This window comes from Ammospiza caudacuta, chromosome 3, assembly GCF_027887145.1.
Source record: "Ammospiza caudacuta isolate bAmmCau1 chromosome 3, bAmmCau1.pri, whole genome shotgun sequence".
In the NCBI taxonomy this organism is placed as follows: Eukaryota; Metazoa; Chordata; class Aves; order Passeriformes; family Passerellidae; genus Ammospiza; species Ammospiza caudacuta.
Genome location: NC_080595.1, coordinates 118,824,437 through 118,885,384, shown reverse-complemented (window position 1 = coordinate 118,885,384; position 60,948 = coordinate 118,824,437). Strand labels below are relative to the sequence as shown.

General features: G+C 65.4%; 4 protein-coding genes and 3 non-coding genes across 10 annotated transcripts; 2 read left to right on the top strand and 5 right to left on the bottom strand.

Annotated features, from left to right (window-relative positions):
* Positions 1-792: 792 nt before the first annotated feature.
* On the bottom strand, positions 793-9,326 carry AGBL5 (AGBL carboxypeptidase 5). The gene is made up of 9 exons (XM_058801645.1): positions 9,122-9,326; positions 8,498-8,669; positions 7,623-7,786; positions 6,868-7,045; positions 6,478-6,656; positions 4,705-5,278; positions 3,662-3,831; positions 2,265-2,400; positions 793-1,027 (listed from the first exon to the last, which is right to left on the bottom strand). The coding sequence occupies exons 1-9, from the start codon at positions 9,316-9,318 to the stop codon at positions 833-835; spliced, it is 1,965 nt and encodes a 654-aa protein (XP_058657628.1). The 5' UTR covers positions 9,319-9,326; the 3' UTR covers positions 793-832.
* A 1,298-nt stretch (positions 9,327-10,624) lies between these two features.
* TMEM214 (transmembrane protein 214) lies at positions 10,625-23,923 on the bottom strand. The gene is made up of 17 exons (XM_058802320.1): positions 23,750-23,923; positions 23,137-23,342; positions 21,653-21,803; positions 20,489-20,623; positions 20,308-20,390; positions 18,980-19,085; positions 18,576-18,657; positions 18,393-18,494; positions 18,165-18,306; positions 15,169-15,260; positions 15,016-15,064; positions 14,513-14,626; positions 13,838-13,955; positions 12,992-13,088; positions 12,089-12,257; positions 11,169-11,320; positions 10,625-11,023 (listed from the first exon to the last, which is right to left on the bottom strand). The coding sequence occupies exons 1-17, from the start codon at positions 23,904-23,906 to the stop codon at positions 10,897-10,899; spliced, it is 2,082 nt and encodes a 693-aa protein (XP_058658303.1). The 5' UTR covers positions 23,907-23,923; the 3' UTR covers positions 10,625-10,896.
* Positions 23,924-24,514: 591 nt separating this feature from the next.
* LOC131556404 (U1 spliceosomal RNA) lies at positions 24,515-24,678 on the top strand. The gene has a single exon (XR_009274640.1). It is a non-coding gene; the product is annotated as a U1 spliceosomal RNA (small nuclear RNA).
* A 1,200-nt stretch (positions 24,679-25,878) lies between these two features.
* On the bottom strand, positions 25,879-26,042 carry LOC131556397 (U1 spliceosomal RNA). Its single transcript, XR_009274633.1, has one exon. It is a non-coding gene; the product is annotated as a U1 spliceosomal RNA (small nuclear RNA).
* Positions 26,043-28,987: 2,945 nt separating this feature from the next.
* Positions 28,988-29,151, top strand: LOC131556385 (U1 spliceosomal RNA). The gene has a single exon (XR_009274622.1). It is a non-coding gene; the product is annotated as a U1 spliceosomal RNA (small nuclear RNA).
* A 926-nt stretch (positions 29,152-30,077) lies between these two features.
* On the bottom strand, positions 30,078-37,832 carry MAPRE3 (microtubule associated protein RP/EB family member 3). Of its 4 annotated transcripts, none has more exons than XM_058801813.1 (8): positions 37,730-37,798; positions 35,918-36,057; positions 33,248-33,375; positions 33,026-33,171; positions 32,734-32,935; positions 31,671-31,822; positions 30,473-30,625; positions 30,078-30,316 (listed from the first exon to the last, which is right to left on the bottom strand). In XM_058801813.1, the coding sequence occupies exons 2-8, from the start codon at positions 35,923-35,925 to the stop codon at positions 30,248-30,250; spliced, it is 858 nt and encodes a 285-aa protein (XP_058657796.1). In that variant the 5' UTR covers positions 35,926-36,057; positions 37,730-37,798; the 3' UTR covers positions 30,078-30,247. The 4 variants fall into 4 exon arrangements, with proteins under 4 accessions (XP_058657796.1, XP_058657798.1, XP_058657795.1 ...); XM_058801815.1 differs by lacking the exon at positions 37,730-37,798 and adding an exon at positions 36,460-36,556 and having other exon boundaries at positions 32,779-32,935; XM_058801812.1 differs by lacking the exon at positions 37,730-37,798 and adding an exon at positions 36,460-36,534.
* A 2,895-nt stretch (positions 37,833-40,727) lies between these two features.
* On the bottom strand, positions 40,728-52,394 carry DPYSL5 (dihydropyrimidinase like 5). The gene is made up of 12 exons (XM_058801305.1): positions 52,130-52,394; positions 50,245-50,403; positions 49,590-49,769; positions 49,450-49,518; positions 49,294-49,338; positions 49,113-49,188; positions 47,181-47,337; positions 46,488-46,629; positions 45,742-45,884; positions 44,187-44,394; positions 42,585-42,753; positions 40,728-40,813 (listed from the first exon to the last, which is right to left on the bottom strand). The coding sequence occupies exons 1-12, from the start codon at positions 52,388-52,390 to the stop codon at positions 40,728-40,730; spliced, it is 1,695 nt and encodes a 564-aa protein (XP_058657288.1). The 5' UTR covers positions 52,391-52,394.
* Between the last annotated feature and the right edge of the window lie 8,554 nt (positions 52,395-60,948).

Below are 60,948 nucleotides of genomic sequence, written 5' to 3'. Positions count from 1 at the left end.
ACCCACCACCACAGCCCAGCAGCAAGGGCAGAGCCCTTGCAGAGCCCTGGACTCCTCCTCAGGAGCTGCTGGGGACAAGGATGTCACCAGGACTGTCCCTGAGAGCCCCAGTGCCCTGCGCTGGACATCACTGTCCCAGCAGCGCTGTCTCAGGGTTCCTCACCCCCAGTCCCAAACCAAGGAATTGCTGAGTTTGGAAAAGGCCTTACACACCATGGTGTCCAAGCCTCCCCCAGCACTGCCCAGGCCACCACTGACCCATGGCCCCAAGTGCCACAGCCACAGGGCTTTGAAACCCTCCAGGGACAGGGAGTCCACCCCTGCCCTGGGCAGCTGTACTGGACAGCCCTTTCCAGGAGGGAATTGTTCCCAGTACCCAGCCTGAATTTCCCCTGGCCCAGCCTGAGGCCATTTCCCCTTGTCCTGTCCCTGTTCCCTGGGAGCAGAGCCCGACCCCCACCTGGCTCCACCCTGCTGTCAGGGAGCTGTGGGGAGGAAGAAGATCCCCCTAAGCTTCCTCTTCTGCAGGCTGAGCCCCTTCCCAGCTCCCTCAGGTCCCCCTGAGCCTCCTCTTCTGCAGGCTGAGCCCCTCCCCAGCTCCCTCAGCCTGTCGCATCCCAGCCCGGTGCAGGACGTGATGCAGGAGAGAGCTCCCAGCTTCCTGGGGCAGGCAAATCCCAACCAGCTCACTCCAGGGACTGAGCCCTGCCGTTCCCAGGGCCGGGAAGAGCTAGGGCCAGGGCAGGTGACCCTGGCAGGTGACTCACTTGGGGACATTTATCATGTCTAAGTGCCGTTATCCTGCAGCTCCCACGCTCGCCCCAGCCAGCCCTTACGTGGAGCTCCTGGGGGGGGTCCTGGCACCTCCTCTCCTCCGCGGGCCCCCGGCGCTGCCGCGCAGCCCCCGCACGTGCTTCAGCATCCAGGCCCGCAGGTTGCCCAGGCACGTGTGCTCCGAGAGCACGATCCGCGGCCAGGGGTTGCACTCGGCCATGTCCAGGGCTGCCACCGCCAGCGCCCGGCCCACCTGCCGGGACAGGGCACAGGTGAGGGGCGTGAGGGGGCAGCAGGGGGGGCACAGAGTGAGGGGCACAGGTGAGGGGTGTGAGGGGAACAGCAGGGGGGGCACAGAGTGAGGGGCACAGGTGAGAGGGCAGCAGGGGGGGCACAGAGTGAGGGGCACAGGTGAGGGGCATGAGGGGGCAGCAGGGGGGCACAGAGTGAGGGGTGCCAGGAAACAGCAGGGTGGGGCACAGCCACAGGGCACAGGTGAGGGGCATGAGGGGGCAGCAGGGGGGCACAGAGTGAGGGGCACAGGTGAGGGGACAGCAGGGGGGGCACAGAGTGAGGGGCACAGGTGAGGGGACAGCAGGGGGGGCACAGAGTGAGGGGCACAGGTGAGGGGCGTGAGGGGACAGCAGGAACAGCAGTGTGGTGAACACGTGAGGGGCATGAGGGTGACAGCAGGGGGGGGCACAGGTGAGGGGCGCCAGGGGACAGCAGGGTGGGGCACAGCCACAGGGCACAGGTGAGGGGGCACCAGGAGAGGAGGAATAGGACAGTGTGGGGCACAGGTGAGGGGCACCAGGGGACAAGAGGAACAGCAGAGTGTGGAGCACAGAGGGCACAGGTGAGGGGCACCGGGGGACAGCAGTGTGGGGCACAACCAGGGGGCACAGGTGAGGGGGCACCGGGGGACAGGAGAAACAGCACAGTGTGGGGCATGGGTGAGGGGCACCAGGGAACAAGAGGAGCAGCAGAGTGTGGGGCACAGGTGGGGGGGCACGAGGAGAGGAGGAACAGGACAGTGTGGGGCACAACCAGAGGGCACAGGAGGAACAGCAGAGTGTGGGGCACAGGTGAGGGGCACCAGGGGACAAGAGGAACACAGGGTGGGGCACAGGTGAGGGGGCACCAGGAGAGGAGGAACAGCACAGGGTGAAGCACAACCAAAGGGCACAGGTGAGGGGGCACCAGGGGACAGGAGGAGCAGCACAGTGTGGGGCACACCAGAGGGCCCAGTGAGAAGGGGAGCACAGGAAGAGGGGAAGCATGGGGGAGAAAAGGGGGACACAGGGACAGGAAGGCACCAGGAGAAGGGGGGGCACGAGGGGAGATGAGAGCACCAGGAAGGAGGGATGCCAGGGGATGGGGGCACTGGGGAGAGGGGCAACTCCCCAGAGCCTGGGGCAGCAAAGCCCCAGCCCCAAGCCCAGCCCACCCTCGGGATGTCTCTCCCCCTGCAGGCCGCCCCGGGCCCGTACCTGCTCAAAGAGGTCCACGGTGTAGCGGGAGGGGAAGTTGGGCTGAGGCGGGGGGCTGGCACGGCCGTTGTCATGGCAGGCCCCCGGGATGCTGTTCACCGAGCGCCCCGCGTTGTAGTTGCACTCCAGGGTGTAGCTGCGGGGCACGAGGGAGCCTCTGTTACCCACAAACCCGCAGCAGGGCTGGGGCTGTCCCGCATCATTCCCCTGGCAGGGCCACTGCAGCAGATTCAGGGCACTGGAAAGGGGGTCCCACTGCACCAGGGAGGGGGTCCTGCTCCAAAGGACACAGAAGTGCAGGGAAAGGGGCAGGGTTTTGAGGAGAGCCCCCTCCGATGGCAGGAATGGCCCACGCCCTGTGTGGGGATGCACGGACGTACCAGAGATCAGCAGGATGGGAATTCGGGATGGATGTCTGAGGGTGGCACCCAAAGTGCCAAGGTCCCTGTGAGGAGACCTCTTGGTCACCTCTGGAAGGTGATGGGGAATGGGGGAGTCCCTGATGGGTAGAGAAAGGGAAATTATCTACTGTCACCACCAACAGTCCAGGGAGTGGGCAGCTACAGCCTGACCCTGACCCTCAAGGTGCCTTGGAGCACTTCCTCCTGGAGGAGGAGGAGGGATGGACAACTGTGGGCTAGGAGCTGCCAGCTGGGATGGCTCCCATCTGTCCCACTGGTCCCATCTGTCCCACGGCAGGGCCAGCAGAGCAGAAAACCTGAGCAGCTCTGGCCCAGTCTGCCTGGAGCCCACACGAGCACGGGGAGCACTCCCAGCTCTTTTTGGGATGTTGCTGTTGGATCAACAGCCTGGGCTGCTCCAGGTCAGTCACAGAGCAAAGCTCCCCAGTGAGCCAAGCCCAAAGCCCACGAGTGAGTGTGTGTGTGTGTGCTCCTGTGGGGCTGCAGTGGGCACAAGGCAGCAGCTGAGCACACAGCAAGCGCCAAGGAAACTGAGAGAGCCTCTGCTCTGTGGGTCTGGCTGCCTCACCCCGTGGGATAGCCCCAGGAATATCCCATCCCCTGTGGGAGAGGGATGGATCACAGGCATCCCCAGCTCACGGGATCACTGATGGGCTGAGGCTGGTATCTCACACACAGCCACGGGGATGCTGTGCCCACCACACCTCTACTTAATTACAGCTCAGTACAGCCAGGAACACGCAGGAAAGAGGAGAATTCCCCTCAGAAAGCTGTTCAAGAGCAGGGAGAAGCAGCCAGAGGAGCTGCAGAGGGGTGGGGAGGGACAGGAAGGAAAGGAGCCTGCATCTCAGGAACACGGCACAGCCAGCACAGCCAGGCCCAGCCTCTGCTGACCGCCCTGGGGCCACGCAGGTGTCTGTCCCACAGAACTGCGTCCCCTTTGCCCACATCCCCACCCACTCTGAGCTGCCCTACCTGTGGATGATGCCCAGGGCCTTGTAGATGGCCACGCGGCCGCTGCCCTCCTTGGACTGCCCGTCGCGCTTGTCCCGCGCGTACATGTTCTTCTCCGAGAAGTTGCAGCCCGTGAAGTCAAAGTAAGGGGAGTTGAGGGAGATGAGCTTGGGGAACAGCATGTTCTCCACCTGCAGGGGGCAGGGAGCAGCAGGGCTGAGCGGGGCTGCCCATCCTGCTCCAGCGGGAGCAGTGCCGAGCACAGGGTGGCACCAGGCTCTGCCCAGCTCCAGGGTCTCACAAGCTCCAGCTGTGCCCAGGGTATAAAGGAATTGACAGAGTGACAAAACTGTCCTCTGTCCCCTTAAAAAGGAAAGAAATCCATAAGTTTCTCTCCTCAATTAGGTGAAAAGACACCTCATAGGACCTGGGGGGTTTCACCTCAAACTTAAGGATAGCCAATTTGACAGAAGCCGAAAAGTCCTGCCTGAGCAATTTACCAGAAAAGGAAGAGAACATAGAAAGCAATCCCTTTTGTGAGGTGTTTTACCATGGGTAAGGACCTCTTGCACCTGGCTGGGTTTTTCTCTGTAAAGTTTTTTTATTTTGCCTTTTATGAAAACCTTTTTGTTTCCAACACTGCCACAGAAGCCGTCCTGCTGCTTTTCTGCCTTCTAAGGTAGCTGAGCTATCTCAGGTGTGACATAGATCTCCAAGAGCTTGTGAGACCTGGCTGGAGGAGACCCACATTCCAAGGGCAGGCTGCCCACCCCTCGATGGGCTCTCCTGACAGCCAGCTGGGAGCACACCCTGCTGACCCTCACCAGCTCCCAGGGGGAATCTGAGACCTCCTGCTGCCCTGGTCACCACGCGGGGGGAGGACAGAGAGGAGGAGGAAGAAAGGAGGAGGAAAGAAGGAGGAGGAAAGAAGGAAAGGAGGAGGAAAAGGAAGGAACTGTGAAGGGACTGCACGCCCCTCTCGCAGCAGCAGGAGCACTGGGGCAGAGCAGAGCAGCAGGAGGCTCCGGCGGCCGCAGCACTGCGGGTTCGGGCGGGGCCCTCACCTGGTCGTTCTCGTCGCTGAAGCAGTTGCCGTACATGAAGCAGCCGCGCTTGGAGGCGTGCCCGTGCAGGTCCACGTAGTAGGCGAGGCCACTGTCCCGGGGCGCGATGGGCTCTGCGGGCTGTGCGGGCTCAGCTTCGGGCACGGGGGCAGGGGCGGGGGTCCCGGGCCCCTCCTCACGGCGCTCGCTGCCGGGGCTCGATGGCAGGATGCAGGCGGCTCGCTCGGAGCCGTCTGACACCTGGGCATCCTGGCCCGGCGCCCTGGGGCTGCTCTCGGCCGGGCAGGAGCGGCTGCCGGCCCGCCACGAGCCGGGGCAGTTGCGGAGGTTGTTGCTTTTGTCCAGCTCTGATAACGGGGCCTCCGCGGCCGGCACGGGGCAGTTGGGGGATTTCAGGCTCAGCGAGCTGGTGCCCAGGGGGGAGACAAACGTCCTCCAGTCCGGAGAGCCGGGCAGGACGCGGCTGTGCACGTGGTGGTAGAGCAGGACGGCCTTGGCGCCGTACACGGCGGGGTGCAGCTCGGCGTCGGGGTGCAGGTACTGCCGGTTCAGGTTCACCCCGCGCGAGTCGGTGCTGCGGGAGAGCCAGACACACCTGAGCGCCGCCAGGGCACCTGGGGCAGCAGCTGGGGCTGCTAGCACGGGCCAGGGTAAGGGAGCAAAAGGGGCCTTTGTATAGTATCCACAGATGTTTGATTCGGCTGTCTGGTGAGACGTTCAGGTCCCAGCACCCAGACACAGAGAGGCTCAATTTCCCTCTACAGGGGCCTGGGGGCTGAACCTGGTCTCGGGGCAGTACAAAGGTAAGGGACAATCAGGGAATAGGGAAAGACTGGCTCAGGGACATAGGAACAGGGAAGGAGCCAATGGGGTCTAACAGCTCTTTGAGGGAAGCTTCTTGTATCTCCCTAGACCAGGGAATGCCTCCCAACCCCAGGGTCTTCACACCCCGGCAGAGCTGAGCTCGCCTTGGAGCACCGAGGGCTTTGGGCTCTGCCTCAAAATGCCAATAATGGCCAGACCAATGGCCAGGAGCTGCCAGAGCAGTGACACTGCACAGTGTGGAAGAGTCCTGCACAACCCTCCCCAGAGACGGCAACCAGGAAGGGGCTGGAGCACCAGGAGAGGCTGAGGGAGCTGGGCAAGGGGCTCAGCCTGGAGAAAAGGGGGCTCTGGGAGGACCTTGTCACTCCCTGCAACTCCCTGACAGGAGAATGGAGCTATGTGGAAGGGCCAGGTTCTGCTCCCAGAGAACAAGGGACAGGACCAGAGGGAAGAGCCTTGACTCGAACCAGGGAAAGTTTAGGTTGGATATTGGGAACGCTTTCTTCATGGTAAGGGCTGTCCTGCCCTAGCACTGGCTGCCCTGGGCAAGGGTGGATTCCCCATCACTGGAGGAGTTTAAAAGCCCTGTGGCTGTGGCACTTGGGGACCAGGGTCAGCTGGGCTGTGCTGGGGTGGTTGGACTCCACGGTCTCACAGGGCTTTTCCAACCCAATTGAGTCCAAGATTCCATGATTTTATAAATATAACAAAACCCATAGAATCAGCTTTCTGAGATCCCTTCCTCAGCAAGCTCACAGCCTTTTCCACATTCACACCCATCAGTGAAGGACACTCCCCTTTTGCTCACATCTACCAACCAATACCCAAATAAACCCTTCCTGCTCCTTTTCCTTGAGGGAACAGCTGGCCTCAGGGGTCAGGGAGGATGTCTCCAGCCCCATGAAGCCCCGAGCAGGCTGGCAGGCAGGCAGAGGGCCCTGCACTCACCGGTAGTGGCCCCGCAGCACCCCGTCGGGGTTCAGCATGGGGATCAGCTTGAACACGAACATGCGCCGCAGCATCTGCGCCCGGGGGTCCTTCTCCCGCAGGATGAAGTCCAGGAAGCCATTGAAGACAAAGCTGGAGGGGGTTTCTCCTGGGTGGACTCTGCTGCTGAGGAAAAACACCTGGGGACAAACAGCCGGGCTGAGGGGGGTGTCCTGCCTGCCCTAGGATACCCCAAAAGCAAAGGGTCTCACAGACTTTGCTCCACCACCTCTGCCCAGACGCTCCAGCCCTTGGGGCCACAATGCCATTCTGGTCAGAGCCATGGGGGCTGCAGAAAGGGGCCACCACAGGGGCAGCTGGCCCCCAGCTCAGCCCAGCGTGGTGTCTCACCCTCTTTCCAGTGAAGCAGTGAGGCCGGGGTGTGCTGGTGTCTGGGAAAAGCTTGTCCAGCCGGGGCTCCCGCTTCTCCTGCATGCCATGGCACGAGGTGATGGTCAGCAGGTCCACACGCAGCTTGTCCAGAGAGTGGCACAGCAGCTCCCGGTGGTAATAGACCGAGTCCAGGGGGCTGGGGGGGAGAGGGGATCTCAGCCAGCCCCAGGGGCTCCCAGCTGGGTGGGGAATGCTGCCCACACTCACAGCCCCAGCCCCACAAGGAGCACCCCACATCTGGGCTGTTTGCTGCTGGACACCCCCAGAGCCTGCTGGGAGCACGAGCAGCCCTTCCTTCAGGGTGAGGAGGGGGGCCCAGGGCTGGGTTTGCCCTCCCCAAACCCAGCTGTGGCAGCAGCGGGGGATCAGCTCGGGCACAGCCAGACAGGCACAGAAGGTCAGGTCATCCCATAGGGGAGATGATGCCTGCCAGCAGGAGGGACAGGGCACTGAGGGACTCATCCCACCACGAGGTGACCCATTCTGGCAGGAGGGATGGCTCCAGAACAATAGGGATCCTCTGGAACCCCGTGGGTGGCTCAGGGCAAGCTGCTTGTGCAGAGCTGGGGCACAGAGGAGCACAGGCCAGGCAGCTCTGGGGAGGGCACAGAGACCCTCCTGCTGCAGACAGAGCTTTCTCAGGGGAAAAACCCCAAGCAGGCACAGCCCAGGAAGGCGGGACAAAGGCCAGGAAGGAGAAAGGGGGGGCACACCTGCTGGGGGACATGTGCCTGCAGTCCTGGTAGCGGCGATCCAGCTCTTTGAGCATGTCCTGGCACTCCGTGTAGGAGAAGGGGTAGCAGAAGGCAAAGTAGGTGACGGTGCCACGCTCCAGGAAGCGGTGCACGAAGGACAGCACGAACTGCGCCTCCACCACCTGCCAGGGACACCAGGGAGAGGGCTGGGCACGGCCCAGGGGCACAGCCAGCCCAGCACAGCCCCTGCTGCTCCCCTCAGCCCAGCACAGCCCCTGCTGCTCCCACAGACACGGCCCAGGGGCACAGCCAGCACAGCACAGCCCCCGCTGCTCCCACAGACACGGCCCGGGGGCAGAGCCAGCCCAGCATGCACAGGGTCCTGAATGCACAGGGTCCTGAATGCACGTGTCCCTGCATGCACAGGGTCCTGCATGCACAGGGTCCTGCATGCACAGGGTCCTGAATGCACAGGGTCCTGAATGCACGTGTCCCTGCATGCACAGGGTCCTGCATGCACAGGGTCCTGAATTCACAGGGTCCTGCATGCACAGGGTCCTGAATGCACAGGGTCCTGCATGCACAGGGTCCTGCATGGACAGGGTCCCTCCAGGCACATGTCCCTGCCTGCACAGGGTCCTGAATGCACAGGGTCCTGCATGCACAGGGTCCTGCATGCACGTGTCCGTGCATGCACAGGGTCCTGCATGCACAGGGTCCTGCATGCACAGGGTCCTGCATGCACGTGTCCCTGCCTGCACAGGGTCCTGCACGCACAGGGTGCTGCATGCACAGGGTCCTGAATGCACATGTCCCTGCCTGCACAGGGTGCTGCATGCACAGGGTGCTGCATGCACACGTCCCTGCCTGCACAGGTCCCCGCCGGTGCTCACCTGGAAGCTGGGCCGCTGCTGGATGCGCTCCCAGCGCGGCCGCACGGGCAGCGTGCGCACGAAGGGGGTCATGCCCTGCGCGTACAGCCGGCTCTGCTTGTTCATGTTGAGGATGTGCAGCTTGATCAGCTTCCCCGGGGCGCCCCCGCTCACGCTGAAGTAGAACCAGGACCTGGCAAAGGGAGCAGCGGCGGCGCTCAGCCCCAGCCCGCGGCTCGCCGAGCTCTCCGCTGCCTCCGTACCCACCGGGAGCTGTCCGAGCCCCGGCGGGCGGAACCGGACCCCCGAACCCCCTCCCAGGGCACTCCGGGCCCCACCGGGAGCTGTCTGAGCCCCGGCGGGCGGAACCGGACCCCCGAACCCCCTCCCAGGGCACCCCCGGCCCCACCGCTCCCTCCTCCCGAGGCACCCACCCCCACCCGGTACCGCCGGAGCCCGTCAGACCCCCCGGCGCGGACACCGACCCCCCGAGCCCCCTCCCAGGGAACCGCCGCTGCCCCTTCCACCTCAGCCCCACCCGCAGCGGCCGCTCCCGGGCCCCCGCCAGGACCTTTCCCCGGGAATGAATCCCCGCGGAGCCCGGCCGGTCCCATCGGCCCTTCCCGGTTCCCCGGCCAGCCGTACCTGTTGCCGTTCTCATACTCAGTGTGGGCGCAGTCGGGCCGCGTCCACACGTTGAACTCGTAGTCGGCGGCGGGCAGAGCGCTGCCGCGGGCGGCGGGGCCGCCCCCCGGCTCTGTAGGCCGCACCTGTTCCACGTGTGCCAGGTTGCCCGAGTCGAAGTGGGAGCTGAAGAGCAGACCCCCGCAGCGGATGTCCATGGCCCCTGGCATCTCCATGGCACGGCCGGGACCGGCATCGCCCCGGGACGGCCGCGGCACGGCCGGTACGGGCCGCCCGGCAACAGCAACGCGCGCGGCCATTGGCTGCCGCCTCCCAGCAACCTGCCCGTCCATTGGCTGGCGCCTCGGCAACGGCCGCAGCGGCACCGGGGCAGCCGCCCTTCTCGACCACGCCCCTCTCCGGCAGACAGACCACGCCCCCTCATGAAGAAAACCACGCCCCAAATCGCGCGGGCCACGCCCCTTGTGACCAGGGCCACGCCCCTCGCTGGGCTCCGCGCCGGCCGCGTCCCCAGAGGGGACCGGAGTGACCGGACAGAGTGGACAGGGGGTGTGACCGGACACTGGCTGTGACGGGACACTGGGTGTGACAGGACACTGGGCGTGTGAGTGGGCATTGGATGTGCGTGGGCACTGGGTGTGAGTGGGCACGGGGGTGTGACCGGACACTGGCTGTGACGGGACACTGGGTGTGACAGGACACTGGGTGTGTGAGTGGGCATTGGATGTGCGTGGGCACTGGGTGTGAGTGGACAGTGGGTTTGAGTGGGCACCGAGTGTGCGTGGACAGTGGGTGTGAATGGACACAGGGGTGTGAGCGGGCATTGGGTGTGAGCGGGCATTGGGTGTGCGTGGACAGTGGGTGTTAATGGACACAGGGGTGTGAGTGGACAATGGGCATGACTGGACACTGGGTATGAGTGGACAGGGGGTGTCACCAGACAATGGGTGTGACTGGACAGTGGGTGTGAGCAGACAGAGTGACAGTGGGTATGAGTGGACACTGCGGTGTGAGTGGACACTGGGTGTGACTGAACAGTAAGGTGTGAGTGCACACGAGGATGTGAATGGACACAGGGGTGTGACAGGACGTGGCCGTGCACAGACACACACACACGGAGCACAGGTGTGCATGGAGGCACGGAGACACCCGAACGTGCCCACACGTGGGTGAGCACAGAGGCACACACAGGTGCCTTTGCACACCTGTAAGAACACAGGCACTCCCGACCCCTGTGCACACCCCCATGGGTGACACACCCCCCCACCCCACACAAACACGCCAACCCCAGTCCCACCCGTGGGGTGGCACCAGCAGCTCCCTGGACCCCCATAAACCACCCCAGCCCTGGCACTGCCCCCCCGGGGTGGGTGGGACTGGGAGTGCAGGGGGGTCTGGACAGCCCGTCCCTCCCCATCACACACACGGCCATCTTCAACCAGGAAGAAATATAAAGCATACAGAGCAATTCTAAGGAAAAAATAATAAAATAAATCAGTTCATTCATTGGTGGGAAGGGGTGGGAAGGTGAGGGGCTCCAGGTGTCCACCCCTGACCCTGTGAGCAGGCAGAACACGAGGGGATGGGGATCACCCCCCAGGGACAGCGGGACAGGGAGAGCCAGAGCGGTCACAGGGTGTGGAGAAACCTGGGCGTGCGTTTGCCCGGCCCCCAAAAACACAAACCTCCCCAAAAGCCCCGATGGGACCCAAAGTTCCTGCGGGCACTGCCCGTGCCCTGCTGCACCCCGGGCAGCCAGAACACGGCGTGTGATTTCAGTGCCCAGAAATCACGGCCAGGGCCCAGTCCTTGAGGGCCAGGGTGGCGTCCTGCACGTACAGCCAGGAGGAATAGGTGAAGCTCATCAAGTGGTCCCTCACGCACTGCCACGTCACGTCCCCGCTGGAACAACAAGGACAGGGGATTGACTGGGGTCAGGGCCAGCAGGGATCAGGGACACGGGGGGCACAGGGGACCCCTGGGCAGGGCAGGGCACAGGGACAGGCACAGAGCCCAGGGGAAGGACGCCCAGGGGGCACCTGCTCACCTGCAGGAGTCGAGGCAGCGCTGCCAGCCCCGCTGCAGCAGCGCAGCCAGGCCCTGCAGCAGCGGCAGCAGGCAGCTGTGCAGCAGGAAGTGCAGCAGCTCCCGGGCACACTCGGCCAGGTGCAGCAGCGCTTCGGGCAGCCGGCTCTGCAGCTGGGGAGCACAGGTGGTGTGGGGTGAGCACACCTGTGACACCCCCATCTCACCCCTCGCTCCCTCCCCAGCGGCCCAGAGCTCCCCCCGTCACTGCCCCATTGTCTGGAAAAATCCCTTGGCCAGGATTTCACTCCTGGGGAGCTGAGAGGCCTCAGAGAAAAAGGAAAACAGTATTATCTCATTTGCTTCTCCTGGGTTTTGCTGCTTTGGAATGTGGTTGGAGATTGTTCATCCAACCTGTGAATTGTTCATTAATTTAGTGTGAATTGTTTTGACTTAATGACCAATCATGTGTCAGGACTCTGAGGAGAGAGTCACGAGTTTTTAATTAGCATCTTGTTAAACCTTCTGTATGTATCCTTCCTCTATTCTTTAGTATAGTTTTAGTATGGTATTATTTAATAATCGAACATATTAAATATTATATTATATTATATTATATTATATTATATTATATTATATTATATTATCTATATTAATAATTAATTATAAAATAATATAATTATTATTTTTACATTATTTATATATATTACTTTATACACATTAGTATAATTATCCTTTTATAATCTAATATAGATTATAACAATAATAAATTAGCCTTCTAAAAACATGGAGTCAGAGTCATTATTTCCCTCCTGCCACAGGGAACCCAGCAAGCTCCACCCTCCCCAGGTTCCCTTTTCTGCAGCACCCAGCAGACAGGGCACCCACGCTCCGTGACCCTGATGCCACCCCAGGGGCACCCCCTGTGCCCACCCCACTCACCCAGTCGCCGAGGCAGGGCAGGCTGCCGTGGAGCCAGGCGAGCAGGGCACAGCCCTGCTGGGTCACAGCCCAGGCCACCTCCCCGGCGGTGCTCCAGAGCAGCTCCAGCTGCGGCCACAGCACCGACAGGGCCACGGCGCCGTGCTGGGCCAGGCTGCGCTCCAGCCACCTGCAAGGGAGCCTCGGGTGAGGCCACGGCTGGGCAGGGCACCGGGGGCACCCACACAGAGGGCACGGAGCTGCCAGCACGGGGTGAATGGGGCAGAGCTCCAGCGTGAGCTGGAATGGCTCAGGCAGGGATGGGAACAGCTCCAGGGTGAGCTGGAATGGCTCAGGCAGGGAACAGGAACAGCTCCAGTGTGAGCTGGAATGGCTCAGGCAGGGATGGGAACAGCTCCAGGGTGAGCTGGAATGGCCCAGGCAGGAACAGGAACAGCTCCAGTGTGAGCTGGAATGGCTCAGGCAGGGAACAGGAACAGCTCCAGTGTGAGCTGGAATGGCTCAGGCAGGGAACAGGAACAGCTCCAGGGTGAGCTGGAATGGCCCAGGCAGGAACAGGAACAGCTCCAGTGTGAGCTGGAATGGCTCAGGCAGGGATGGGAACAGCTCCAGTGTGAGCTGGAATGGCCCAGGCAGGGATGGGAACAGCTCCAGTGTGAGCTGGAATGGCTCAGGCAGGGAACAGGAACAGCTCCAGTGTGAGCTGGAATGGCTCAGGCAGGAACAGGAACAGCTCCAGTGTGAGCTGGAATGGCTCAGGCAGGGATGGGAACAGGAACAGCTCCAGTGTGAGCTGGAATGGCTCAGGCAGGGCAGGGAACAGTCCCAGCTCCCTGCCCAGCCCTCGTGGGCTGCCCAAGAGCCCCATCCCAGCCCCAGGAGGCACCCAGGGGTGTCACACACCTGTAGCCCTGCAGGCTGGCACGGGACACCTTCTGCCAGGCCAGCTGCGACGCGGGCAGCACGCCGGAGGAGTGCAGCAGCCGGGCACAGGACGAGGCTGCAAGACAAAGATGAGCTCCTTGAGTGGCCTTGCCCGTCTGTCTGTCCCCTGACACCTGTCTGTCTGTCCCCAAGGGCCCTGGGGGGGCACACGGCTCGAGCTGTGCTGTGGAAGCCCTCGGGAGATGCTCCAGGAGGGGACAGACAGACAGAATCCCCTGAGCAGACCCTCCCAAAGGGGAACAGGCAGTGCTGCAGCACCTCCATCCCCCAGCTGGACAGACGGACAGGCCCCACTGCTCACAGCAGCCACAGGACACAGGCAGGGACATGGAGGGGAAAGAGCCACAGGAGGGATCCCAGGGAGCAGGATCATTCCTGGGCAAGGGGAAAAAGCCTCAAGCTTGTGACAGGGAAGGTTTAGGTTGCAAACAAAACCCAGTTCCTTCCCAGCAAGGGTTTTTTGTGACAGGGAAGGTTTAGGTTGCAAACAAAACCCAGTTCCTTCCCAGCAAGGGTTTTTGTGACAGGGAAGGTTTAGGTAGCAAACAAAACCCAGTTCCTTCCCAGCAAGGGTTTTTTGTGACAGGGAAGGTTTAGGTAGCAAACAAAACCCAGTTCCTTCCCAGCAAGGGCTGTGCAGGCTGCCCAGGGCCATGGTGGAGCTCCCATCCCATGGGGCGTTTAAAGGCCACGTGGATGTGGCACTCTGGGGACGGGGACAGGGGTGGCCTGGCAGTGCTGGGGGCTGCCCGGTGCCCCCAGAGCATTTCTGACCCTGGGTGAGCCCGTGAGCGCCCAGCCTACCCTGGAAGGAGCCGTGTGTGTGCACGTCGTGCAGCAGGAATCCAGCAGCCAGCAGCAGCAGCACGAGCAGCAGCCGGGCCCAGGGCAGGCCCCGGCCCCTCATCTTGCACAGCAGCTCCTGCACAGGGGGAGGACAAGGCCCTGTCACTGCCACCGCCGGCTCCTGGCACGGGGAGCTCCAGCACAGCAGCACCACCCAGCCCCGGCCTCCCTGCTCCTGCCAGAGAGAGCTCAGTTATCCACAGTGCTCAGAGTGACCCCTGCACGGACTGGGGTTTGTGTGGGCTATCAGAGCACAGCTCTGCCTGTGCTCTCCAACTTTCATTCATTTCTGCTGCACAGTGTCTTAAGTGAGAGGTCACTTTGCCAGATGTGGCAGGAAGGATGCAAAAACACATGGCCACGCTTCCTGCACTAAGTCTGTCATTCCCAAGCAGGAAAGACACATCTGAGGGGACAGAGACATCTGCTGAGCAGCTGGGGTTGGACAGGGACCAGCACATCTGTCCCCAGCGTGTCCTGCGTGCGTGTCACCACGGGGCCCTGGCCCTGCACGTGGCCAGCAGCAGGAGGGGCTGGCCAGAGCCCCAGCACAGAGCTGAGATCCCAGCCTGGCTGCTGGCTACCGCCTGTCCCATCCCATCCCCCCCTGTCCCGTTCCCTCCTGTCCCTCACCTTGCAGGCAGTGTCACAGGCGGCCACGTCCGTGTCCCCTCCAGCCCCCCTGGCTGCCAGCTCCTCGTTTGTCACCTTGAAGGAGCGAACCGTTTCCTGCAGGGACTGCTGCACCTTGGGCACAGCAGGGGCTGTGTCAGGACCCCCTGGACCCCACAGAGCCCCCTGGGCTGCCACGGCACCAGGAGGGCAAGGGTGGGTGCCATGGGGACATTGCCAGCTCAGGGAGCTCTCAGAGCAACACAGGGACATTGCCAGCTCAGGGAGCTCTCAGAGCAACACAGGGACATTGCCAGCTCAGGACATGTCCCAGCAGCACGGGGACACTGTCCCAGCCCACAGCTGCCATGGGGACACTGCCAGCTCAGGACATGTCCCAGCAGCACGGGGACACTGTCCCAGCCCACAGCTGCCATGGGGACACTGCCAGCTCAGGAGCTGTCCCAGCAGCACGGGGACACTGTCCCAGCCCACAGCCGCCCCGTGCCCCTGCCCAGCCCTACCTTCTTGCTGCTGCTCTCCCAGGACTGCAGCAGGTGGTTCAGCAGCAAGCTGTGGGTGAGGAGAACACAGGGCTGGCTCCGGAGCTCCCAGAGGAACTCAGGTGTGCCAGAGGCTCTGCAGGTGGGCGCAGGGCCCCCACAGCGTGCACTGACCTGGACTGGGCGAGGTGCTTGGTGTAGAGCTGCCTCCAGACGCTGAAGCTCAGCGGGTCCAGGCTCAGGCACTGGCTCAGGGAGGTCAGGAGCTGGGGAGGGGGCACAGCAGCTCCTTAGGGGTGACCCTCACCCCACAGGTGCCACAGAGGCACCAGACAGAGCTGCAGCACCCCTGCCCACAGAGGGGTGGAACTGGATGGGCTCCAAGGGCTCTGCCACCCAAACCATTCCAGGATTTGCTGATTCCTATCCCCTGGGAGCAGGCAGCAGACCCCTGCCTACAGCAATGTCTCCCTGCTGACAGAGTGACAAAACTCTCCTTTGTCCCCTTAAAAAGGAAACAAGCCCACAAGTTTCTCTCCTGAATTAAGTGAAAAGACACCTCATAGGACCTGGGGGACTTCACCTGAAAATTAAGGATGGCCAACTAGCCAAGAGCCAAAAAGTCCCACCTGAGCAATTGACCAGAAAAAGAAGAAAACAAAGAAACCAATCCCTTTTCTGAGGTGTTTTACCAAGAACAAAAACCTCTTACACCTAGCTCAGTTTTTCTCTGTAAAGAGTTTTGTTATTTTGCCTTTTATTAAAACCTTTTTGTTTCCAACACTACCACAGAAGCCGTCTTGCTGATTTTCAGCCTTCTAAGGTAGCTGAGTGTGAAAAACGTGTATTTTATGGTTGGCTTTTTGCAAACATTAAAATGAATATTATATGGGTTATGTTAGAAAGTTATGCTGTATTAATTTTCTTAAGTAGTGTGTTAACTATAGTTTTAGTTTATAACATAATGTTAAAATAGAAATTATGCTATGTAAGATACTTTTTTAAAGAGAGGAGTGAGATACTCTCACTGAGATAGCAGCCACAGGACATCTGACTCTTTCAGAGAAAGAGAATTTATTGCTCCCTTATCAGAAGAAACAAATTTCTTCCTGCCTCGCTCAGCCCTGGAGATGCAGTTAGGATTAAGAGGAAGGAGCTGACACTGCCCAGAGTCCCGTGTTTGAATGGAATTTATGCATCATGGATGAGGTGTATGAATATGCAACAGGTTATTGTTTTTAAGGGTTAATCCTCTGTTAATGTGTGTCCTTTATGGGGCTTATTTTGCCCAGAAAGAGGTACCTGGACATCCGTAACTCTTTGTTTTTATTGTCTCATATTGTCCTAATCCTAATTGTACAAATTTACATTACTCTAATCATATTACTATTTTATAACCATTTTCTTACTATTAAACTTTAAAAATTTTAAAAGGAAGTGATTGGCGTTTTTCACACTGAGCTATCTTAGCTGTAAAACAGATCTGCAGGAGCTTATGAGCCTGACTCAGAGACCCCTATTCCACCTGCCCTGCCATCCCCATCCTGCTGAGAGCACTGCCACCTCTGCACCCTGAGAGCACTGCCACCTCTGCACCCTGAGAGCACTGCCACCTCTGCACCCTGACAGCACTGCCACCTCTGCACCCTGACAGCACTGCCACCTCTGCACCCTGACAGCACTGCCACCTCTCCTGACAGCACTGCCACCTCTGCATCCTGACAGCACTGCCACCTCTCCTGACAGCACTGCCACCTCTCCTGAGAGCACTGCCACCTCTGCACCCTGACAGCACTGCCAACTCTGCACCCTGACAGCACTGCCACCTCTGCACCCTGACAGCACTGCCACCTCTGCACCCTGACAGCACTGCCACCTCTGCATCCTGACAGCACTGCCACCTCTCCTGAGAGCACTGCCACCTCTGCACCCTGACAGCACTGCCACCTCTGCACCCTGACAGCACTGCCACCTCTGCACCCTGACAGCACTGCCACCTCTGCACCCTGACAGCACTGCCACCTCTGCACCCTGACAGCACTGCCACCTCTGCACCCTGACAGCACTGCCACCTCTGCACCCTGACAGCACTGCCACCTCTGCACCCTGACAGCACTGCCACCTCTGCATCCTGACAGCACTGCCACCTCTCCTGACAGCACTGCCACCTCTGCATCCTGACAGCACTGCCACCTCTGCATCCTGACAGCACTGCCACCTCTCCTGAGAGCACTGCCACCTCTCCTGAGAGCACTGCCACCTCTCCTGACAGCACTGCCACCTCTGCACCCTGACAGCACTGCCAACTCTGCACCCTGACAGCACTGCCACCTCTGCACCCTGAGAGCACTGCCACCTCTGCACCCTGACAGCACTGCCACCTCTCCTGACAGCACTGCCACCTCTCCTGAGAGCACTGCCACCTCTGCACCCTGACAGCACTGCCACCTCTGCATCCTGACAGCACTGCCACCTCTGCACCCTGAGAGCACTGCCACCTCTGCACCCTGAGAGCACTGCCACCTCTCCTGACAGCACTGCCACCTCTGCACCCTGACAGCACTGCCACCTCTGCACCCTGACAGCACTGCCACCTCTGCACCCTGACAGCACTGCCACCTCTCCTGAGAGCACTGCCACCTCTGCACCCTGACAGCACTGCCACCTCTGCATCCTGACAGCACTGCCACCTCTGCATCCTGACAGCACTGCCAACTCTGCACCCTGACAGCACTGCCACCTCTGCACCCTGACAGCACTGCCACCTCTCCTGAGAGCACTGCCACCTCTCCTGACAGCACTGCCACCTCTGCATCCTGACAGCACTGCCACCTCTGCACCCTGAGAGCACTGCCACCTCTGCACCCTGACAGCACTGCCACCTCTGCACCCTGACAGCACTGCCACCTCTCCTGACAGCACTGCCACCTCTGCATCCTGACAGCACTGCCACCTCTGCACCCTGAGAGCACTGCCACCTCTGCACCCTGACAGCACTGCCACCTCTGCACCCTGACAGCACTGCCACCTCTCCTGACAGCACTGCCACCTCTGCACCCTGACAGCACTGCCACCTCTCCTGACAGCACTGCCATCTCTCCGTGGAGCCCCAGTTGTTCCACTACCTCTATAACCATTTCCAACCCCCTCCCTGGCCGTTCCGGGCTCACCTCCTCCTTCATGGCGGGCGGGCAGGCGGGCGTGGCGCGGGACAGGAAGGAGGGGAAGTAGGTGTGCAGGGCAGCCTCGGGCCGGGCGCCCAGCGCCAGCACCTTCAGCCGCGGGTACAGGCGCCGCAGCTGCTCCTGCAGGCTGGGGACAGACACGGGGCTGATGGTGGGCACCGGGGGGGCACCAGGGCTCCCTGCGCCCGCCCGTGCCCGGATGGAGCGGCGCACCTGGGGGACAGCGAGTTGTTGGGCATGAAGGCGAAGTCCAGGAGGGGGAAGAAGTCCTTGGGGCCGATCATGCCGAAGCCTTTGGTGAGGTTGGGGTGCATCCTGCACAAGAGAGGCCTGAGCTGCTGGGGCCTAGCACGGGCAGTGCAGAGCCCCAGGGCAAAGGGGGGGTCACTCACTCACATCAGGAGCCGGTCCAGGTAGGAGACGGCGTACGGAGACAGGGACTTGATGCCGAGCACCGGGAGCATGACACCGAGCCACACTGCAGGGACAGCAGGGAGGCTCTGCCGGGCTGTGCTGCACCCAGAGCACCAGGGACAGCAGGGACAGCAGGGACAGCAGGGAGCTCTGCCGGGCTGTGCTGCACCCAGAGCACCAGGGACAGCAGGCACATCCCTGGGAATGGCCCCGGGGCAGAGGAGCAGCACACCGCCTGTCCTTCCAGGCAGGATGGCTCTCTCACACCCAGCCCGGGGAATTGCACCTGAGGATCCTTCCCAGCCCTTCCCCAGCCCTCAGCAGCACCAGCAGCACAAGGGGAGGGCGCTGCCAGTCCCAGGAGGGGATCCCACACTGGCTCTCACCTTTCAGGCCCTCGTGGAGGTCGGTGAAGCCGGCCTGCCCCAGCGCCCAGAGCACGGTCAGGCACTTGGCCGGCCGGCTCTGCTGGGAGCGCAGCACCTCCAGGTACTGGGGAGAGAGGGACCTCAGGAACAGTGCCACCCATCCCATCCCATCCCATCCCATCCCATCCCATCCCATCCCATCCCATCCCATCCCATCCCATCCCATCCCATCCCCTCCAGGTACTGGGGAGAGAGGGACCTCAGGAACAGTGCCACCCACAGTGCCACCCGCAGTGCCACCCATCCCATCCCCTCCAGGTACTGGGGAGAGAGGCACCTCAGGAACAGTGCCACCCGCAGTGCCACCCATCCCATCCCATCCCATCCCATCCCATCCCATCCCATCCCATCCCATCCAGGTACTGGGGAGAGAGGGACCTCAGGAACAGTGCCACCCACAGTGCCACCCATCTATCCCCAGCACCCCCAGGGACTGTGGGACAGAGGGCACCCCAGTGGGCACAGTGCCACCCACACAGCCCAACCGCACCTGCAGCCATGGCACCAGCAGCCCCCAGCCCCTGGAAGGGACCTGCAGCTGCAGGTGAGACCAGGGGCCATTCTGGGGCAATAGAGGGACCCCAAACCCAGCCCTGGGGGTGCAGGGGGACAGGGGGAACCCCAAAGTCAGCCCTGGGGGTGCAGGAGGATATGGGATATCCCAAACTCTAGGGGTGCAAGGGGAACCCCAAAGCCAGGTCTGAGGGTGCAGGGGGAATCCCAAACCCAGCTCTGGGGGTGCAGGGGGACAGGGGGAACCCCAAAGTCAGCTCTGGGGGTGCAGGGGGACAGGGGATATCCCAAACCCAGCTCTAGGGGTGCAGGGGGAACCCCAAAGCCAGGTCTGAGGGTGCAGGGGGAACCCCAAACCCAGCTCTGGGGGTGCAGGGGGAATCCCAAACCCAGCCCTGGGGGTGCAGGGGGACAGGGGGAACCCCAAAGTCAGCTCTGGGGGTGCAGGGGGACAGGGGATATCCCAAACCCAGCTCTAGGGGTGCAGGGGAAACCCCAAACCCAGCCCTGGGGGTGCAGGGGATATCTCAAACTCAGCTCTGGGGGTGCAGGGGGAACCCCAAACCCAACCCTAGGGGTGCAGGGGGACAGAGAAACCCCCAAACCCCGCTCTGGGGGTGCAGGGCTGTGGGCAGGGCAGGCAGAGCCCACTGGGGACCCCGGTCCCTCTGCAGAGGAGGGCAGAGGGGTCCGAGGGCTCTGTGCAGCGGGGTGCGGGAGCAGCCCCCCAGGTTTACAGCCCCCCCAGGCAAAGGCAGCCCCGCCCAGCTGACCTTGCCCAGGTTGGTGGTGGCGATGCGGGGCCGGTACAGCAGCAGGGCCTGGATGCAGATCCTGTAGCCGTGCAGGGACTCCCCTGGAAGGCAGAGCGGGGAGCTCCTGCTCAGCACGGCCTCCGTGAGGAACCCCGGAGAGGCAGGGAGGGGCAGGCACTGGGGAGCACGGGGAGCTCACCTTGGGCCTTGTCCAGCTCCTGCAGCATGGTGTAGATGCAGTGGTCAAAGAAGAGCTCCAGGACGTCGGAGGCCTTGGCCAGCAGGGAGCGGATGATGTTCCTGAGCTCCTTGCCCACCAGGCAGTATGGGTAGTCTGGGGGAGGAGAGGGGACAGTTCAGTGAGACCCTGCTCTGCACAGCTCCAGCATGTGTGAGACAGCACAGGGAGTGCCTCATCCTCATCCTCATCCCAGCTGGGCAGCCCTGGCCTCCTCCCCAGGGACCCTGTGGCATTCACATTCTCTGAAAAACTCCCTTTGCTCAGCATTTTTCTGCTGGGAAGCTGAGAAGCCTCAGAGAAAAGGAAAACAATCCTTATCTCATTTGCTTCTCCTGTGGGTTGCTCATGTGGGATGTGTTTGGAGATTGTTTACCCACAGGTGATTGTTCCATTGGATTCGGGGTTTGGGGTTCCCCTGCAGCCCCAGAGCTGGCTTTGGGGTACCCCCTGCCCCCCTGCACCCCCAGAGCTGGGTTTGGGGTTCCCCTGTCCCCCTGCACCCCCAGATCCTGATTCTGAACCACCCCCAGATGATTCTGCTGTGAGTTGTTTTGACTCTTTGGCCAATCAGGGCCAAGCTGTGTTGGCACTCTGGAGAGAATCACAAGTTTTCATAATTAGATTCTTACCATTCAGTAAGTATCTTTTCTGTGTTCTTTAGTACAGTATTCTTTAATATAATGTAGTATCATATAATATAAATGCTTCTCTGTGCTGCAGAGAACTCTGCACCCATTCTGATGGTATTTGTTCTCTGCAACACTCAGATCTACCTTCCTCACAGCCAGAAAACTGCTGGGGGAGCCCCAGTTTGCAGGTGCAGTGTCAGTGTGTCTGTGACAAGAGAAGGCTGTCTGTCCTTGTGGGGACAGCCCAGAGCACGGGCAGCGTCAGTGTGTCTGTGACAAGAGAAGGCTGTCTGTCCTTGTGGGGACAGCCCAGAGCATGGGCAGTGTCAGTGTGTCTGTGACAAGAGAAGGCTGTCTGTCCTTGTGGGGACAGCCCAGAGCATGGGCAGTGTCAGTGTGTCTGTGACAAGAGAAGGCTGTCTGTCCCAGAGCCAGTTTTGTTCCCCACTTTTGCTCCCCATCCCCAGCACGCCCAGGGCAGCAGCACACTCACCGTGAGGGTGCTGGCTCAGCACAGGGTCACTCCTGGGTGCTTGCAGCTTGTAGTTGAGGTACCCAGCCAGGTCCTTCACCCACACCGAGGGGTTCTCAGGGAACACGCTGCGGCTCTTCTGCAGCTCCTTCTGCAGCTCCGCCAGGTCCAGCTGCCAGGGACAGACAGACAGACAGACAGACAGGCTCAGCCAGGGTGAGCAGGACCGGGCAAGCAGCGCAGGGAGGAGACAGCTCACTCTGGGTCCCAAGGGGCATGGAGGGCAATGCTTCCAGCTCCATCCACATGGAACACCCTGGAGCTGCATGGCCCATCACCCAAAGCACGGCCAGCAGAGACCTGGGCTGATGCCAGCCACGGCTGCTGCACACTGCACAGCCAGAGCCCCCAGGCAGGGAGCACACAGCCCTGAGCAGCCAAACCCACCTGGAGAACAGCCCTCAGCACCACGCCAGGCAGCAGCAGCTCCCACCCCTCCTGCACTGCCACCCAGGCATGTCCCTCCCTGCTTTGACACCTGCTGCTCTGTGGGGCTGCTCCAGCAGGGCCTGCTGCAAGGCTCAGGGCTGTGAGAGTGCATTCCCCCTGCCTCACTGAGCCAGGTGACCCTGGGCAACCTCACCTGAGCCCCAGCAGGGCCTGCTGCAAGGCTCAGGGCTGTGAGAGTGCATTCCCCCTGCCTCACTGAGCCAGGTGAGCCTGGGCAGCCCCACCTCGCGAGAGGAATTCCACACAAACCAGCTGGTGCCACACAGGGAATGACACCTGTCCCAGTGAGGTGACAGTGGCTGTCCCCTGAGCTCTGGCTGCCCTGCCTCCCCAGGGAGCACGGGAATGCCACACAGTCCTGTCACTGCGGGCAAAACTGGACGTGCAGGGACACTGGAACCATGCAGAGAACCCCACCCAGGGCAGGGGGATGCAGAGGGAACCCCCCCCTTATTTGGGGGCAGTGGAGGTCCCAGGGCACAAGGGGGGTGAGGAGGAGCTGAGCCAGCAGTGCCTGCCAGCCCAGGGACACATCACCCCAACCCAGCCTGCCTCGGCCAGTTCTGGAACCCTCCGTGCCCAGACACGACCAGGACAGGTAGGACAGACAGACAGACAGGTTCTGCAGAGCCGGCCAGGGCACAGCAGCTGCACCAGCGACTCCCAGGGCCCCACCAGCGGGACAGGGAGGAGGTTCAGCCATCAGAGGCTTTCTCGGGGATCCTCCCAGACACGGCAGCGATGAGGGGAACGAGAGAGCCCCTTCAGCCACGGGGAACCAGAGAGCCCCTTCAGCCACGGGGAACCAGAGAGCCCCTTCAGCCACGGGGAACCAGAGAGCCCCCCTTCAGCCACGGGGAACCAGAGAGCCCCCCTTCAGCCACGGGCAACCAGAGAGCCCCCCTTCAGCCACGGGCAACCAGAGAGCCCCCCTTCAGCCACGGGCAACCAGAGAGCCCCTTCAGCCACGTCCCACCGCTCAAGGGCACACTCACGGCTTTCATGGCTTCCTCCAGCGAGCGGCTCCGGCCCGGGGCCGTTCCCCTGTCGCTGCCCGGTGCCTTCTTGCCGCTCTTACCGCCGTGCTGCTTCCGCTGCGGCGGCTCGGGGGCCGCGGCCGGGGGCACCTGCTCCTTGTTCTGCTTGCGCAGCGCCCGCTCGAAGCCCAGCTGGAAGATGGTGCTGGAGGTGGCGATGGGAGCTGCGGAGGGGACACGGGGACACGGTGACGGGGACACGGTGACGGGGACACGGTGACGGGAGCGCCGCGGGCAGCGGCGACACGAGGGCACGGGGAGGGAGCCGGGGTACCGGAGCGAACGGCGGCTCCTGGCCGGTGCAGGGCCCCGGGGTCGCGCACAGCACCCGCACGGACCGCGATGCGCGCCCGGGGCTCCACCGCCAGGCCCGGGGAGCCCGCCCGGCCCCGGCTGCCGCTCCGGTACCGGCGGGATCCCCGGAGAGCCCCACAGCTACACCCGCCTCTCCCCGGGACCCACCGGGGACCCCCGGCCGCCCCACGCGAGACCCCCGGTGCCCCACACACAGCGCCCCCGGAGCCACGGGACCCCGCCCGCCGCACCGGGGCCCGCGGGCGCTGGCACTCACCGGGCACAGGGAGAGCGCGACCGGCGTTGGCCTCTCCCAGGGCACGGCGGCTGCCGGCGCCGCCCGCGGGCCCCCGGCGGCCCTTGCGCACCACCTCCCAGCGGCCGGGAGCGGCGCCGGCCGTGCCGGTGCCCGGGGCCGCTCTCGCCGCCGCCATCGAGACCCGGAGCGCCACGGGCGGCGCCGGGCCGGGGCCAGGGCGCGTGCGCGCGCGGCTGCCGCCGATTGGCTGAGCCCGGGGATACGCGCCGCTCGTGCCGGCTGCCACGTCCCCGCCCCGCCTCGCCGGGAAACGTGACAGGGCGGGCATGGCCCCGCCCCCCGAGGGGCGGGATCAGCACAGGGCACCGCCTCCTCTGAGACCCCGCCCACAGAGCGGCCTCCATGGCGGGAAAGAAGCGGGGCTTGAGAGGAGCGACGCTGGTGACGTTTCAAAGTGGGCGGGGTCATTGAGGGGGCGTGTCCACTGTGTTCGCGCCGCCGCTTCCAGAACCGCCTCGACCTGGCAGGGGCGGAGCCTTGCGAGAGGCTGGGGGCGTGTCCATGCAGATTTGTCCCCGCCGCGCGGCATGCCGGGCCCGATCCCGCGCCAAGCCCGCGCTGTCCCGGCGCGTCCGCGGGCTTGGCGCGGGCCGGGCCGTGCCGGGCCGTGCGGGCCGGGCCGCAGCGCGGCAGGGCCGGGCGGGGTCGGGGCCGGGCCGGGGCGGGCGTGCGCTGGGCGGGCGTGCGTTGGGCAGGGCAGGCGGGCGGTGGGGCGTGTCGGGCATACTTACCTGGCAGGGGAGACACCATGATCAGGCAGGTGGTTTTCCCAGGGCGAGGCTCATCCCTTGCACTCCGGGTGTGCTGACCCCTGCGATTTCCCCAAATGCGGGAAACTCGACTGCATAATTTGTGGTAGTGGGGGACTGCGTTCGCGCTCTCCCCTGATTTTCCTGGTTAAAAACAGATTTAACATATCCAAGGCGTAATTTAATATCAAACCATCACGAATCCTCCCCAGCCCATCCTGTGCTCACTCTATACACTCATCCCGCAGTCAAAGCTCCCGTGGATCTCAGCAGGATTCAGGGCCATCAGCGCTCCCCGCACGTCGCTGCGCTGTCTCTGCCGCTGCATGAGCCCACAGTGCCCCGGCAGTGCCCGCTGGGCGGAACCGGCACCTCGCCCCTTTCCCCGCGGCGTTTCCCTGCTCCCGCAGACACGGGATCCGCTGGCCGGTTCCTGCGGGCAGTGTGCTCCCCCGGCCGCTGGTCCCCGGCTCTCCCCGAGCCTCTCTGCCCTCCGACCCTTCGCGAGGGTCCCGGGCCACTCAGCAGTTGCATCCACGGTGCCACAGTGAATTATTAAAACCGAAAATCGCGGACAAAGACTCTCTAGTTAAAGTCAGTAAGTGGTGTGTTTATAACACCAGCGGACACGATGGGGGTCATCCCCAAAAATGCGTGACCGCACCACACAAGGATTTTTGCCTTCGATTTATTTTCCAAAATAGTACATATGCACAACACCAGCACCTCCCATCCCCGCGCTGTATTCAAATGAGGTTATTAATCCTTCACGCGTGCGCAGTTCTTCTCATGAATTGCGTCAGTGGTCTCGAATTGTGTCGGTGGTCCCGAGGATGAAGTCAGGAATGTCTTCATCAGGTCTCTGTGACCCTCTGGCACGATCCAAGGCCCCCTGCTTCATGATGGATTGACACAGAGTCCCGGTGCTGGGCGTTGTTCTACTGGTTTCAATGTGCTCCTATACCGGTTCACGTGCTCCACTTCCAACTGTAAACAAGCTAATAATATAACAATTAGCTTTAGTTTAGGCACCTAATAATCGTTAAATACTGTTAGCATATTTAACTTCAATATGAATTGGTTCTACCCTCACTTAGAATCTTAAATTTCTAAAATCATAATCTGACAGGCCGTGGCAGCCCCATCGGCTGCTCTGTCCCAGTTCAGGGCCAGGGCTCCAAGCTCGGCCAGCAGCGAGCACGGCTGAGTCGGTCCAGGAAGGGCTCGGCTTTAGAAGCCACTAAACTGGTGAGGACGGGGCCACAGCCCAACCCCGAACGGCTCAAGCACGGTTACAGGGAAAGCTACACTTTTAGATCTGTTTTTAACCAGGAAAATCAGGGGAGAGCGCGAACGCAGTCCCCCACTACCACAAATTATGCAGTCGAGTTTCCCGCATTTGGGGAAATCGCAGGGGTCAGCACACCCGGAGTGCAAGGGATGAGCCTCGCCCTGGGAAAACCACCTGCCTGATCATGGTGTCTCCCCTGCCAGGTAAGTATGCCCCACCCGCCCCGCCGCCCGCCTGCCCCGCCCAACGCACGCCCGCCCAGCGCACGCCCGCCCCGGCCCGGCCCCGACCCCGCCCGGCCCTGCCGCGCTGCGGCCCGGCCCGCACGGCCCGGCACGGCCCGGCCCGCGCCAAGCCCGCGGACGCGCCGGGACAGCGCGGGCTCGGCGCGGGATCGGGCCCGGCATGCCGCGCGGCGGGGACAAATCTGCATGGACACGCCCACAACTCCCCTCAAGCCCCGCCCCCTGCGGCCCGGCCCCGCCGGGAGCCCCGAAACCGCGGAGCCGCTGCCTCAGACCGGGCCGGTTTGGGCCGGGCTCCGCTCCCGCCGCTGCCTCAGACCGGGCCGGTTCGGGCCGGGCTCCGCTCCCGCCGCTGCCTCAGACCGGGCCGGTTCGGGCCGGGCTCCGCTCCCGCCGCTGCCCCGGGCCGTTCCTGCTCCGCTCCCGCCGCTGCCGGGGCTCGGGGCCGCCTCTCCCGCTGCCGGAGCTCCCTCTCCCCGGCACTGCCCGCTGCTGCCGCGCCCCTCCCGGTGCCCCCGCTCCGCTCCGCCCGCTCCTCCCGGGTCTCCCGCTCCCTCGGGCACGATCGGCCGGGCGAGCGGCGTTCGGGGTGCGAAAAATGCGGATTTTATGGTTGGCTTTTCGCAAATACACAAATGAATGTTATATGTGTTATGTTAGAAAGTTATGCTGTATTGATTTTCTTAAGTAGTGTGTTAAATATGGTTTTCGGTTATAACATAAGGTTAAAACAGAAACTATGCTATGTGAGATACTTTTTTTACAGAAAGGACTCGCAGCAATAACCCAGCCTGTACAAAGAGCCTTTTCACACTGCCAGCCCTCGCTGGGGCTCTCATCCCATCGGGGCTGGGCTCTCCTCACCCCTGCACTCCCGGCCCCAGCTCAGTTTTTGGGGACACTCGTTTCCCTCTCGCCCCAGGGTCCCCAGAGCCCAAGCCGGAGCTGTGAGGGCACCCAAATGTGGGAATGGGCTCTCTGTTGAGGGACTGATTAAATCATTCTGTGTCTGTTTAAAAAGGCAAAAAGCCCAGAAGTTTCTCTCCCCACTTTGGTAAAAAAACACGTCACAGGACCTTTAAGATCTCACCTCAAACCTAAGGTTACCTAATTAGACTCAGGCTAAAAGGTCTCACTTAGGAAATTCACTAGAGAAAGAAGAGAACAAAGGAAATAATCGCTTTTGTGGGGTGTTTTAGTAGGAGTAAGAACCTCTTGCCCCTGGCTCGGTTTTTCTCTGTAAGAGCTTTGTTATTTTGCCTTTTATTAAAACTTTTTCTGTTTCCAACAGTACCTCAGAAGCCATCCTGCTGATTTTATGCCATTCGGGGTAGCTGAGCTATCTCAAGCGTAACAAGTTCTCTGAGAGCTCCTAAGACCGCACTCAAAGAGAAACCCTAAAACTTTCCTGGGTGAATGGGCAGAGCTGCACTTTCCATCCATTTCCAGGGGAATATGCCAACAGAGTCCTTTGGGAAAGTTAATTGTGCATTTACTTTGGAAAAGTTAATTGTGCGTTTTGCACAGCAAACCCTGCCCCAGCAGTGGCAAAGGGCACTCGGGCACGTGGAGAAAGCGACGGGGTCATTTTGTGTTCCCAGTCCCGAATGCCATGGGATGTCCGAGGGATTTCCTGCCCCGAGGGTTTCCTGCCCCGATGATTTCCTGCCCCGAGGATTTCCTGCCCCGAGGGATTTCCTGCCCCGAGGGTTTCCTGCCCCGAGGATTTCCTGCCCCGAGGATTTCCTGCCCCGAGGGATTTCCTCCCGCTGCAGCAACAACACCAATGCCCTGTTACTCCACGGTCCCTCACAGCCAGTAACTCCAGACCAGGATATTCCAGTGCCCACTATAAAATCCAGGGCTCCATTCCCGGCTCGAGCGGCCCCAGAGGGTTCAGGGAGACGGGAGATGCCTGTGGTCCCTCCAGCCCAGCCCAGCTTCTTCCTCTCCTGCTCTTCCCTCGTGTCCGTGCCCAGCCCGTCCTGCCTGCAGCCCCCACTGTGATATCTGGGAGGTGTCAATGCCAGCCCAGGAGCTGCCCCTGCTCAGGGCTCGCCTTCTGCCAGTGTGCTGCCCTGGCGCAGATTTGGGCATTGCTGTCCCTGGCACAGATGTGGGCATTGCTGCCCTGGCGCAGATGTGGGCATTGCTGCCCCTGGCACAGATTTGTTCATTTCTCGTGTCTCTTCTCCTTCCCTGGCGCTCCCTCCCGTGTCTTGGGCACCCCCTGGGCACTGCCCACCCTCTGTGCCCCCCGTGTCCTTCCCGGAGATCCCATCCCAGAGCTGGCACCGAGTGCGAGCAGCGCCGTGAGAGAGAGACAGCGCCGCGCCTGCTGCTCGTGCCGGGTCTGGGGCCCTTCGGGGACTGGTTCTGCTCTGGATCTGGCTCCGTTCCGGGTCCGGTTCCGTCCCGGGTCCGGTTTCGTTCGGGATCCGTTCCGGGTCCGGTTCCGTCCCGGGTCCGGTTTCGTTCGGGATCCGTTCCGGGTCCGGTTCCGTTCCGGGTCCGGTTCCGTTCGGGAGGGTCCGGACGCGCCCGGGCCGGGCGGGGGTCGCTCCGCCGCGCCGCCAGGGGGCGCCAACACGAGAGCGAGACACGAGGCGGGGTGGGGGGGCGTGGCCATGCAAATCACAGCGGGGCAGAGGGCGGTGCCAGGATGCAGTACCGATGAGTGGGCGTGTCCATGCAGATTTGTGCCCGCCGCGCGGCATGCCGGGCCCGATCCCGCGCCAAGCCCGCGCTGTCCCGGCGCGTCCGCGGGCTTGGCGCGGGCCGGGCCGTGCCGGGCCGTGCGGGCCGGGCCGCAGCGCGGCAGGGCCGGGCGGGGTCGGGGCCGGGCCGGGGCGGGCGTGCGCTGGGCGGGCGTGCGTTGGGCGGGGCAGGCGGGCGGCGGGGCGGGTGGGGCATACTTACCTGGCAGGGGAGACACCATGATCAGGCAGGTGGTTTTCCCAGGGCGAGGCTCATCCCTTGCACTCCGGGTGTGCTGACCCCTGCGATTTCCCCAAATGCGGGAAACTCGACTGCATAATTTGTGGTAGTGGGGGACTGCGTTCGCGCTCTCCCCTGGTGTTCCGGTTCAAGAACAGAAAGAACTTCCAGACGTTCTCTACAAAGTTCCTCTTGTCGTGGTTGTTCCCTGGGCCGGAGCGGCGCTGGTCCTTCCAAGATCCGTTCCTGCCCCGATAAATCCCGCCCCGCTCCGTGCCGCACCCCACAGAACCCCGCCCGGGCCGAGGCAGGAGGTGCCGGGGTCGCTCCGCCCTTTTACAGCCCAAATTAACCTGTAATAAATCTGGTTATCCAATGTCTCGTCCCGGCCCTCCTCACGCTGCGGTCCCAGAGCCTCCCCCGGGTGCGCTCCCGCTTCCCCCGTCCTGCCGCGGGTCTGTCAGCCCGAGGAAGCCCCGGGGCAGGCAGCGAGCGCAGGACCCCGCAGTGACCCCCGGCACGCAGTGTTACCACACGAGTTTATTTAAATAAAACCGAACACAGATGCAGCGTTGCGACCGGAGTGATGAACCAGACAAGCGATGCGACGGGGACATGGCAGCCGGGGCGGGCGGGCGTGCGAGCCCTGGCGGTGACCCAGCCCAGCCCCGGCTCCCGGGGGCCGCCGGCGAGAGGAGAGGGCGCGCTGCCGTTCCGTGCCGTGCCGTGCCGTGCCGTGCCGAGCACGGCCCCCTCTCCGGGACCCCCGTGGCTGCCATGGCCGCGCTGGGCTGGGCTCTCCCTTTCACCTTCGCAGGAAGCTGAACCCACTTCTCTCTCCTCTGCTGCGCGGCCTCCCGCTCCAGCAGGCTGGCGCTCGCTGTGCCGCGGGGGTCCCGGGGCCCTGAGGGTCCCAGCGAGGTGAGCAGCCCCCAGGACCGGGCCTCCCTTCTCACTCTCACCGGGGCGGGACGCGGCGCTCGCTCGCACCGGGGGGACAACAGAAATAAATACGGGGAGGGGGTGGCTGGGCAGGCCCCGGCCGGGGCCAGAGCCCGTCCCCAGCCCCAGCCCCGGCGCAGCCGCGCTCCTCGCCGGGGGATGGCGGCTGCCGATGGAGATGGTGCTTCCCCAGCCCGGAGCTGCCCGTGGCGTGTGCCGGGCGGGGCGCGGGCTCGGAGCTCGATGTCTGTGCTGGGGGCGGCGCGGGGGGCGCAGGGGGCGCGGGCCGGGGCTAGTACTCGTCCTGCTCCTCTGGCGGCTGCTCCTCCAGCTCGTCATCCTCCGGTGGGGCAAAGCCCTCCTGGGGGGAACAGGGGTGGCACGGCTGGGCACGCCAGCCTCCACCCGGCGTGGCAAAGCCCTGGCAGCCCACGGAGTGAACAAGGACAACCGGGGGGAAGGGAGTCCCTCCCTGCCCAGGGAATTCCAGGGACGCGGGCTCCATCCCGGCCCTCACCTCCGTGGCATAGAGCACGCTGACGATGCCGGTGATGATGGGGCTGTTCTCGTTCTCGTGCTCCTGGCAGATGAGCTCGATGTCCCGCAGTTTGCTGAAGTAGAAATCCCGCTCCTTCTCCAGCCCGTCCACTGTCAGCTTCAGGTCCATCAGCTGTGGGACAGGGAGATGTTCAAAACCTCCAGCCCCCATCCCCACGGTGCCCCCCGGTGCCCCCCACCCCTGGCAGGGACCCCTGCCCTCCGTACCTGTAGCAGACCCCACGGAGCTGGCAAGAGCTCCATGGAGGACGGAGACTTAACAGCAGGAACCACTGAGTTGTGATGAGACAGCAAAATAAGCTCCTGTTTTCTACTTCTCACCCCATAGCTTATCTCTGTAACCCCACAGGCCACTTTTCCCTGACCCCTACTATTGGACAAGTTTGGATCCCCCTATACTCTATAAAAATGGCTGTTTTAGCCCATCTGACAGAAGAGCTGTCACTGGAACCCTTCACAGACTCCCCAGTAAACCATCGCTGTGGAACACCAGGACCTCTCCTTCTCCTCTCTCATGTCTGCTTCTGCCCCAGCCAAAGGCGCCCTAGCGAGCAAGCAAAGAGCTGGAATGCTAAGAGAGCTGAGAGTCGGTAAAGAGCTGGAATCACTGAGCTTGCTAAAGGTGGCCAGTGGCTGTGAGCTGCCTGGGCATTCGGGCACTCTGTGCCACAGGGACTGAGCTATCTGGAATGGCTGGTGGCTGCCCGGGCATTCGGGCACTCTGTCCCCCACAGGGACTGAGCTATCCGGAATGGCTGGTGGCTGCCTGGGCATTTGGGCACTCTGTGCCACAGGGACTGAGCTATCTGGAATGGCTGGTGGCTGCCTGGGCATTCGGGCACTCTGTGCCACAGGGACTGAGCTATCTGGAATGGCTGGTGGCTGCCTGGGCATTCGGGCACTCTGTGCCACAGGGACTGAGCTATCCGGAATGGCTGGTGGCTGCCTGGGCATTCGGGCACTCTGTGCCACAGGGACTGAGCTATCTGGAATGGCTGGTGGCTGCCTGGGCATTTGGGCACTCTGTCCCCTACAGGGACTGAGCTATCCGGAATGGCTGGTGGCTGCCTGGGCATTCGGGCACTCTGTGCCAGAGGGAGTGAGCTATCTGCAATGGCCTGGCTCGGGGACAAGCCCAGCTCTGGCTCCTCACCCACCTGCTGGTTGAGCTCCAGGATCTGCGCGTCGGCCTCGGTGCCGCCGTTGCGGGCGGCGGGCGAGTTTTTCCGTAGGATGCCGCTGGGCACGGTGCCGAGGCGGGCGGGGTTCGGGCTGTTCTTGGGGCCCGTGGGCGAGGTCCTCTGGGGCACTTGACGGCACACGGGGACCAATGGGTTAATGCCGGCTGGGGGGGCTGCCGCAGGGACCACCCCCCGTGTACTGAGCGGGGGGCAGCAGCCAGGGCGGACGGATCCCCTGTGCAGAGCCACGGCTCCAAGCTCCACCTGCAGCCTCCCCCTGCCTCAGTTTCCCCTGGCAAATCTCACCCCCACCCTCCCAGGGTGCTCGTGGCTTGTTTGGGGGTCGGCATGCAAGCTGAGGAGACCCCAAACCTTGACAGCGCCCACTGGGCCAGCACAGGGAGCCCCCAGTGCCCACGGGAGCTGCGTGGCACGGGGGGGGGATGGCAGCCAGGGGTGGCAAACCAGCCCAGGCCGGGCTGAGCAGGCAGGTGGAGCAGGCAGGACCCCTGTGCTCTGCAGTCTGGGTGTCCTGCAGCCCCCCGTGGCAGGCAGGGCAGGGCAGGGGCAGGGTGGGGCAGGGATAGGGCATGGCAGGGCAGGGAAGGGGCAGGACAGGGCAGGACAGGGCAGGGCAGGGGCAGGGCAGAGACAGGGCAGGGCAGGGGCAGGGATAGGGCAGGGCAGGGCAGGGGCAGGGATAGGGCAGGGCAGAGACAGGGCAGGGCAGGGCAGGGAAGGGGCAGGACAGGGCAGGGCAGAGACAGGGCAGGGGCAGGGGCAGGGCAGGGCAGGGCAGGGGCAGGGCAGAGACAGGGCAGGGCAGGGCAGGGGCAGGGGCAGGGCAGGGCAGGGCAGGGGCAGGGCAGAGACAGGGCAGAGACAGGGCAGGGACAGGGCAGGGCAGGGCAGGGCAGGGCAGGGCAGGGCAGGGCAGCAGCAGAGCAGGGCACAGGCAGGGACAGGGGGACGCCTGGCCGTGACCAGGGGTGCAGAGGGCGGGGGGCAGCGCTCGCTGGGGGACAGCCCCGGACATTACCTGCGGTGCCAATGGGTTTCTTGGGTTTGTTGTAGATGTGATCACCTGGGTTAGGGGGGGGCGCCACGTCCTGGCCCTGCCGTGCCAGCAGAGGGTTGTACTCCTTCCCGTCGTAGTTGGCGTCAAAGAACTTCTTGAACCACTGGATGAACTCAAAATTGTCCTGGAACTTGCCCTTCACCAGCCGCTCCACGGCGATGATCTGGGGGCACACGGGGGCTCGGCAGGGACACCGGCACGGGGGTGCCAGCCTCCCACGGCGTGCCGGCCCCCGCTGCCCCCGTGCACCTACTTTGTCCACTCCCATCTTCTTGAAGGCGGCCTGCAGCACCTTGAAGTTGTGGATGTACTCGTGCTCCAGCTTGGCCTGGAACTTCACCTTGCGCAGGTGCACGCAGCCGGGGAACAGCATGTCCATGAACTGGCAATAGGCAGCCCCTGCGCCGGGCCCAGCCACGGTCACGGGGGGCTGGGGGCACCCTGGTGGCGCCCCCCGCGTCCCCCGCGAGCCCACCTGAGCAGAGCTGCTCGATCTTGGTGTAGTTGAGCTGCAGGGAGTCGTTGACCCAGGCCAGCATGTCATGGCGGCTCAGGTTCTCGCTGGTCACCGACGTGGAGTACACATTGACGGCCATGCCCCAGCTGCCAAGAGATGGGGGTCACACTGGCACCCCGGGCACCCCAACCCTGCAACAGGGGCACTGGCACCCGGGGTGCCCATCCCACACCAGGGGCACTGGAACCCATTGTGCCCATCCCACCCAGACACCAACACCAGGGGCACTGGGACCCGGGGCATCCATCCCAACTGTGCCCCAACACCAGGGGCACTGGGACCCGGGGTGTCCATTCCAACCAGACTCCAACACCAGGGGCCCTGGGATCCAGAGCACCCATCCCAACTGTGCCCCAACACCAGGGGCACTGGGACCTGGGGTGTCCATCCCAACTGTGCCCCAACACCAGGGGCACTGGGATCCAGAGCACCCATCCCAACTGTGCTCCAACCCCAGGGGCACTGGGACCCGGGGCATCCATCCCAACTGTGCCCCAACACCAGGGGCACTGGGACCCGGGGTGTCCATCCCAACTGTGCCCCAACAGCAGGGGCACTGGGATCCAGAGCACCCATCCCAACTGTGCCCCAACACCAGGGGCACTGGGACCCGGGGTGTCCATCCCAACTGTGCCCCAACACCAGGGGCACTGGGATCCAGAGCACCCATCCCAACTGTGCCCCAACACCAGGGGCACTGGGACCCGGGGTGTCCATCCCAACTGTGCCCCAACACCAGGGGCACTGGGACCTGGGGCATCCATCCCACCCAGACTCCAACACAAGGGGCAGGGACACGGGCACTGCCGAGGGGATGCCAGCCCTGCCCAGGGCACTGCCCTGGCTGAGCCCGGGGGCTCCGGGGGCTGCTGCCCTTAAGCCGCTTAGGGCCCCCCTCTCGGGCCCCCGGTGCCGCCTAATCTGCCGGGGCCGGGGCCGGGATCGGGGTCCATTAGAGCAGGGCTTACAGGGGCAACATCTGCCGGCCGCGGCCTCCGCCCAGATGGCCGGGGGCTGCGGGACCCCCCGGCTGCGGTGCCAGCCCGGCAGGGCACGGGGGGCACGCGGAGCCCCGCTGTCACTGCCCTGCACAACCGCTCCGGTGCGGCCCCGAGCAGCGGCCCCTTCCCGGAGCGGGGCTCCCGGTGCTCCCGGTGCTCCCGGTGCCCCCCCCGGCGGCAGCGGCGGCAGCGGCGCCGTTAATCCGCTTCCCTCCCGGCGAGGGGGGCCGGGCCGGGCCAGCTGCCAGGCGGGGGCAGGGGCAGGGGGGGTGCAGCCCCCAGAGCCCGCTCCAGTGCCACATCCCGGGGGATGAGGGGGGCACAGCAGCAGCAGCAGCAGCAGCGCACATCTGCGCCCCGGGGCTGCGGGGCGCTGCCACCCCCGGGCGCTGCCACCCCCGGGCCCGTTGGGGGGCGGAAGGTCCCGGCGGCCGCAGTGCCCCCGTGTCCGGTACAGCCCCGCCGTGACTCAGCACCGGCGATGCCGCAGCCGGTTGAACCCCTCCGGGACCCCCGGGCCCCCCGTCCCGGCCCGCCGTGTTACCGCATGCACCCGCGGGGGGGGTCGGTATTTTTAGCCGCCGACGCGGCCGCTGGAACCGGGGCCCCCGCGCCGCCGCCGCCCCCGCACGGCGAGGTGCGCACCGGCCCGCTCCCGGTACAATCCCAGCCCGTTTGGCGGCACGGCGCGGGCAGGGGTCCCCCGGGGCCGCCCCCATCGCGCCCCCTCCCCTGGCTCCGGCGGCGGAGCTGAGTCATGCGCGGCGCTGAGCCAGAGCCACGCGCACTGCGGTGCCGCGGCTGCCGGTACCGGGGCTGCGGCGGGCACGGGGCACGGCAACGGGGCAGGGGCTGCCTGCCCGCACGGCGAGGAGCGGCTGAGACCCCCCTGCCATCGCGGCCCCTCCCCAGATAACGGGGCAGCCCCCACAGCATCAGCCGGGCCGCCGGGGGATGCCCGCGGGACCGGCACGGCCATCGCCGGGGCTCTGCGGCATCGCCCGTGCTGGGGAACGGGGCCGGGACCCCCAGAATCCCCGCCGGGATGAACGGGGCTGTCACCGCGCCAGCCGCACCTCGAGTCCCGCACACGGCGGCACACGTGAGAGCGCGGGGGCGAACCCCGACACGGGGGGGGCACCGTGATCCCCACCGAGAACCGTGACACGGGGGGGCACCCACCGAGAGCCCTGACACGGGGGGAGCACCGTGATCCACACCGAGAACCGTGACACGGGGGGAGCACCGTGATCCCCACGAGCATCCCGACACGCGGAGGGAACCTTGCCCCACCGGGAGCACCGTGACCCCGCCAGGCACCGCGGGCGGAGCGGGGCCGCCGCCCGGTGCCGCCCCGCCCGTCCCGACCCTCCCGAGCGCGTTCCGAGCCCCGGGCGCAGCGCGGAGCCCGCCCCGGTGTAATGACAGGGCGGCCGGTGCCCGTTCCGAGCCGCGGCCGCCCCGGCGCCGGGGATGGAACCGAGGGCCCGGCCGGTTTGCCGCGGCTCTCGCCAAAAACCCGAATAAAAATCAGAACAGAACCCGGATTCCCGGCGGCCGAGAGGAGAGGAGAGGAGAGCAGAGGGGTCGGTCGGTCGGTAGGCACCGGCCGGGCGGGGACGCTTACCGCTGCATTTTAATTGTCCGGGCGGGAGCCGCTAATCACGGCCCGACGGCGGCCGCCGAAGCCCCGGGCGTGCGTCCGTGCCCGTCCCGCACGCAGAGGTCGTCCGGGCCCGGTCCCGCGGCGCAGCCCCCGCGGCCGCTCTGCCCAAACAAACGGGAGCAGAGTGAGGCCGAGGGCGGCAGCACCGGGAGCCCCGCGCCGGGAGCGGAGCGGCACCGCGGTACCGCCGGCGCGAGCTGGGCCGCTGCGACTGGCGGCGTCTATTTTGGGAGCCGTCCCGGTGGCTTCTCAAGTGACAAACGCGCCAGGGGGGTGGCAGACAGCCCGGCGGGGGCCGAGCGCCGTGCGGGGCTGGCGGCGGCCACGGGGGCCCGGCCGCGGCTCGCCCACGTCCCCCCGGGAGCCCCGGAGCCGCTTCCCCCGCCCCAGCGGAGCATCCCCGCGCTCCGGTGGGCACGGGGGGTTCGCCGGGACCGGCAGCGCCCAGCTCCGCTCCGGCTCCATCGCCGGCTCCATCCCCGGCTCCATCCCCGGCTCCGTACCGGCTCCGGCCCCGGCACCCTGTCCCCGGTTCCCGGCGGCGGCGGCAGCGCCCGTCCCGGCCCGCGGCGAGGCACGGCGGCCGTTCCGGCACCGGGAGCTGGCGATGCCCGCCCGCCCCGATCCCCCCGCCGCGCTCGGCTCCCGCTAACCTAAATAACTCGGTACGGCGGCGGCGGGAGCATGTGCAGAGCGCGGCCCTCCCTCCCCCCGCTCCTGAAATATTAATGCCGCGGGATGAGCCGAGCCGAGCCGAGCCGAGCCGAGCCGTGCCGAGCCGAGCCGAGCCGGGAACGCGCTGGCATCCCCAGCCGGGACAGCGCGCCCGGGACACGCAGCCGGGCAGGGCTGTCCCCAAAGTGTCCCCAAAGGGACCGCACCGTGCCCGCACCGTGTCAGGGACCGGGGCTGCGGGCCGGGGAGGAGCCGCTCGGGAAGATCCCGGTGGGAGATGGGTCTGGATATCCCGGGAGTGGCGGGAGAGCGCAGAGAAGGGCCCCGGGCCCGTCCCGACACGCGCGCGTCCCTGACAGCGTCACCTCACCGGGGACACCGCCGCACCGGCGCCGTGCCGCCATGAGCGCGAGGACCGGGAGCGCGTCACGCCCGGTGTGTCACGGCCGGTGTGTCACGCCCGGTGTGTCACGGCCGGTGTGTCACGGTGACAGCCACCTGCCGCTCCGGACCGCCGCGGCGGCATCGCCCGCGGGACGGGACCGGCGGCACCGGCGGCGCCCGAGCGGCGGCGGCCGCGTCCCGCAGGTCTCCGGGTGATGCCCGGGCCCTGATGATGCCCGGTACCGGCAGCGATGCCCGGTGCTGCGCGGGGCCGGAGCAGAGACTGCAGCTCCCGGCGCGCCGTACCGGTGCCGTGCCGTGCTGGGGCCGTTCCGTGCCGTGCCGTACCCACAAGAGCCACGGCCGGGACGCAGGAGCGGCCGCCGCTGAGTCAGGCCGGGCCTGGCCGCCACCGGCCCCGCTCGGCCCCGCCGCTCGGCCCGGACCCGTCCGCGGCCCGGCTCCAACCGCTCCATCCCCGGCGTTACCGCACGAACCGGCCCCCCTCACCTCGGCACGCTCCGTGGCCCCTCGCCCCTCTGGCCCGGCTCCTCCAGCCCCGTTCCCGGCCCGGCCCCGCCGCTCCATCCGCAAGGCCCCGCCGCGGCCCCCCCGGCCGGTGCTGCCGGGCGGCGGCGGCCGGTGCGGGATGCGGCGATGGCAGCGGCGCCGTGCGCTCCCCTCCGTGCCCCCGGGCGGCCCCGCCGCACTCACCGCTCGGCCGCGGCCGCCGCCGCTCCGCTGCCCCCGCTCCGCCGCTCCGGGACCGGGACCGGGACCGGGCCGGAACCGCACGGACCGACCGCGCCTGCGCCGCCCCCCCCGCGGGCGGTGCCAACGGCCCCGTCCCGCCCCCGCTACCATGGCAACGGGCTTGACCACGCCTCCTTTGCGCGCTGAAATGGCTTGGCCACGCCCCATTCGCCATCGCAACTGCTCTGGCCGCGCCCCTCTGTGCTGCCATGGCAACGCTCATGGCCACTCCCCCTCCGCCATGACAACAAACATGGCCTCGCCCTTGTCGCCATGGCAACGGGCCCGACCAGCGCCCTCTGGTGGCGGGAGGTGAGTTCTGCACCCCAGAGCCCGCGGGGACCCCCCAAACACCCCCAGAGCCCCCAAACACCCCCTAAACAACCCCAAACACCCCCAGAGGCCCTGAACACCTCCTAAATACCCTCAGAACCCCCTGAACACCACCCAAACACCCCCAGAGCCCCCAGACCCCCTAAACATCCCCAGAGACCCTCAACTCCCCTCTAAATACCCCATAAACACCCCCAGAGCCCCCCAACCCCCTCCTAGAGTCCCCTAAACACTCCCAGAGCCCGTGGAGACTCCCCCAAACACCCCCAGACCCCCTAAACACTGCGGAAGTCCCACAAACACCCCATAAACACCCCCAGACCCCCCCTAAACACCCCCAGACCCCTTGACCCCCCCAACCCCCCATTAAACACCCCAGACACCCCTAAACACCCCCAGAGCCCCCCAAACACCCCCAGGCCCCTTGGGACCCTTCCCATGACCGTTCTGTGACCCTTCAGGACTCTTCCTGGCCCCCACCCAGAGCCCCCCCAGACCCCTCTAAACCCCCCAAGATCCCCTCAAGGGAGACCCTGGGACCTGTGGGGACTCACCCAGAGCGCCCCAGACGCCGCTGCAGCCCCCCAGGACCCCCCACCCCCTGCACCCCCTGTTTGTGCCCCGGACTCAGGGCCAGCGCTGTGAGCTCCCCTTGTCTCCCGCCATGTCCCCATGCGTGGCCCCACGTGCCCACACGTGTCCCCAAACCTTCACGCACGTCCCGTGTCCCCCTGTGTTCCACCTCCATCTCCTGTCCCCACATGTGCCCCCCCGGGGTCCCCCATGACCCCCTCTGTGGCCCCATGTCCCCACATGTCCCCCTATGTCCCCGTGTCCCCATATCCCCTCGGTGTCCCTCTGTCTCCCCCATGTCCCCCTGTGTCCCCCCATGTCCCTGTGTCCCCATGATCCTCTCTGTGTCCCCCCCATGTCCCCATGTCAGGGCTCTGTGTCCCTCTGTCCACCCATGTCCCCATGATCCCCTCGGTGTCCCCATGTCCCCCCCATGTCCCCCTGTGTCCCTCCATGTCCCCATGATCCCCTCTGTGTCCATCTGTCCCCCCCATGTCCCTGTGTCCCCCCATAACCGTTCGGTGTCCCCATGTCTCCCCCGGTGTCCCTGTGTCCCCCCGTGTCCCTCCCATGTCCCCCCGGGTCCCCCTGTGTCCCATCATGTCCCCATGTCCGATCTCTTCCTGTCCCCAGGGCTGTGGTGTCCCCCTGCTGTCCCCCGTGTCCCCGTCCCCCCTGTCCCGGTGTCCCAGAGGCGCAGGCGGGGCTGTGAACGGTCTTTAATGAGCACACAACGGTTCCTACATCGGCCGTGCGACACCGCGGGGACACGGGACCCCCCCGGGGCCACCGCCCCGAACACCTACAGGGACCTACGGGGGCACAGGGGACACGGGGGGACACCCCCGCAGGGACCCGGGGATGGACAGGGGACACGGGGGGCAGGGGCTGCGACACCCCCGCAGGGACAGGGACACGGGGGCAGGGGGCGTGACAGGGGAGGGGACATGGGAGGGGAGCCGGGACCTCACCTGGCAGTGAGCAGTGAGTGGGGAGGGGACCAGTGTGGGGATGGCGACAGGGACAGAGCTTTAGAGGGGGCAGAAACGGGGGTCAGGGAGGGGGGACAGGGAGATTGGGATGGGGTCAGGTTGGAGATGGGAGTTCAGGGATGGGGGAGAAGAGATGGGAATGGGGTGGAGGGGTCAGGATGGAGATGGGGTTCAGGGATGGGGGACAGAGAGGTGGCAATGGGGGGGTAGGAATGGGATCAGGACGGGTTCTGATGGGATCAGGGTAGGTTCTGATAGGATCAGGATGGGGCACTGATGGGATCAGGGTGGGGTTCTGATGGGATCAGGTTGGGGTTCTGATGGGATCAGGGTGGGTTCTGATGGGATCAGGACGGGCTCTGATGGGATCAGGATGGGTTCTGATAGGATCAGGACAGGGTTCTGATGGGATCAGGGTGGGTTCTGATGGGATCAGGTTGGGGTTCTGATGGGATCAGGATGGGGTTCTGATGTGATCAGGATGGGGTTCTGATGGGATCAGGTTGGGGTTCTGATGGGATCAGGACGGGCTCTGATGGGATCAGGTTGGGGTTCTGATGGGATCAGGACGGGCTCTGATGGGATCAGGTTGGGGTTCTGATGGGATCAGGGTGGGTTCTGATGGGATCAGGACGGGCTCTGATGGGATCAGGACGGGCTCTGATGGGATCGGGATGGGCTCTGATGGGATCAGGACGGGGTTCAGGCTTGGGGCGGGGGTCCAGGGTCGGGGCAGGAAGGGGGGGTCCCTGCGTCTCCCCTACGCTAGTGACACAAACCACTTCAGAGTATTTCCACGTGATGCACAAACAAGTCAAAAATTCACTGATCCAAATCCAACGTGCAAACAGAAAAGGGCCGGGGGGGCACCCAGCGCCCCCGGCCCCCGCGCGGCACGGCACGGCACGGCCCGGCCCCGCCCGGCACGGCCCGGCCCGGCACGGCCCCGCCGGCGGCGGCAGCGGCGGCAGCGGCGGCGCGGGGCCCGCGGCCGGGCAGCCCCGCCGCACCGGAGCCGGAGCCGGGCCCGGGCGCCTCACTCGGGGGACTCGGGTCCGCCTCTACCAGATGCCGCTCGACCGGCCCCCGGGGGGAGCGAGAATCCGGGCCGAGGCTCGTTTTGGAACGTGGTCATCGATCTGAGAACCTGCCGGACACACGGACGCTCGGACAGGGGCCCGGGGGGTGGGGACAGAGCCGGGACCCCCGGGAATGGGGGGCTCCGTGTGTGACCCCCCTGGCACCGGGAATGGGGGGCTCCGTGTGTGACCCCCCCGGCACCCCGGGACCGGGAATGGGGGGCTCCGTGTGTGACCCCCCTGGCACCGGGAATGGGGGGCTCCGTGTGACCCCCCCGGCACCGCGGCTGTGCTGCAACATGAGACTGACCAGAACTGACCACAGCTGACCAACACTGACCAGTACTGACCAGAGCTGACCAGAACTGACCAGAGCTGACCAGCACTGACCAGTCCTGACCAACAGCGACCAGCACTGACCAGAGCTGACCAACACTGACCAGTCCTGACCAGAGCTGACCAACACTGACCAGAGCTGACCAACAGTGACCAGAGCTGACCAACAGCGACCAGCGCTGACCAGCGCTGACCAGAACTGACCAGTACTGACCAGTACTGACCAGAGCTGACCAACACTGACCAGTCCTGACCAACAGCGACCAGCACTGACCAGCGCTGACCAGAGCTGACCAACACTGACCAGTCCTGACCAATAGTGAGCAGCATTAACCGGCACTGGCCAGAACTGACCAACACTGACCGGTACTGACCAGAGCTGACCAACACTGACCAACACTGACCACCACTAACCAATATTGGCCAGCACTGACCAATACCGACCAACACTGACCAGTAGTGATCAGCACTGACCAACACTGACCAGGGCTGACCGGCACTGACCAACGCTGACCAGAACTGACCAATACTGACCAGCACTGACCAGAGCTGACCAGCAGTGACCAGTGCTGGCATTCAGGTCGTCCCCCCCGTGCCCACGCTGTGCCCGAGGGCCAGAACCGCCGGTGCCAGCGGAGCCCCGAGCGGCGCTGCCCGGTACCGAGCCCCCGGTTCCGCGCGGGGAGGGGGCTCCCCCGGCTGGCACAGCCCCGGTGCCCCCGGCTGGCACAGCCCTCGGTGCCCCCAGCTGGCACAGCCCCGGTGCCCCCGGCCCGCCCCCCGCCCCCCAGCGCAGCCACAGGACGGACGGTGCCCGGAGGGGGGCGTGGGCCGGGGGCTGCAGCTGGGGCTGGGGGCTCCTCCCTGCTCTGCCACGGCCCCTGCCCGGGAGGGGCCTGGGGATGTTTGTCGGGGTACCCTGGGAGCGCCCTGCGGGGGGACAGTGGGGACAGCCCGGAGCAGGAGGGGGTGACAGGACAGCCCTGGGGAGGGACACCTGCGGTGGCACCGGGGACACCCGGGGGGCAATGGGGACAGCCTGAAAGGTGGCGGGGGACAATGGGGACACCCGGGGGGTGACAAGGGGCAATGGGGACAGCCTGGAGCAGGAGGGGGTGACAGGACAGCCCTAGAGAGGGATGGTGGGACACCTGCGGTGGCACCGGGGACACCCGGGGGGTGACAAGGGGCAATGGGGACACCCGGGGGGGTGACAGGACAGCCCTAGAGAGGGATGGAGGGACACCTGCGGTGGCACCGGGGACACCCGGGGGGTGATGGGGGGCGATGGGGACACCTGCAGTGGCAATGGGGACATCTGGGAAGTGACGGGGGGCGATGGGGACACCCGGGGGGGTGACAGGACAGCCTTAGAGAGGGATGGAGGGACACCTGCGGTGGCACCGGGGACACCCGGGAGGTGACAAGGGACAACGGGGACGCCCCGGGGAGGTGACAAGCGCCCGGCGGGGGCACCGGGCAGGGCTGCGGGCCCGCTCTTACCGGACAGGCTGAAGCTGGACTCGTGCAGGTCCCGCATGCCCCCGTGTCGCGTGGCCGGCCGGGTGGGCGTATCGGCCAGCGGCGTCCCCGTCTCTTTTTTGCCGGCATGCACGACCACGGCCACGTCCCCCAGGTACGGGGTGCGGTCCACGGCCCGCAGCTTCAAATTCTGCCGGGAGCGAGAGGAGAGAGCGGAGAGAGAGCGGAGAGAGAGCGGAGAGAGCGTCAGCCGGGCCGGGCGCGGGCTTTGGGTGCGAGGTGCCAGGGGTGCCAGGGGTGCCAGGGGTGCCAGGGCCGGGGTGCCAGGGGTGCCAGGGCCGGGCGGGGCGGGGGGCTCGGGCCGGGCCATGCTGGGGCTGGGGAGGGGGCTGCGATGGGGAGGGGGTGCTCGGAGGCCTGGGGGGGCTGGGGGGGATCCGGGTGCAAAGCAGAGCAGGGACAGGAGCAGGGGCTGGGGGAGGTGGGGGGCCCTGGCAGAGCAGCCCCGAGCCCCGTGCCCCCGGCGGAACCGAGCCGAGCCGAGCCGAGCCAAGCAAAGCAAAGCAAAGCCAAACCGAGCCAAACTGAGCCAAGCCAAGCCAAGGCCATGCAATGCCCTGCTGCCCCCACAGCCACCCAGAGCTCCCGAGAAGTGCCCCAGTGCTGGCCAAGCCTTCCTGTGAGCTGCTCCCTTCCCACGCTGTCCCCAACCTGTCCCCTTCCCTGTGATGTCCCAGCATCACACCTCACTGTCCCCAGCCTGTCCCCTTCCCTGTGATGTCCCAGCATCACACCTCACTGTCCCCAGCCCGTCCCCCACAGCCCCAGCGCGGGCACGGGGGGTGGCAGAGCAGCCGGGTGTCACCACGGCAGCCCCAGGGACGTGTCCCTGTCCCGGTGTCACCACGGCAGCCCCAGGGATGTGTCCCTGTCCCGGTGTCACCACGGCAGCCCCAGGGACGTGTCCCTGTCCCGGTGTCACCATGAGCTGCGGGGCTGCCCCGGGACAGCCAGCAAAGGGCACAGCCTGGGCCAGGGCACAGTGAGCCCTGGTGCCTTGGAACGGCCATGGGCCACGCACGGGTGGGGAGAGGTGTCCCAAATGTCCCCTGCAGTGCCACGGCGCTGGCAAGGACCAGGGGAGTGTCCTGTGTCACACGCTGACCCGCAGGGACCCGGCTCTGTGCTCCTGGCACGGCGTGGCACCGCCTGGCACAGAGCCTCCTCTGGCACTGCCACTGTCCCCTCCAGCAGCCAGCACGGTGCAGCCCTGTCCCTCACGGTGGCATTGCTCCAGCACAGCGATGGCACTGCTATGGCATGGCCGTGGCATGGTTATGGCGCTGCTCTGGCACAGCCACAGCACAGCCCTGGCACTGCTCTGGTACAGCCATAGCACTGCTCTGGCACTGCTCTGGCACAGCCATGGCACAACTATGGCGCCGCTCTGGCACAGCCCCAGCACCACTCTGGCACGGCCACTGCACTGCTCTGGCACGGCACAGCCACGGCACAGCCCTGGCACTGCTCTGGCACAACCACAGCACTGCTTTGGCATGGCCATGGCATCGCTCTAGTAGTGCCCCGTCACAGCCCCATCCCGGGCAGCTCTGCCCCCCGTACCTTCTCGCGCTGCACGAGTTTCTTGTAGGCCACGTCGGGGAAGGAGCGCAGCGGGCAGAACTTGCCGGTGCCCTCGGCGCACATGAAGACGCCGTTCTCGTAGACCACGCGCCCGCGGCTGATGGTGACCAGGGGCACGCCGTGGCACCGCATGTTCTCGTACAGGTTGATGTCCCCGCCCTGCACCTGCGTGCTGGCAGACACCGTCCTGGGCACGGGGACACGGGGACACGGGGCTGTCACCGCCTGTGGGGCACGGGGAGCGTCCCCAGCGTCCCCCCCAGCACGGGCTGCTGTTGTAGCATGGTTTTATTTCACAGGGTATGGTCTGATCTGTTGTTTGGTAGGTGTTTGGGTTTTTCCCCCTGATTTTGGAGCGACACAGAGGTTTATCTCTTCCCTACTTTTCTGCCCAGCTCCAAACCCCTTCCTCCTGCATCCAGCTGTTAACCCCTCCTGTCCCAAGCAGTTTTCCTCTCCTGTGTCCCCTGCCCTCGTGTTCCACCCCCAGTTCTCCTGATTAGTTGATCATTGTATCCCCCCCTGAGACCCGTCCCCATGTCGCGGACATCTTCTGTGAAAACCCTTTTCTTTAGGAGTTTTCCCCCTGCGAAGCTGAGGGGCCTCAGGAACAAAGTGTGAATGAATGGTTATCTGCTGCTGTGGGATGCAACAGCTGCATCTGTGATTGGTCTCGTGTGGATGTTTGGAATTAGTGACCAGTCACGGCAGAGCTGGCTCTCTCTCTCTGTCCGAGCCACAGACCTTTGTTTTTGTTCCATTCTATTCTCAGCTTAGCCAGCCTTCTGAGATGAAACTTTTCCCTCTATTCTTTTTAGTATAGTTTAAATGTAATGTATGTAATAAAATAATAAATCAGCCTTCTGAAACATGGAGTCAGATCCTCGTCCCTTCCCTCACCTGGAAACCCCTGTGAACACTGTCACATCCCCCCTTACAAGGTGTTGTTTGCCCCCAGCTCATTGCCTGGGACCCTGAGACTCGGGGAGTGTGATGTGACCGTGGTCACAAGGGTTTTGAGGTGAAGAGAGAGGCGAGAATGTTGATTCTATGGTCAGAAGGATTGATTTATTATTTTATGATATATATATATAACATTATAACTATACTAAAAAGAATAGAAAGAAAGTTCTCAGAAGGCTAGCTAAGCTAAGAATGGAAAAAAAATTAATAACAAAGTTCTGTGTCTGAGCAGAGAGCGAGAGCAGCTCTGCCGTGAGTGGTCAGTAAATCCAAACATCCACAGGAGACCAATCACGGATCCACCTGTGGCATTCCTCAGCAGCAGATAACCATCGCTTACATTTGTTGCTGAAACTTAGCTTCAGCAGGAAAAAATCCTAAGAAAGGATTTTATTGAAAAGGTGTTCTGTGACAGCGTAACACCAAATAAAGGAACCCGGTGCCGCCCCAGTGTTCTGTGCCGTCCCTTTGTTCTGCGTTGCTGGGATCCCGCTGGGCCCCAAAAGGGGCACTGCCACCCCCTGCCCACGCTGCCACCACCCGGCAGGGACGTGCCGCCGGCTGCACCTACTTGGTGGCCTCGGGGTCCCAGACCACGACGTCGGCGTCGGCGCCGGGGATGATGCGGCCCTTGCGCGGGTACAGGTTGTGCAGCTTGGCGGCGTTGGAGCTGGTCACGGCCACGAAGCGGTTCTCGTCCATCTTGCCCCCCACCTGGCACCGCAGCGGGGTCAGGACTTGGGGGGCTGCGGGGCTCCCTGTCACCCCCCAGTGCCCCCAAGATCCCAGGGGTCCCCCAAAATCCCAGGCGTGCTGCGGGGTCAGGATCCTCGCCAGGGCAGCTCTGGGGAGCTCCGTGCCCGCCACCCTCGTGCCCATCCCATGGTGGGATGCCCCATCCAGCAGGGAACCCCAGCCCCATGCCCAGGCCAGCTCTGGGGAGCTCTGTGCCCTTGTGCCAGGGGGGCACAGCTCATGGTGGGATGCCCCATCCAGCACCAGCTTCATGCCCAAGCCAGCTCTAGGGAGCTCCTTGCCCACCACCCTTGTGCCAGGGGGGCACAGCCCATGGTGGGATGCCCCACCCAGCAGGGAACCCCAGCCCCATGCCCAGGCCGGTTCTGAGGGTGCCAGGGGGGCATACCCCATGGTGGGATGTCACATCCAGCAGGGTCCCTGTGAGCCCCCAGCACCAGCCCTGTGCCCAGGCCCCACTGGGGAGCTCCATGCCCGCCACCCTCGTGCCCATCCCATGGTGGGATGCCCCATCCAGCAGGGTCCCCGTGAGCCCCAGCACAGCCCTGTGCCCAGCCCTACCACGCCACGCTCCCAGATGATGTTCATGCGGTCCTGCACGCCGCTGACGCCGTGGGGGATCTTGGTGAAGTCCTCCTTGCCCATGGCCTTCTGCTTGGTGCTGAAGGGCCGGTGGTCCGAGGCCACGACGTTCAACGTGTCACTGCGGGGGCACGGCAGGCTGGGGGTGGCACTGCCAGGGGCGCCTGGGGTGCCCGGGGAGCCTGGGACTAGGGGAATGGGGTACCCCTGCCATGGGGTGCCCAGGGAACTCAGGGAATGGGGCACCCACACTATGGGGTGCCCAGGGAGCTCAGGACTTGGGGAATGGGGTACCCCTGCCATGGGGTGCCCAGGACTCGGGGAATGGGGTACCCCTGCCATGGGTTGCCGAGGGAATGGGTTAGGGTTAGGGGATTGGGCACACCCAGGGGCAGAGATTGGGCACACCCAGGGGCAGAGATTGGGCACACGAGGGGCAGGTTCAGGGTGCCCAGGGCAGGGATTGGGCACACCCGGGGCAGGTTCAGGGTGCCCAGGGCAGTTCGGCACACCCGGGGCAGGGATTGGGCACACCCGGGGCAGTTCGGCACACCCGGGGCAGGGATTGGGCACACCCGGGGCAGGTTCAGGGTACCCAGGGCAGGGATTGGGCACACCCGGGGCAGGTTCAGGGCGCCCAGGGCAGGCATGTTGGCACCCCGGCAGGCTCACTTGGCGAGCAGGCTCATGAGGTAGGCAGAGGTGTTGGTGTCCAGGCGCAGCGGCGGCACGGTGACGTAGGCGGCGGCGTGGAACCAGTCCTGGTGGTAGTAGTGCAGCCCGGTGAGCGTGGCGTGCGCCGTGGTGGTCTCTGCGTACACCACCTTCCCTGCGGGGAGGCACGCGTGGGCACGGGGCTGTGCCAGGCACGCCGGGCACTGCCTGGGGCCTGTGGTACCCGCGGGGCAGGAGCCCTGTGTGCTGTGTGTGAGCTGTGTGTGAGCTGCGTGTGCTCGGGTGTGTGACCTGTGTGTGCTCAGGTGTGTGTGTGCTATGTGTCCCCTGTGTGACCTGTGTGTGACCTGTGTGTGCTCAGGTGTGTGTGACCTGTGGGACCCGTGTGTGACCTGTGTGTGCTCAGATCTGTGTTCTGCGTGTGCTCAGGTGTGTGACCTGTGTGACCTGTGTGCGCTCAGATCTGTGTTCTGCGTGTGCTCAGGTGTGTGATCTGCGTGTGCTCAGGTGTGTGATCTGCGTGTGCTCAGATCTGTGTTCTGCGTGTGCTCAGGTGTGTGACCTGTGTGTGCTCAGATCTGTGTTCTGTGTGTGCTCAGGTGTGTGACCTGTGGGACCTGTGTGTGTCTGGTGTGTGCTCACATGTGTGACCTGTGTGTCCCCTGCGTGCTCACATGTGTGACCTGTGCGTGTCCTGTGTGTGTCTCATGTGTGCGCAGGTGTGTGACCCACATGTGTCCTGTGAGCACTCAGGTGTGTGTCACCCGTGTGTTACCTGTGCGTGTCCCCTGTGTGCCCATGTGTCTGTGCTCACATGTGTGACCTGTACGTGACCTGTGCGTGTCCCCTGTGTGCTCACATGCGTGTCCCCTGTGTGTCCTGTCTGTGTCCCCTGTGCTCTCATGTGTGTGCGCTCACATGCGTGTCCCCTATGTGTCCCCTGGGTACAAGCAGAGCTGGGGGCCCAGGTGTGCTCACCTGTGCTAGGGCACGGCCCCACAGGGACACCTGAGTTCCTGTGTCTGTGTGTCTGCCCATGTCTGTGTATGCCCGTGTCTGTCTGTCCGTGCCCACGTCCATCTGTCTGTCCGTGCCCATGTCTGCCTGTGTGTCTGTCCGTGTGTCTGTCCGTGCCCGTGTGTCTCCACCTGCCCGCAGCCCCACACTCCACGCCCATACCCCCCTCTCCCCCCAGCCCAGGTGTGAGCCGTGTCCGTGGGGTTTCCTGTGCCCCCCAAGGGGTGCCCCTTGCCCACGGCTGTGCTGGGCAGGGAGGTCCCCCCCGTGTCCCCCGATTGTGTCCCCTACCCTGCATCTTGGCAGCGGCAATGACATCCCCCGTGTCCCCCCGTGTCCCCCCTGTGTCCCCCCATGTCCCCCCCGTGTCCTCCCGTGTCCCCTACCCTGCATCTTGGCAGCGGCAATGACATCCCCCGTGTCCCCCCGTGTCCCCCATGTCCCCCCTGTGTCTCCCCATGTCCCCCCGTGTCCTCTACCCTGCATCTTGGCGGCGGCGATGACGTTCCCCATGTCCCCCCGTGTCCCCTCTGTGTCCCCCCGTGTCCCCTCTGTGTCCCCCCTGTGTCCCCCCATGTCCCCCCGTGTCCCCTACCCTGCATCTTGGCAGCGGCGATGACGTTCCCCATGTCCCCCCGTGTCCCCTCTGTGTCCCCGCTGTGTCCCCCCGTGTCCCCTCTGTGTCCCCCCATGTCCACCCCGTGTCCCCCGATTGTGTCCCCTACCCTGCATCTTGGCAGCAGCAATGACGTTCCCCGTGTCCCCCCGTGTCCCCCATGTCCCCCCTGTGTCCCCCCATGTCCCCCTGTGTCCCCTAGCCTGCATCTTGGCAGCAGCAATGACGTCCCCCGTGTCCCCCCGTGTCCCCCATGTCCCCCCTGTGTCCCCCCATGTCCCCCCCGTGTCCCCTACCCTGCATCTTGGCGGCGGCGATGACGTCCCCCGCGGACATGCTGGACACGTTCACCAGGTACACGGGGCAGTGGGTCTGCACACAGGGGGTCACTGGCACTGTCCCCACGGCACCCAGCCCCCCGGGGGGCACGGGGACCCCCACAGGACAGGGACAGCCCCCCACGCTCGGGACACTCACCCGGTTGGCGATGGTGATGACACGGTGCGTGGCCTCGGCCTCCAGCTGCAGGGACAGCAACGGTGACACGGTGACACACGCCGGTGGCGCCACAGGGACGGGCAGCGATGCCCCGGCCCGTGCCAGCCCACCCCAGCGGCACCCGCCATCACCCACCTCCTCGGGCCGGCTGATCTCGATGCCCTCGGGCCCCGTGATGCCCAGGTCCAGCGCTTCCTTGGCTCCCTGCGGATTTGGGGGGTCAGGGCGGCACAGGGGGGTCGGGCCGGGTGCCCGCCGCCCCCGCGCCCCCTCACCTCGGCCACCAGCTCGCCGTTCTCGGCGTGCACGCGGGCGATGGCGCCGATGTCGCGGCAGGCGCGCAGCGCCTGGTACAGCTCGCTGTCCCGCAGCATGTACAGCTCCTTGTAGGCCATGAACATCTGGAACGAGTTCACGCCCTTCTCCCGCACCAGCGTCTCCATCTCCGCCTTCACCTGCGGGGCAGCGGGCTCAGGGGGGGCTCACCCCGCCGGGGGCGCCCGGGGACGCGGCACGGGGATTTGGGGGTGACGCGGGCGGTGACAGACGCCGGAGGGGGGGTCGGGCCGGGGTCTCCGCGCGGCACAGCCGGGAGCCGGCTCCGATCCCCCCGCGGCAGCTGCGAGGGGATCGCGGCGCTGAGCGCGCCGTGGGACGGGGGCTGCTCACCCACCCCGCCCGCCGCCCCCGGGGGGTCCTGCTGCGGGCCGGGGTCCCCCCGGGCTCGGAGCGGCAGCGGCAGCAGCGCCTTCCCTGCCCCACAGAGACCCCCTTGTCCCGGGGCACCCCCGAGCCCCTGCCCCGCTGAGCCCGGCTCAGGGCAGCTCAAAAGGCGTCCTGGGGGCTCAGCCCACCCCCATGATCGGGCGGATAATGGGATCAGGGGGCCGGGAATTACCCCGGCAGCTGCTCCCGCCCGTGCCCGCTCACCTTGGGCGCCCACCAGGTGATGCCCATGTGCAGGGCGTAGTCGCAGCACACCTTGGGGTCGGCCAGGCTGCGGCACTTCTCGTAGGCGTCCAGCAGCGACGTGTCCTTGTCGGGCAGGACGTGCCCGATGATCATCGTCGTGCCCCCCACCAGCGCTGCCTGCACGGGGGCACAGGGGCCGCGGTGGGGGTGAGGGCTCATCCCTCGGGCCTGCCCGCGGCCAGGTGAGCTGCCAGGTGTGCCCAGGCCACGTTCAGGCATTGCCCGCGGCCAGGGGAGCTGCCAGGTGTGCCCGGGCCACGTTCGGGCATTGCCCACAGCCAGGGGAGCTGCCAGGTGTGCCCGGGCCACGTTCGGGCATTGCCCACAGCCAGGGGAGCTGCCAGGTGTGCCCGGGCCACGTTCGGGCATTGCCCACAGCCAGGGGAGCTGCCAGGTGTGCCCGGGCCACGTTCGGGCATTGCCCACAGCCTTGGGGGGGTGCTGGCTGCAGACAGGGACCCCCGCGTCCCCCTGGCCCCGCCAATGGCTGCCCCTGTGCAGCAGCACATCTGGGCGCACGGCACATCTGGAGAGCCCCATCCTGCCATGCCGGGGCACCCACTGTGCCCCCAGCCCCGCCGCTGGGTTTGGGGTGCTGAGGGAGCCCCGGGTGGGTTTGGGGTGCTCAGGGACCCCCAGCACAGAGCCCAGGGTGGGTTTGGGGTTCTCAGGGACCCCCAGCACAGAGCCCCGGGTGGGTTTGGGGTTCTCAGGGACCCCCAGCACAGAGCCCCGGGTGGGTTTGGGGTTCTCAGGGACCCCCAGCACAGAGCCCCGGGTGGGTTTGGGGTGCAGAGGGTCCCCCAGCACAGAGCCCAGGGTGGGTTTGGGGTCCTGAGGGAGCCCCAGCACAGAGCCCAGGGTGGGTTTGGGGTGCTGAGGGAGCCCCGCCCGGGTGGGTTTGGGGTGCTCAGGGTCCCCCAGCACAGAGCCCCGGGTGGGTTTGGGGTTCTCAGGGACCCCCAGCACAGAGCCCCGGGTGGGTTTGGGGTTCTCAGGGTCCCCAAGCACAGAGCCCAGGGTGGGTTTGGGGTTCTCAGGGTCCCCCAGCACAGAGCCCAGGGTGGGTTTGGGGTTCTCAGGGTCCCCCAGCACAGAGCCCAGGGTGGGTTTGGGGTGCTGAGGGAGCCCCAGCACAGAGCCCAGGGTGGGTTTGGGGCCGCTGGGAGCCCCCCCGTTGCCGTGCCCGTGGGCGGCAGGGCAGGCGCGGTGGCCCCGCCGCTGTCCCCGGCTCACCCCGCCCCGCTAATCCCCAAAGCTCCTTTGCCCACGGGCGCTCTCGGGAGGAGCTGCCCGCCTGGCGCTGCCGCGAGCGGGTGACAGGGACACGGAGCGGGGCTGGCATGTGGCACCCGTGGGCATTTCACGGGGCCCTTCCACCGAACCGGACCCTTCTCCTAGAACGTTCTAATAACGACTCCCGCTCTTAACATAATGCAATTAATATAACATAATTAACACAATATAATTGAACTATACCCTAATTTAACATAACTTTTACCTACGACACCACCAGCACAGCGCTGAGCCCCCTGCCCGGGGACACCGAGCACAGCCTGGGGACAGCCTGGGGACAGCCTGGGGACAGGCACGGCCAGCGCCGGCCTGGCACAATGGCCGCTCTGTGTGGGCACCGGGGACAGCGGGACAGGCCGCAGGGACAATCCTGGGCCGGCCCAAGCAGCGACACTCGGCGCACGGTGACACCGGCACGGGGAGGCGGCCGAGCTGGCACAGGGTGCCACGGCCCGGCACGGGAGGAGGGGACGTGACGCGCGGGGACGCGGGCACACAACGGCCCCGCGGAGCAGCCCGGGCAGGGCAGGGCACGGCTCGGGGCTACCTTGGTGCCGTGGTAGAAGTCATCGACGCAGGTGGCGTTCATGAAGGTCTGGTGGAAGTGGGTGCTGGTGTCGATGCCCCCGGGGATGACGAGCTTGCCGGTGGCGTCGATGACCTTGGCGCCGCCGGGGATCATCAGCTCGCGGCCCACCTGCTGGATGATGCCGTTCTCGATGTACACGTCGGCCTCCAGCGTGCAGTCGTCGTTGACCACCTTGCCGCCCTTGATCAGGATCCGCACGGTGGCCGCGTTGGCCATCATGGTGCTGCGGGCACGGGGCGGCGGGGTGAGCGCCGGGAACGGGGGCACCGCGCTGCCCACCCTGCGCCGCCCGCACCGCGCCCGGAGGTGCCCCCCGGGGCTGGCACGGGGCCGAGCCCGCGGCCGTGCGTCCCGCACGGGCCGTGGGGATGGATTATCCCGGGAAATCCGCGCAGAGGAGGGGCTGGCACGGGGCTGGGGCCGCCTCCGTGCCGGGGACCCGCTGCGGGCACTGCGGGCTGCACCCCGCCAGCGCCAACCCCCTGGAGATGCTGAGCGGGGCTGCCAGAGCCCCTCTGTGCCACCCTGCACTGCCAGTGCCACCCACCCTGCCACCCTGCACCGCCAGCGTCACCCCCCTGCAGCACCTGAGCAGGGCTGCCCATCCCTGCCACCCTGCCAGTGCCACTGCCGGCGCCTGCCACCCTGCACTGCCAGTGCCGCCTGTGCCATGGAGACATGGCTGTGTGCCCCCACACCCAGGGCACGCTGCCCACCGTGTCCCTGTGAGTGCCCAGGACTGGCACGGACGGCTCCAGAGCTGGCATCACTCGCTGGGGGCTCTGCCCACTGCCCCATGAGGTGCCAGCTCTGCCAGAGACCCAGCACAGCCTGAGCCCCCGGCAGGGAGGGGCAGCCCCAGCCACCATCAATAAACTCAATAAATCCTTTGGTGAAGGTCAAACACCATCGACCCGCCAGAGCAGGGACAGCAGTGCCAGCTGTGCCCACCCGGGGGGCATCAGGTGGGCTGGGACCCCCCCAGAGCCCCCAGAGCAGCAGAGACCCACGGAGAGACCCACGGAGAGACCCCTGCCCCTCTGTGCCCACTGCAGGGACCCCCGCACCAGGCAGAGCCCCTGGCACCCACACGGGCAGCGTGGGGCACTCTGGCATGACTGGCACGGTGCTGGCACTGGGCAGTGCTGTGGGAACCGCCCCTGGTGCCCACCCAGCCCCTGGCACAGCCCCACTGGAGCCAGAACCGAGCTGGGGGCACAGGCTGCTGCTGCTGGGTGCCAGGCGGTGTCTGGTGCCGCCACAGCCCCTCAGGAGGGCACTGGGACTGGCACAGGGCTCTGAAGGGACCGTCCCGAGCCGTGCCAGGGCTCTGCAGCACCTGCTGGGCACAGATGGCTCCCGAGGCTGGGCTGGCAGCTGGGCATCCCGGGCTGGCACAGCTGCAGGGAGGGGACAGGGGCCCAGCGACCAGCACAGCTGCACCGGGAGGGTTCAGCAGCCCCTCCCGGCCCAGCCCCTGCCCCCGGCGATCCCGGTGCCAGCTGGAGCCGTGCCCGGTGCCCTCACCCCGCACAGAGCAGCGGCAGCTGCCGGCTCGGGCAGGCGGCCCCCGCTCGGGAATGTCACCGGCACGCACAGCTGTGACACCGCTCCAGGGACACCGGGGCACCGGGGCAGGTGGCACCGACCCCGTGCGGCGTGCCAGGCCGCTGTGGCACGCTGGGCACGGTGCCCCCGGCTCTGCCTGGCACGCGGGGAAGCTGCTGCCCCACACCAGGGGTGTGCCAGGGGACACCTGGGACACCGGGGCTGCACTGGGGGGGACAAGGGGGTGACAGGGACAAGGGGTCACCCAACTCTGAGCCCCCACACCGACACCAGGGGCACGACACGGGGGCAGGGATCGGCCTGGGTGGGGTGAGAGCAGAGGGGACGAGCTGTGCCAGGGTGGCACCGTGGGGCACGATGGCGCTGCCAGCCCTGGGAGCCCAGGGCAGGGCTGGGGGTGCAGGAGGGGCACAGGGAGGGGTGGCACAGAGCAGAGGGAAGGACGGAGCAGGCAGCACGGGGCAGCCCGAGATGAAAGCAGAGCTGTGCCCAGGGTGGCACCATGGGGCACATGGGCCCTGCGAGCCCCTGGGAGCTCAGGGCAGGGGATGCAGGAGGGGTTCAGGGACGGATGGCACGGGGCAGGGAAGGGTGGCACAGTGCAGGGAGGGATGGCACGGGGCAGGGAGGGATGGCACGGGGCAGGGAGGGATGGCACGGTGCAGGGAAGGGTGGCACGGTGCAGGAGGGGTTCAGGGAGGGCTGGCACGGCTCAGGGAGGGCTGGCACGGCTCAGGGAGGGCTGGCACTGTGCAGGGAAGGGTGGCACGGGGCAGGAGGGGTTCAGGGAGGGCTGGCACGGCTCAGGGAGGGCTGGCACGGTGCAGAGGCAGGGCTGGAGCAGGCAGCACGTGGCAGCCCGAGATGAAAGCAGAGCCGCGCTGACGGATCTGGAGCACACAGAGCGACTGCCAGCGGTGCCGCAGCACCGGGCACCGTGACACCCCCGGCACGGGGAGGGCGGGAGGGGCGTGGGCACGGCCCGGGGGGCGTGGGGCTGCCAGGGGCACCGGGCACGAGCGTGGGCCGGCCACGGAGCACAGAGAGGAGCCGGCAGCCGCACACGCTGCCCGCGGCCGGCGCGGAGCCGCCCACGCCGCTGCCACCCCGCCGCCCTCGTGCCACCGCTCCGGGCACCTCTGCCGCCCTGTGCCAGCCACCCCTGGCGCTGCCCCGACGTCCCCACGCCGCCGGGGCCGTGCCCAACGCTGAATACCCGCCTGGCACACGGATGCTCCCATTTCCCCTTGACTATCCCCAGGTCACACCCAGCGCTCCCACTGCTCACACCGGTGACCCCCAAGCTCACACCGAGCATCCCCAGGGGCTCCGTCCCGCTGTCCCCCTGCCCACGGCGCCAGCCTGGCACCGGCCCCGGTGGCGCCGGGGCCGCGTCCCGCGTTCCAGCCGGCGCTGCGGCGGTGGCACGGCCGGCACCGGCCGGAGCCTGGTGCCAGCCAGCGGGCCCCGGGCAGGGCAGAGCCGCAGCGCCGGCGCCGGGGGGCACCGGGGGCGGCCCGGGACCCCCGCCCAGCCCGGCACGCAAAGCGGGGGCTCGCGGGGACGGCTGTGCCGCCGGGACAGCTGCGACCCCGCAGGACAAAGGGACCACCCCGGCCCGGCGGGGCTGCCGGGGGCACCTGTTGGGGTCGGGGCGGCCGCCGGGCCCGGCCTTTGTGCCGGGGCTGCCGCATCGTGCGGCGCGCCCAGCCGGGGGGCCCCCGCCGCCCCCCGCTTTTGTCTGCGCCGCCGAGACCCCACCGGGCCCGACCCCGCCCTGCGCCCGCCGCCCCCGGGGCTCCCCTTTGTCACGGTGCCCTCGGTGACCGCCGCGCCGCCGGCACCGACCGCGACCACCGCCCGTGGCCGGCCGGGGGTGGCGGCCGGGGGGTCACGGCTCGGAGCGCTGCCCCGGCGGGGGGGGCACCGAGCCCGGCCCGGCCCTGCCCGGCTCCGATCCGGTGTCGCTGTCCCGGTGCCGGAGGAGCTGCGGCGTCACCGAGCCACCGCCCCGGGAAGGACCGGGGATGGCGGCAGGAGGAGGAGGAGGAGGATGCTCCGTCAGAGCCGGGATGCTGCTGCGGCCGCTCCTCGTCCCCGCGGGCACCTTGGCCCGGCCCGGAACGGGCACGGAACGGGCACTGCGCGGCCACGCCCGAGCGGGCACGGGGCGCTGCGGAGGGTCCCGGTGCCGGCTGCGGGGACACGGGGGAGTCCCATCGCCGCTCCCGGGCCCCGTCACCGCCCGGCGCTGACCCCCGGGGCACTGCGGCAGAGGCCGGAGCGGCGGGCACCGGAACCGGGCTGCGGCCGAACGGGGGGGCCGGCCCGGGGGACCCCCGAGAGCCGGGCCCGGTGCGGGCGCTGGGCTGGGCCGGGCCCGGGCGCGGCTCGGGGGCGGTGCCGCTGCCGCGGGTCCGTTCCCGGAGCGCGATGCGGGCCGGGCGGGGGTCCCGGTGCGCGGTCCGGAGGCGCGGGGGGTCCCGGTCTCGCCGGCCCGGGGCGGCTCCGCAGACAAAGCCCGGGGCCGCCCAGCACAAAGGATGCTCGGAGCCGGGGCGGGGCCGCCCGGGAGACCCGGCGGAACAATGAGCCGAGCCCGGAGGGACCCCCGCCGCCCCTCGCCGCCCGCCGCCCCGGGGTCCGCGCTCCGCCGCGCCCCGGCACCTGCTGCTCCGCTCCCGGTCGCGACAGGGCGCCGAGAGCGACCGGGCCCGACCGAGGAGCAGCAGCCGTGCCCGGCATCGCACCGTGCCGGGGCGAACCCCTCGCGCTGTCGCGACACCACCGCCTGTCGCGACAGGTGTGTCGCCATGGGTGGGCGGCGGCCGCGCACAGCTTCTCTGCGCGGCGATTCCCGCGAAGCGCCCCGGGCGGGGACGGCGGGCGCTCCCCTCCATCCTCGCCCGTCCATTCACTCGCGCCTGCCGAGACGCGCGCACCTGTCGCGATTGTGCAGCCCGTCGCGATAACGAGCCAGGTCCGCAGGAGCGGGAAAGGAAAAGCCGAGCACGGTCCGGCGCGGCCCGACTCAGCCCGGCTCGGCTCACCCCAACCCAACCCAGCCCAGCCCAGCCCAGCCCGGCCCGGCCCGCTCCGTTCCGATCCGATCCGCTCCGCTCCGGCCCGGTTCGGTTCGGTTCGGTTCGGTTCGGCCGGCCCCGGCCCCGCTGCGCCCCGCCGGTACCTCCCGCTCCGGTGCCGCTCCCGGTGCCGCTCCGGCCGCGATCGCCTCTCACCCGAACCTGCGCCACGGGGGCGGGGCCTGGCCGCGCCTGCACCAATCACCGCCCGCCCTGGCGCCGGGGGGCGGGGCCGAGCCCCCCAGCAGGGTGGGCTGCGCGCGGCCTGACTGACAGCCGGAGAGGGCGGGGCCAAGGCCCGGGGCTCCGCCCCCCGCCACCTGCACGCGCTGTTGCCGTGGTGACGGAGCGCGCGCGGATACCCCCGGTGACCCCGGGACCCCCCCGAGACACCCCCGGGACACCCCCGGGAACCACCCGGGACACCCCCGGGACCCCCCGTGACACCCCCGGGACACCCCCGGGACATCCCCGTGACAACGTTGGACCCCCACTGGACCCCTCGTGATATCCCCGGGACCCCCCGTGACACCCCCGGGACCCCCCGTGACACCCCCGGGACAACCCGGGACCCCCACTGGACCCCTCCCCGGGAGCCCCCGGGAGCCCCCGTGACACCCCCGGGACACCCTCGGGACAGCCCCGTGACACGCCTGGACCCCCCCATGACACCCCTATGACACCCCCGGGACCCCCGTGGCACCCCTGGGACACCCCTAGGAACCCTTCAGGACGTCCCCGGGACACCCCCGGACCCCCTCATGACAGCCCCGTGACACCCCTGGGACCCCCGGGACTTCCCCGGGACATCACTGTGACATTCCCGGTGACCCCTGGGAACCCTCGGGACATCCCCTGGACCCCCCCGGGGCACCCCCGGGCCCCCTCTTGGGACCCTCGTGACACCCCTGGAACATTTCTGGGACACCCCTGGACCCCTAACAGTGCCTGGAAACACCCAGTGGTGCCCAGTCCATCCCAGTAACACCGGGCAGTGCCCAGCACAGCCCAGCATGCCCCACCAGCTGCCAGCCCTGGACTGTCCTGGTGGCCCCAGGAGCTCCTGGCACAGCCCCTCTCGGTGCCCTCAGGCTCCTGAGGTGTGGTGACAGGACAGAGGTGCTGTCCCCATCCTGCCCTGTGAGCAGCCTGGCACACTGCTGGTGGCACCGGACACTCACAGTGACAGATGTGGCACTTGGCTGTGGCGCAGCAGTGGGGACACGGGGCTGGGTCATGGGGCTGGGGGATCTCCTGCTTCATGCACATCCTAATGTCCACTTCCCATCCCATTATCCCATTATCCCGTTATCCCGTTATCCCGTTATCCCATCCTATCCCATAATCCCATGCCATGCCATGCCATGCCATGCCATGCCATCCCATTGATCCCATGCCATCCCATTGATCCCATCCCGTCCCATCCCATCCCATCATCCCATCCCATCATCCCATCCCATCCCATCCCATTATCCCGTTATCCCGTTATCCCATCCCATCCTATCCCATAATCCCATGCCATGCCATCCCATGCCATGCCATGCCATCCCATTGATCCCATCCCATGCCATCCCATGCCATCCCATCCCATCCTATCCCATAATCCCATTGATCCCATCCCATTGATCCCATCCCATCCCATCCCATCCCATTGATCCCATCCCATCCCATCCCATCCCATCCCATCCCATCCCATCCCATCCCATCCCATCCCATCCCATCCCATCATCCCACCCCAGTGGTGCCACCCTGTCCTTGGGCACTGCCTGGCTCTGCCAGGTCCTGTCCTGGGCACCCCCTTTGGTGTCTCTGGGGCTTTGCTGTCTCCCCTGTACTGGGGACACCAGGGACAAACATTCTGTCCCTGCCAGGACCCCCAGGTCCTTCCAGAGCCACCCCAGGACTGTCACTGCCAGGGGCTCTCCCTCCCCAGGGCAGAGGGTGGCATCTGTCCCTGTCCCTGTCATTTGTCCCTGTTGGTGCCTCCTCCAGCCAGGCTGGGCCCTGCTGCCCTTGGGCACAGGGACAGCTCTGCACAGGTCTGGTGACCACAGCCACAGATCTGGGTGGGAAGGGACCCCAAATCCCACCCAGTGCCAGCCCTGCCATGGCAGGGACACTGCCACTGTCCCAACCCCAGTGTCCAGCCTGGCCTTGGGCACTGCCAGGATCCAGGGGCAGCCCCAGCTGCTCTGGGTGATGCCTTGTGCAGGCTGAGCTGGAGCAGAGGCTGGGCAGAGCTAAAGAATCAAACAGGGATTTATTCAAAGCATCTCCTGCATGGATCCACCTTGGGCAGCACAAGGGCCCAGCCAGGGCTGCACCCAAGATGAACCAAACTGGTCCCAAAATGAACCCAAGATGAACCAAACTGGTCCCAAAATGAACCCAAGATGAACCAAAATGGTCCCAAAATGGTCCCAAGATGAACCAAACTGGTCCCAAAATGAACCCAAGATGAACCAAAATGGCCCCAAAATGAGCCCAAGATGAACCAAAATGGCCCCAAAATGCAGAACCAGGCACGGGGTCTGTCACTGGGATCAGTTCTGCTCCATTTGCACCTTGCAGTTCATTGTCCCATTCCAGCTTTAGCCCATGCAGTCCCATCCTTGTTTTTCTCTCTCCTGTTTGTGCTCCTGGGCTGAGATTTGGGTCATTTGTCCTTGGTGCCCAGCTGGAGCAGGAATTGTTTTGTGTCCCTGCTCTGTGCCCAGAGCTCAGCATCCCTGATATGAAACCCAGACCCACACACTAAAGCAGCACAGAACGTGAAAAACAGAAAAGCCAAACCTGAGGCACCACGGGCACCCTGTGCCAGGGCCTGCCCACCCTGCCAGGGAACAATTCCTCATTCCCAATCTCCCATCCAGCCCTGCCCTCTGGCACTGGGAGCCATTCCCTGGGTCCTGTCCCTCCATCCTTGTCCCCAGTCCCTCTGCAGCTCTCCTGGAGCCCCTTCAGGCCCTGGCAGGGGCTCTGAGCTCCCCCTGGATCCTTCTCCCATCCAGGTGAGCACCCCCAGCTCTGCCAGCCTGGCTCCAGGGCTCTCTGGGCTCTGTCCAGCAGCTCCACGTGCTGCTGATGTTTGGCTCTGTTCAAATCCAATTAATGAGAGAAGCCTCTGCCTGAATGAAGCTGCAAATGAGACCAAAGCCAACAACGTGGATTTTACTTAACAATAAATGTGAGTTGCACAGTTCTCTTATTAATTAGCAGTCTACCATCCATTAGTTAAATTTGTCCTTTGCTTCTCATGCTAAGCAGTCGCATGCTCAGTGCTACTCTTCTCGTGGATCTTTTTGGGTCTCTGGGCCAGGGGTCAGTGGTGGCAATCTGCCCCTGCAGGAGCTGATTCAGCACATTTCCCCAGCTGTTTTATCAATTTCTTCCTCATTTTGGGGTTTCTGCCCAGTGCCCTCATGGCTGGTGAGTTCTTCATTCCTGGCATCCCCTCCCGGTGCCACATCCCTCCTCCCAGGCTTTGTTAGTGTGGGAGTGTTGGGGGTTAGGATGGTCGGGATGGATGGAAATGAGAGATCTCTGCAGCCAGGTTGTGGGATTTGGGGTTTATTGCAAAGGGCCCTGCTGGGATTTGGGGTTTATTGCACAGGGCCTGGGTGCAGGGCCCTGCTGGGATTTGGGGTTCAGTGCACAGGGCCTGGGTGCAGGGCCCTGCTGGGAGCTGCAGCCACAGCTCAGAGCAGGCCCGAGAGAAGAGAGGGGGAGAGAGGATGGGAGGGTGAGAGAGTAAAAGCACAAGAGAGTAAAAGGGGTAAGAGAGTAAAAGGCAAGAGCTAAGAGGCAAGAGGGGCAAGAGCTAAGAGCTAAGAGAGTGAGGTCCCATTACAATACAACAAATCTTCTTCTGTGTTGAATATTCTGATTCTTACTAACCAATCTAGTACAAGATACAAATTCTACAGCTTTTACATACAGCCTATAAGAATCACTACATTACCACACTGTGTTACATTTTAAACCCTACAAACTCCTCTTTGGGCCCTTCTGCCAAGCTGTAGGGTCTGCTCTGACCCTTGGGCCTGTCTGCAAGCAGAGGGTGTTGTTCCATCAAAAGGGGATCACCTTCAGCTGGCCATGCCATTGTTTTCCCGTTGTTCAGTA

Excerpts from the sequence above, each read along its gene's own strand:
- AGBL5 (XM_058801645.1), bottom strand. The coding sequence starts at position 9,318 with ATGGACATCCGCTGCGGGGGTCTGCTCTTCAGCTCCCACTTCGACTCG. Across the intron at positions 7,787-8,497 it reads AGCAGCGGCCCAGCTTCCAG|GTGGTGGAGGCGCAGTTCGT; the intron begins GTGAGCACCGGC and ends TGTCCCTGGCAG. Across the intron at positions 7,046-7,622 it reads AGGCACATGTCCCCCAGCAG|CCCCCTGGACTCGGTCTATT; the intron begins GTGTGCCCCCCC and ends TCTCCCCCCCAG.
- TMEM214 (XM_058802320.1), bottom strand. The coding sequence starts at position 23,906 with ATGGCGGCGGCGAGAGCGGCCCCGGGCACCGGCACGGCCGGCGCCGCT. Across the intron at positions 23,343-23,749 it reads TCGCGCTCTCCCTGTGCCCG|CTCCCATCGCCACCTCCAGC; the intron begins GTGAGTGCCAGC and ends TCCCCTCCGCAG. Across the intron at positions 18,658-18,979 it reads CCTCCACGAGGGCCTGAAAG|TGTGGCTCGGTGTCATGCTC; the intron begins GTGAGAGCCAGT and ends CTGTCCCTGCAG.
- MAPRE3 (XM_058801813.1), bottom strand. Across the intron at positions 33,172-33,247 it reads GATCGAGCAGCTCTGCTCAG|GGGCTGCCTATTGCCAGTTC; the intron begins GTGGGCTCGCGG and ends GGCCCGGCGCAG. Across the intron at positions 30,626-31,670 it reads TCCTGGAGCTCAACCAGCAG|CTGATGGACCTGAAGCTGAC; the intron begins GTGGGTGAGGAG and ends CCTGTCCCACAG.
- DPYSL5 (XM_058801305.1), bottom strand. The coding sequence starts at position 52,390 with ATGATGGCCAACGCGGCCACCGTGCGGATCCTGATCAAGGGCGGCAAG. Across the intron at positions 49,189-49,293 it reads TCATCACCATCGCCAACCGG|ACCCACTGCCCCGTGTACCT; the intron begins GTGAGTGTCCCG and ends CCCTGTGTGCAG. Across the intron at positions 46,630-47,180 it reads CTCATGAGCCTGCTCGCCAA|TGACACGTTGAACGTCGTGG; the intron begins GTGAGCCTGCCG and ends GTGCCCCCGCAG.